Here is a 70,574-nt window from a genome sequence, read left to right as displayed (position 1 = left end):
TCTCTGTAGTTTAGGCTGGCTGTTTATCAGACACTTGCCACTTGGATCATGAAACAGGGCAGCGCGTAGCTCCCTGGAAGCTCCTGGCTTGTTGCTTTGGGAAAGGCTTCCTCTGCTGCGCCGCGGAGGGGCCGTTCTGGGCATGGCCTTGTCCTGGAGCTGCTGGACCAGGGGCAGGGCCTGTCCCCACCTGGCTGTGCCGGGGGAGAAATGGAGAAAGGGCAGCGGCAGCCGAGGGGGATCCCCCTCTGCAGGGAGCGGGGGCTGCTGTGTAGGGGCTGCTGTATAGGGGGTTCAGGTGGCTGCTGTATAGGGGGTTCAGGGGGCTGCTGTATAGGGGGTTCAGGGGGCTGCTGTATAAGGGCTGCTGTATAAGGGGTTCAGGGGGCTGCTGTATAGGGGGTTCAGGTGGCTGCTGTATAGGGGCTGCTGGACCCTCTCCCCGGTCTCCTGGGGCTTCCCGAGGGGAGGAACCCCAAGGCCCTGGAGCCGGTTACACTGGATCTCTTGTAGCTTTAAGCATTCTGTGATCCACTTCATTAAAGAAAATGGGGAATTTGGAGCATTTTCTGATCCAAGCAGGGGATTGTGCATCAAGCCCATAGCTGCTAGGGGTGGTGCTAATGACAACACTGCTCTCGGTAGCAGTTTTGGTTCCTGCCTGCCAGCACTGCTTGTTTGAGGTATCGGTGCCACAGCAAGTGCTGGACAAACAAGACGGTTGTTTCTGCTGGAGGATCTTAAAGCACTAACTGTCTCCTCAAAATACTTTTCCATTTCAAGGAAATGACTGTTCTGTTTTTGCTAAGAGTCAGGAATAGGAAATGACGTGAACACCTAACTGTTTTTCCTGCTGTTTTTAAGAGGAGGCATATTTGCTGGCTCAGGTCTCTTTTGCAAAGACATTCTGTGTTTGCCACAGTGCTACTGAAGGAACCTCTAGGTACTAGATATATGTGTATGTGTATTGCATTTAAGGGGAAAAAGGCGAATAAAAATGTTATGAATCCCCCCTGGTAAAAAAATTACTCCCTTCCCTCTCCTCCCCCCATCCCAACCCTTTCCTTGTCTTTGAAGTCTCTGAAATAGCTCCCTGTCAATGCAGGTCTCTGCGGTGCCTGTTCCCATGTCCTCGTTGTGGTCCATGGCCACGCACGGCCGTTCAGGACGAAGCGGCTGCCGCTGTCCAGCCCTGCTTGCAGGGACGGGGAGTTCCCTGGTGCAGGACACGAGCCGTGGAGAGGAGCGCCAGCCCTGCAGGTACCGTGCGGCATCCGCCTTCCCACTCGGGAAGGGACGTTCGGCATCCACCTTCCCACCCGTTTAGGGACGTTCGGCATCCACCTTCCCACCTGGTCCGGGACGTTCAGCATCCACCTTCCCACCTGGTCCGGGACGTTCGGCATCCACCTTCCCACCTGTTTAGGGACGTTCGGCATCCACCTTCCCACCCGGACAGGGACGTTCGGCATCCACCTTCCCACCCGGACCGGGACGTTCGGCATCCACCTTCCCACCTGAGCAGGGACGTTCGGCATCCGCCTTCCCACCCGGTCCGGGACGTTCGGCATCCACCTTCCCACCTGAGCAGGGACGTTTCCCCCCAGGACAGTTAATGTCTCGCTGTTACCGTCTGACTCTGATAGATGAGACAATCTCAGCCCATAGGAGAATCAAATTAAAGACACATTTTATTGCCCTTTAAAGACTTAGTGTATTATAAAGAGAAATGTACAGTAATTGTTAAATTCAACCTCACCTTTTGTGTATTTTTTTTTAAATAACACTCATGTCTGCATGGTTTCTTTATGCCTCCATGCATGAACAGAAAAGTGATCCATAACATGCAAGGGGAAAGAAGGATTAATTTCCAAAACAATTTTTATACAGATCCAAGCATATTATAGAAACCTCTTATAAATAAACAAGGGATTTGTGTGCATGAACCAAATGCAGGAATACTGGGCCCTCGTTCAAAGTAAGATTTTTAAACTGAGTATCTACAGTGAAATACCAACAACGGGAAAGAGCTGTTAAATGAAGAAAGATAAAGTGTAAACACTCATCTAGAATATAAAAAATTAAATTTGAGGAGGAGTTTCTTGTACAGAAGTCCCCTACCATAGCTGTCCGGGGGGGGGTCTAGAGGAATGCCTTCGCTATACACAGTAGAGACTAAACTAATAGAAAAGGTTCCTTTTTTCTATACCAGTTTACAGTGCAAGTTCCACTTGTAGTAATGCCATTTCATTTGTATATTGCATGCATCCCTAAAAAAAAAAGAAAGGTTCTAAGGGTAGTTTTTTTTTATTGTCTGTACTCATGATTGAAAGAAAAAAAAAATGGCTGTTGCAGAAATTATTTCCCCAGGTAAGAAAAGCACTCAGTGGTATGCTTGTAATAATGAAGTAAGGAATCTGAGAACTACTACTTCACCTAAATTTAATGGTTTATTTCATAGTTTCACTGATGGAATTTTTAATCTTCTTCCACGATTAGGCATGACTTTCATCCTTGCAGGAGGGATACAGAAGTGTTACGCAGCGATCTCCGTACGTACAACCGCAAACCACGTGAATGTTTTACATAGGACAGTTTGCTTCTGTAGTGATCACATGATGTGAACATAGACTAAAAATAACAAATGTTGTTTTAATAAGGATTTTGTACAGTAGGTGTAGATATAAAAGTTTTTCAAATTATTTTCACAGGTATCACTGAACATTTCATAGCTGTCTGTTACAGAAGCACGTAAAAGTGCTTGAGTCTTTCATTTATTATACACAGTTAAAATATATTACACTTCTGAAGGTATCTTAAATCACTGAACAGCTTTGCTAGCGTCTTAATGAGCCGAATGGGAGTAAAAGGCAGTCCACATTCAGGATGTGAATATACAGTCAGGTGTTTGACATCCTATTAAATCATTGCTCATGTTTTCAAAATAACCATGGTGATGAGACCTGAAAGACAAGAATTAAGAACTAGACATTTTAATTTCAGTAAATAAAACATTCAAAAGACAGAAGAGTCAGTTAGCCTGTGACAGGTCAGAAAATCAGATGAGAGCAAAGATGCATGCAGAATGCATTTAGAGAGGCCCACGGAAACGCTGCTGCTCCAGATCTTGGTGTAGTCAAAGTCAGTGTAGGAAACTAAACCCAAGTGCACTAAACCTACTAACAGACCTTTCAAAAGAAGCTGCAAGTGCTACAAAAAAGTGTAGAGCTCTTTGCTAGAAAAAAAGTCATTGAGATTTTACCTTAGGTAAGCACAATACTAGCATACAAGAGGGCAAATTTAACTGAATTACGCTGCCCATAGCTATTCCCAAATGCTGAATCATCACTAAGGCAGATTAATGGAAAACTACAAGACTCCTCTGCTCCGTGCAGAATAGCATCTTTGTCCAAAACTCTCCTTTGATCATTAGGCTTCCCTCGGTCTGTACTGGGAACTCTCTGCGGCCTCTGTGTTGGGACCGTTAAAATGCGAGAGGAAAGAGCTGCTCTCATAGCTAAAGGTTAAAAAATAAATATAAAGAGGGGTCCAGCAGATGAAAGCAGGAGTTGTGGGACTAAAAACCTACTCATAACATACTGGAGCTTCACTTTAATGATGTAATGATCTAGAAAAAAAAGCACTAATCTGCAAATTCTTAGGGAGTACACACACTGTAGAAGGCAAGGAGGCATGTGGAAAAAAATGGGTTGAATTCCACCTTATGTAACATGAAAACAGTAATTTTATTGACTTTTTTTTCTGAGTTTTCAGGCAATCATGCTTTTTTCCAGGCTCAGCAAATATTAATATAATAGCCTTTCACTATAGAGAGTTCAGCTAACATGCAGAGATCTCACCATGGACAAAGAAACTGCTGAGATTATTTTACTATCTCACCACTACATCCTAATTAAAATTGTTTCCTACATAAAGGATTTCAAAGATAGAGGTATGACAGAACAAAGATGCAACACTGCCTTCAGTTAGGTAAGTTTTTTATCCATTGAATAGAAACTATAGCTCAAGTATTTGTTAAGATGTACATTAGCTTAGAAAATCAGTATGGCAAGAACTGGAAGAGGCCTCAGCTTTAGGTTATCTAAATCCCTGCAGACTAGCACCAGAGGTTACAGAAAGCATAACAGAAAGCCTGTACCACCTATATAGTGACATTCAGTAATAGGCAGTTTATTTTGTAACACATTTCTCATAAAATAGTTCTTATACGTCATGTCGTGCAGTTGGTGTGGTGTAAAATTCCCTTTTCAGTTAAAGGCTAAACCTCCCTGTGTTTCCTGGCCGTGGAAGAGGGTGTCTTCATCTTCAAGGGCACTCAACCTGTGTTCCTTGGGAACAAGAACCGCATTCAGAAGAGTCCACGTACTTAAGAACGCGGCTACCAAAGGAATCAGAACTGGTGAGAACTTCTATATTGTAGCCCAGGTAGAGAGAGGTAAATTGTTGCAAATAGATGGAGTCACATAGTTGACTACTGTAATTAGTACCAGCTGAAATTGGAGTAATTCTCAAGACTAAAGTTAAAAATAAAGGGATACTGCAAGGTCCTGATCCAAAAATACATCACCGTCTTCCCAGACAAAGAGTTTGTTAGTGTCAGGCGGATTTCAACATCATTTCACTGAACGAGTCAGTCTTTAAAATGAGTGTGTGCATTAACCACTGAGAACCTGCATCTTTTTCCATTGCTACCTCACCTCTATCTATCAGTTTGAGGCTCCCTAGCTCCTCTCCTTTAACTCCTGATTTCTGCCAGGTAGTGGGACAGCAGAATGAGTTTAGTATGACTGTTCTTCAAATCTGAAACAGTTACAGAAAAATAGTCATATGAATTGAAACATGCAATTTTTTAAGGCTTGCTAGTTTAGGAGCAAAATACAAGTCAAGAAGAGTTGTGGAAGGCAACAGTCTGTTAGCTCGAGTACATTTCAACTCCTTATTAAGGAGAATTTCAAACCAGTCGTAGAGGCTGGTAAGAGAATTTAAAATAACAGAAGAGCTCTAGCTTCTGCAGTATTAGAACTCTGTATTTCAATATAAGAATAAGAAACTACAGCACATTCCTTTCAGCTTTGTTGGCAGATTATAGGCATTGGTAATTTGACCAGTCACCAAATGAAGGTGAAATTGGCATGCTAGGGCCTGTTCATTACAAATGTTAACTAAAATCTGGCCCAGAATACTTATGATAACAAGCAAACATGGGAGAAATTTTCCTGAATTACAGAAGTTGCAGGAAAACAGTTACAAAATCCAAAATACTTACCTAAAACATAAGCAGCTACTAACTTTTGATTCACACTTAAATGGAGGTAGAGAGGCACCAGGGATTCCATGTCCCCCAGAGTAGGTAGCATCAGTGCTGCAACGCACACGATACCCAGGAAGACGGTCAGTAAACTAGGTCCCGATGAGGCAGTTCTGTGTTCTGGAAAACAAAGTTATATGCATTGAAAGGAATATCTAAGCAGTATAAATGTTAAATATTTTGCAAAAGTATCTGTTGTAGGACATTTTATTTTTTCTTTGAAGTTTGGAGAAAGGGAGGAAATGAGACAAAACTTAAGCCCATCTTCCTAGGTCTTTTGCGTTTTGCGGTGAGAAAGCTGCTCCCTCTTCTAAGCCTGATGCTGGAACTTGTTTTCACAGGACTTATCAAATCCCTCCCTTTTGCAGGAAAACAACCTGACAGGCCAAGCGTGTGTGTGTGTGTGTGTGTATATATATATATATGTGTGTGTATATATATATATATGTGTGTGTATATATATATGTATGTGTGTGTATATATATATATGTGTGTGTGTATATATATATATGTGTGTGTGTATATATATATATGTGTGTGTGTGTGTATATATGTATATATATGTATATGTGTGTACACATACACACACAGAGTCATGACAACTGAATGGTTTCAGCAGCGCTGGAGGTTTCACTACACATCCCAACTCATGCCTTGATATTCCTGCAGTAATCTATTTGGAAAGAACAGCCCAAGGAGCAGCACAGGCAGCAAACTCTGCTTGCTTCTCCAAACAAACAGCAAAGCCACCCAGCCCTGGCTGCAGGAAAGGGCAGAGATCCTCTCGGGCCAGATTAGCTCCCTTCTTTCCTTACAGGACTCAGTGGTGGCACCTGCCAGGAGCGGTTTAGATGCCACAAAGCAGCAGCATTTGAAAGACACTGTGAAACTGAGAGTGCAAAGCGCTCTGGCAGTGCAGTATTACTGAGGAAATACAGACTAAGGTGAAATTCTGTTCTGCGTGTTCCTTACGGTGCTGCAGTTCAGTAGGTGGGCCCTACTCAAAAGCACACTGTAACCTTTAAAAACAGCTGATACGCTCTTAGCTGAATAGCTCTATCCAAGTTCTTGAGACACACTACAAATTAGCCAATGAGCCAATGTTTCTATCAAGTTTTTATGTCCTCTAAGAAGCTATCAGAGTAGATCCTATTTTAATTCCACCAATCCATTATTTTCTTTTTAAACACAGGAATAGCCATTTGTATTAGGAAGAATTATCAGATTCCTCAGACAGTTTAAACGTTTTGTTCTGACTGCAGAGCTCCTCCAGATTTGCTTTCTCTAACTGGGGATCTTCCTATAACCTCATCATGTACATTACAAACACAGTTTCCAGCTAGCAGCTGCATTTTTCTGTCCTTGCAGACCGACAAGGGAGATGGCACAGAACAAGGAGCACTTTAGAAATTGTTCTGGCAACATTTCCTGCTCATCAGGAAATCAGGGATTAAGGCTTTGGAACAAACTCAGAAGGGGCATATGTTGTGAAACAAAAAGGCCAGGGAAATCACACACACGGACACCCCAATCCTTTTGCAGGATCCTATATGTTGTATATATACACACACACAAAATATAGTTCTATTGATTATAATAGAAATTCTGCATCAGAGGGATGCAAGTAGGTATTCTTTAGGGCACAAGATGCAAACTTTGGGCAACAAAGGATCTCAACCATAAACAGAACAGCGACAGTTGGGGTTCTTGAGCACTACCATCCCTCAGAGATAAAGATGGCCATCTTGCAGGTAATTATAATAACTAATTTAGTCCACTTTTTTCTAGTTACTCGAGCTATTCAAATTGTTCCAGAGGACTTGAGGAGTAAAAGTAAGATTTCAGCTACCTGGTTGACACAAATTCTGTTCAAAAAAGACACTTTCAGTCAGATGTTCTTTTATTCGTTTTTCCTCCTCTTCCTTTTGTTGCTGTTCCTTGGCAGATGGAAGTAGAGTAGCAATAATCTCCTTTCTCCCCAGTGCTTTTCTCTGGCTTTGCTCAGACACTTGCAGACGGAATTTATCTATCACTCCAAAGTGAGAAGCCCGAACATCTCTGTGACGAATCACACTGTAGGGGAAAATAACATTTTTGAACAGAGGGACTAATAAAACAGTTTTCCTGTAGAAATTCATCCTGCAGCCCAAGTGCCCCCTCTTTGCCCTGCACACAGATACAGTGCAACAGCCCAGGTCCTCATTCCCTCCTCTTCCACTCAACATTCCTGAAGATCTCATCTCGCCCTCTCCCTTTCCCAGGCTGGCTGCACACGAGAGGGTTCTCTGGTTCCCAAATGTACCAAATCCAACTGGCTGGGCAAAAAGAATATTTAATTCTTCATCTCAGAACACAGCCTCAGCCTCAGCCAAGCCCCAGCTGCCAATGTTAGTGAAGCACAGGACATCTGATAGATGCCTGATCCTTTATCAGAGGTTGTGCCAGTCCGGAAGGTGTGAGGGGCAGCGGTGGACAGGGACGCAGAGGAGAGCAGGGCCCGCAAACACCTGGACAGGGTGATGCCAAAGCCTGGCTTTGAGGAAACCGCACTGAGTGTTACAGGGTTTCCTCAGAGGCAAAACTCACCCTATAGCAAAAAAGCAAGCTTTGTTTTGCATGAGTACGAGCGCGTTTGGCACCCTGCCCTGAGACGCAGGAGGCTCCAGCTGCTCCTCTGCAGCAGGACTTGGGTGGGATTCACCCACGGAGGCGGCAGCTGCAGCGCAGACATAACCCCCGAGCGCTAACGAGAGACACGGGCGTTTTCCTGGGAAATTCTATGGTATTTCAGTGAAATGCTGTCTGGTAGACCCATAAAAAGCAGGTTTAAAAACACCGGTCAGAGGCCATACAGACCCTCTGCTCAGCTGTCTCCTCTTTGCAAATATACTATGAAAATACTCACATAGCTAGCATTAAAAAATGATGCCATGTACCTTTTGAAGTCATATCAATTATTAGGGTTAATATGGATTGTAATTATGCTTTCTGAAGTGGAATGTGGAAAATGGTGTTTTTTTTTTTTTTTCCTCCTGAAAGGCTACTTTACATTTTAAAGAAAATAACAGCAAAAGTGATTAAAATAAATAAATAAAAGATATGGCTTCAAGAAAGGAAATGTAACTTTGACAACATATACATCAAAAGGCTGCACCAAACATGTTTTAGATTGCATGTTAAGGAACTATACGACACCAAGATATCTACAAAGTCAATCATTAACGCAGAGCTAATTCTTGTAATTGTTATCGGTTTCGAATAGACCGTTCGAGAGGCAGCAGCGAGTCAGCTCAGCTGGGAGCTCGCAGGACACCGGAGCTCTGCGCCGCTTCGGAAGCGGGACAGCGAGCCCACGGCACGAGGAACTTCACTGCGGGCTGCGCAACGGCCTCCGCTGAAACAAAAGGCTTTTTTCCCCCAACAATTTTAATTCATACAACCTATCAGGACATCAGCTTCCTCTTTCCCTTAACGCTTCTTTTTAACATGTTGTTTCTGCTCTTAGTGCCGTGGTACTATCAACCTAAACAGAATCTTTACATAACACTGTGCTATGAGAACATGCATCTGCTGCCAAGCAGAGAGATGTTTCTCTGCAGACCCTTATAAACAGATACATTCTCCTGTTTCTTTTTAGAGATCATTGCATAATTACAAGCTCTGTAGAATATCTGTTTATCTGGCAAATGGCCATACCTAACATAGCACTGCTCAGATCCTAGCAGTAAACACTGCCCTTAGACAACAACCGCTCCAACCGGCTGGGGTTTTGCTACAGAAACAAACCCCGTGGAACAAGCACACATCTTATTTTCATTTAGTTATTACAAGACATTTGTCAAAAGGTCCTGAAGGCAATCGGCATCTACTCTCAAAGACCAGAACAGCTCACTAATATGCCTGTATCTTCTGATCAGTTTTGTGCTGTTTTTAAGATTATCCCCCCTGCCCACTCACACTTATTAATCCAAACAGCTTTTTTTTGTTAACATCCTCTCTATTTGGGGAGACGCTACAATTTTCTAAATTATACTTAATGGAACTAGCATAAGGAAAAGACCAGTCCCCTAAGCACAGTAATATTTATGTGACAAAACACAGATCATTTAGCAGTGTTGTGCTTCTTGTTTTGTTTTTAAATATGGCCATTCATCAGCCAGAGGTACCCGGGTGTTACAGCTGGCAAATTTCTAGAGCTCTGTCTGCTCTTTAGGTACTTAATACTCTCCTTTAGCCATACCTGACTACCCACAATTCACACACACCAGCACAGAAATAACAGGGCAAACGAAGATGAAAAAGGTCAAGCTATTTTAGCTTAAATATCTACTGTTTTCCTTGCTTTGAATTATAGCAGCCTACAGGCCCCATACATTGCTGTGGTAACTTAACCTATTTTCATCTTTTCTCTTTTATTAGGTTGGGACCTGAAAGGAGAAACAAGGAAAAGAGAGAGAGAGAGAGAACACAAGAGCAGTGGTCAAGGGGAAAGGTAGGCAAAAGTACCTTTATTAACCATGTCCCAGGAAACTGTGCTCAGTAGAACTTCATACATTTTCATTTTGCCAATCTGCAAACAAATATTTCTCACAAAGAAATCCCAACCCTGGGGGTCTTGCTTTTCTTCTCAGAAATAACAAAGCACTTGGAAGAGGCTCACGTTACTCTCACTGCTCATTTACCAACTATACTACAGGATCCACTTACTAGCATTACTTATGCTTAAAGACAAAATTTTAAAAAGAAAATATATCCAATATTTTAGTTCCTCTGCCCTAAAACAAAAGAACAGCAAAGACTGGGCAACCTGAATAATACAGAGATTAGAAAAATACTATATACTTATTCAATTTAATTTATACTATATATGCTGGTATTTGCTACCACTTGAAAAATAAAGAAAATCAAGGTATTCTCAGATGTCCTACATTTAGGAAAAAAATAACCAACTTTTACTTACATATCAACACAGCATTGGGGCTTCACTGCACCAGAAGCATCAACCACCGTGTATTTATTGGGAGTTGTACAAAGAACTGCAATTGGAAAGGAGAATAGTAGTAATAAAACATGAACACCTCACTAATCGTATAAACAGATTTATGGATAGACAAGTTTAGTTTTGCCACCAATATGATTTGTTACACAAGTTATAATTAGGCTCTTCAAGATCACCAACTAACCCTTTAATAGAACTTAGCCTAAGAAACCCACCTTTGAATTTTAAGGCAAACTCATAGGGGTTATAAAGAGTCAACACCTGCTTGTGTGTTGACTGGTCATCTGCATAAAATATAAGTTCTGTAGGAAAAACAAAAACAGGAAGATTTCCTTCCACTAACTCTGGCTGTCTTTTTTGCTGCTGCATTGGCACTGAATCCTCCTTGCTGCTTCTTGTGTTCTTATGATTTTGTATCCTTAGAGACTTCAGTTTTTGAATCGTTTAAGAATTCCAAAGCATTTTGGCAATTCTGAAGGGGAAAAAAAAGGAAAAGAGAAAAGGGAAGATTATTTCCATGAATCTATAGCAAACTGGTGCATACAAATACATATAAATACACACACACGTTTATGAATTTATATTTAAGTTCCTTCAAAAATATGAAAATAAACATACAGTCACATCAGATTTCCCTCTAGGTAAAAACACTATTAAGTAAATAGAAAAGCACTCCCTCAGCCTATCACTACAGCACTTTGGGGTCCCAGTCCGTTAAAAAAAAAATTGCTTATGCTGTTATTTGCAAACAAAAAACAAAATTCCATCCTCACCTCACAAAACTAACACTAATAGAAGAAAAAGCAGAAACGAGGAAGCCCAAGGCTCCAGTCACAGTGATAATTTAAGCAGGAATCCTGCTGCACAGTGACCTCCTCAGAACATTCCAGGATGAGGTGTAATAACTTACGTAGCTGCTCGCGCAGGCGCTCAGGTAGGGCACGTCGCAGATTCAGAACAAAAGAATGGAGAATATCTTCATGCCTTGCTTAAACTAAACTCTTATTACAACTGGAGCACAGTTAAGGGCAATGGATTTAAAAATAGCTGGGATGAATAGTACTAAATAGATTTTGGATTTGTTGTTTGATTGAAAATTAAGAAGGGAATTCTTCCACCACCACCTCTAGTCAAAGTACAGCCATGAGAGTTCTCTTTTCCACCCTCAGTTTTGTTTTATTAAATGTCACTTCAGAACTAAAACCAGAACCCATGACCCGATCAAGCAATAACTATAAATCTAATTCATGAAATAAGGTTAAGACCAGATTCCTGAATATACTCATCACTGACTTTCCATACCAGAGACAGAGCAAAGTAAAACAGGTACATGCATCTTTTCCAAGAACATCATATTTTACTGTATCTCTTTTAGGTTTTTAATCAAGTTTCCTCTATCCCACAGTAGAAAATATTAAAAAATATTAAAAATATTAAAAGAATCTCACAACTAGCTTCCTGCTGACTTGCTAGCTGCAAGTTCCACTTTTGATGAAGCTTTATGAAACAAAGGCTATTTCAGGTACTGAGGTACTCACTGCACTAGCAGCACCTGTAGAAACTAACTTTCTAAGATTTCTAGCAGAGCATATCCCTAGCATTACAAACAATGAAAACAACTATTTTTATGTCACAAACATCATAACATTTACATCTCTGAGCAACAGATGTTTCATGTCTGAGCACACAAATTTAGTTGTTCATTAGAACATGTGGAGACTGTTTTTGTAGTCCCTTTTACAACTTCAAATTTGAAGAATCTGGTTCTAATTCACAATCTAAGCTTTTCAGCTTTGTCGTTTTTAAAAAAAGAGAAAATCATCCCTGTAGAATTTAAGAGTATGGTTCTTGCTGGAATCGCTTTCCCCAAGATCCAGTTTCTTTTCAGAGCAGGGATTTATTTCCAGTTCACTGAATTGCTACTAATAATATTCTGAAAACAAATCTCCAGTGCAGGCGTTCCAAGCTGATGTTCTGCTACCTAATTAAGAAGGGTCTAGGAAAAAAAAAAAAAAAAAAAAAGTCTGTAAATGGCAATTTGGATTTTAAGTGCTGGAATTTTAGCAAACCCTTTTTGTTCCAGAAGAATTCTGGAATCACTTTGCACAGCCAGTCTAGGTGTTATTTCTTTAACAACACAATGCACTATTGCTGAGTAAGAACCATTGTTCCATTCAAATATATGAAGACTGTATGAGGATCTATTGTGAAAAAAACTGCCAGCTCACAAAAATATAGAACAATTTAGACTGAAACTTCTTAAAGGCAGAACATTAATAAAAATCCTGTGGAAAGTTAATTCAAGGCAATATACAGTAAGCTTGTATTAGAACCAGAGATTCTCAAACCTATATATACTACAAACATGCCTGCATGTGTGCTGCAATCTTCTGAAGTGATCAAATGTTAGCTTTTCTAATAAATACTTTGGAGCATATTTTAATATGTTCTTCCATGTACCATACAACCAAAGGCAAACTACCACTAGGTGTTTCAGATTATTTTGAATCACCAGCACGATGCTGATGCCTTACGTTTAAGCACTGCTTAACAGCCAGCTCCTTTTCCTACGTACCTACCAGAAAAGCAGTGCATAAACCAGGATTTCCACAAACTTGCAGGCTCAAAACCACTAATCTTAAAATGTATATCCTGCTATTGCTTCCTTTTCTTATTTACCTTGGCTGGAAAAGTTACCACTCAAACTGGCAGAAGGAAAACCTGGCCAACCCAGGCCTATCGCCCACATCTGCTGACACAGCAGTGCCGTGCAGGTTATAAATTTGTGTGAAATTCCTATGAAAGCAACAAGCACCCCTTTTGAAACAATTATTTTGTCTTAGAAGTCACCTGGCTGTAATATCTCATCAGTAGAAGCACCTTTCCCAAAGAGCATGTTACAAACGACACGTATGCAGAGGAGGCTTGTTAGGGTACTATTATTAATAGCCTCCCTTTCATACAGCACTCGTCAACCTGAAACTTTAAGGAATCTTTAGGAGAAAGTTTGTATTTTCAGAACTCACTTGTGCAGACTGGGCGTAAAGCACCAGTCCTGTAAGCGTTCAGGATAAAGCCACCCAACAGACCACCTTCAAACCTCAGTATCACCATTCTGCACTGCACAAGACGCTCCTGGCACTGGGACTCAACTGCAGTCAACAGTCACCACGATCACCTGCTCAACGTGAGGTTAAGCCCAAACAAACCTTTGCAAAGGGCCTGTGCCCTCACGTGTGCGACGTGAACCGTGCGGAGGGAATCCCCCCGCTGGCAGCCCCGGCGAAGCCCGCGCGCTGCAGGGATCCCGCGAGACCTCCTCCTCCCAGGACGCCTCAACAACACCGAGCAGCGTTCCAACACGCTGCAGTCCACACCAACAATTGCCACTGGTCATTCTTCTAGCTCAGTAAGGATCTCTCCTCCCTGAAGTTACTAAATATAACACTGCTTGTATCACAACAGCGCAGATCTGCCAGAGTTTGCTTTGAAATCTCTCTCTTCATAAATTTAACTTGACAGGAAAAAAAAAAACACATGAAGTGAAACTTCCCTCTAGGCTCTGAAATAAAAACAAATCTCAGTCAATGTTATTTAACAATATCCACTGAAAAATTAAACCAAATGTGGAAGCTTTTTGTTTCGTTTTGACTTCCAACAGCCTCATCACCATGACTTCTCAATGGTGTTTTTTTTTTCTTCTTTCTAACAATTGCAAATAACTCTACAGACTATCATCCTGTAAGCAATTTATCCAAAAATAGCCTCACCAGACTCCTAATCTCCACATTTCTCTTTTTAAAAACTAACGACAGTGCAACCTGTTTTTGTTACAATATCTCATAGTCTACCTCTAAACGCACACCGTAAGTTTTCCAACACTATACACTCCAGCAAATTCATGGATGAAGTCTGTGTGCCTCTTGAGCATGTATTTACAAAATAAGCCACAAACTTCCTCAGAAGCCTTTCCTATGTCAAGCTGAGCAATCGTTTTACCTTTAGACCTCACGCAAATACAGCACAACATCTGAAGCGGGTATATTCATATTCTGCTTCTCGAAAGGTTCTGGAGGCCTCAACGCGCGCTTGCACAACCCAATGTTTAAACTGCCTGCAAATGTTTGGGGGAGCCGTGGGGGAGCCATGGGGGAGCCGTGCGACGCCCGGGGCACGGCGCCGGGCCGGGGCGCAGGGCTCGCTCGTCCCCGCCGCGCGCTGACCTTGAGCCGCCTGGTTAACCTCACCTCAGCGTGCTAATCCATCCAGGCACATGTTCTGCAAAATGTTTAAGTAGGTGGAGAGTCACGTTTGAACTGGCCGGACGACTGGGCCGAACACCCTGTTGTTTACCCCTCTACCGGATGGGGTGAAGTGTAATTAATAACCGTAATTAATAACCGTTCCCGGGATGCTCCGCGGATGAAGCATTCCTGGAGCGTTACCTATTAGAGCAAATGGCTGTAACACGCACCAGCTGATACCAGCACTAAGGTTTATTAGGCCCACATTAAGTTCTTTGTCTCCTCCTGCTTTCCAAACCCTGGGCGGGTGACGGTAACGCCGATTTCACTCCAGAGACATCGGGATTGGCACTGAGACCGGGATAGGTGGGATGACACCCGTGCAGTGCGTGTGCCCCGGGCTACCGCCGCCTCGGGACGACGGACCCCGGGCGGGTTTTCAGGGACACATCTGCTTTTAGGCCGCGCTTCGTCCCTCCCAGGCCGCACTCGGTGTCCCGAAGGGAGCGTTTCCGGGACGTGACCCGCGTTCCTCGGCGCTGTGCGGCCCTTTCCCCCGCCCCGGTGCCGCGGGGGACAACGACATAACGGCCCCGCCGCCATGGCCGGGCCCTGCCCTCCCTCCCGCCGGCCGCCCCGCGCACTCACCGCTCCGGGGCCGCTGGTGCGGGCGCGCGGCGCCCCCTTTGTCCGCCCGCCGCCGCCGCCGCCGCCGCCGCCGCGATGGCTGCCGGGAGCAGCGGCCGGGCCCCCTCCCGCGCAGCCATCGCGAGACGTCACGCGGCGCCGCCCCCGCGCCCGCCATGGCCGCCATGGCCGCCGGAGCGGGGCCGCGGGGTGCGCGGAGCGGGGCGGCCCCCGCTCCTCCTTGCGGGGACTTGGCGAAAAATAACTAAAAAAGCCCAATCTGGGGGTCCCCGAGAGCCCTCCCGGCGGGGCCGCCAGCCGCGCCCGCCCGGCGTGAGGCGGCTCCCGCGCCGCGCAGCCTCCGCGGCCCCGCGCGTGGCCCGGGCACCGCGGCTCCCCCGTGATCGCCTGGTAACTTCCATTTGCTGTGCTTTCTCTTCAGAAAATTAATTTTTTCCCTTTTTTTTTTTTTCCTACGGTGGACTTCAGCCCACTCAGTATCTGTTACCATCTTTATTCTAATTCGGGCTTCTCAGTCCTGCTTGGTGCCAAACAAAAACCACCACCACCAACAAAAAAAAGCAAAGCCGCAGCGTAATTGCCGTGCAAGATCCTTCCCAGCCGTGCGATCATGGACATTGCGATAGGTTCTTGCTGCTGGATGGATATTCAAGGTTTATATTAAGCCTTGCAGAATTGCACAACATGGTACCGGTTACCTTTGCCCAGCAGCGAAGTGAACACGCTCGGATGGGAAACGCAGCAGCCATTAGTGTTCACAACAGCACAGCGTGACATGCAGGACAGGAGGAGCTGTACTGGGTCCATTTTGAATCATGGAGGATACTAAATACAAGTAATAATAATAATGCAGCTCTTAATTTTACAACCTCAGCAGGATGCCTATGTGTTAGCACTCATATTTTCCAAATACCTCTCTGCATGTCTTTGGCATTAGTAGTTCTATTAGCAGTGTCAGTCTTCCTGCTCCAAATTATGTAATTTTATGGCTAAAAATACATGGAGAATATGAAAATTCTTTATATACAGAAATTATTGTTTTGTCAGAATTGCTGAAAACACATGCAGTGAAAACTGTTTTTTTTTTTTTTTTCCCGATCATGTTTCTTGACAGGTTTCTATCAGCTAATAGAATTTAACATATTTACAAATAAACTGGAATTCTTGTTTTTCACCGTTCATGCTAGGAGAATTCAATCTTCAGGATACATTAAAAATTACATTTTATTTTACTAGATATTAATCAAATGTAACGTGTGTCTCCGTGTGGAAACATGTCTCTGCAGAAACTCCAAGTGCAGTAGACATAAACGTGCTTCAGAGATAATAATAAACTGATCAAATTAGCAAAAAATGTAATTTAAAATTAGAAACATGTTAATTAGCCAAAATGATATTTTCCGGTTCATCTGGCTCACTTGGAAAGAAAAATCAAAATCTCTGAGCACGGGTTTTAGATCTCCCTTTGTAAGTTTCTCTTTATAAGCTTGCTCTTTCTGTCATACCTCTAATAACGTTTGCACCGCTGTCCAGCTGTTGAAAACCAGGATTTACCCTGGTGTCCCTCCTTTGCCATCTCTGTTTCTAGGTTCTTTTGTTGATGTGGAAACCTGGTCTTGACCCCAAAGAAACGTGAAAACTTGTGGACACGGGGGTAGGAGTCAGGCTCTTGTCTGTGTTGCAGGGCCTGGTGCTTCAGGGAGCGCGAAGCCCCGCGTGATTGATAATTGTGCAATAACGAGCCCTTGGGGCAGATTGTGCCTCAGTGCCTCATACCAGGTATTATTAAAGCAGTGCGTGTGCCACCACTATTTAGCCAGCAAAAATATTGCAGAGCAGTCCCGCATCTGCAAAAATATTGCAGAGCAGTCCCACATCTGCAAAAATACTGCGGAGGTGCTCGCAGGTGCCCAGCCCTAGGGGCACGCACAGAGCTCACCCGGCTGTTTCTTTCACTTTGCTCAGTTCACTTTACTTTGTCTGCATATATATATATATATATATGTCCTTATTCTGATGTAGATAGGGCAGGGAAAAGGTGAGGGAAAAACTGCACATGGGGAGCAGAAATCCAGAAATCCAGAGTAGTCCAAAGAAGCACAGATATGAGAAGAAGAGAATCTGCAATAAGCTTCTCAGGTCACTAAAGTCCTGTCGAAGGAATAAAATAATTGTTTTCCTGTAGCCAGTACTGGGTGCTTTTGATTTTATACTGATCCTGGAAACCACTGCGGGTTACCTGAAAACACTGGCTGGTCTCCTCTTACATAAAATATTGCCTGCCCACGCTGAGAAACCCGAGCCTGGCGTCTCCCGATGGGGAACGCTGCCGAATGACTTGTGTCGTGGAGGTGTTTTTGGTTGCTGTGGTGATTATCCATGTGTTTGAACACTTCATTCTGGTGGATTCACCACCCCTTTGTCACAGGTTTTCTGAAGCCACGGGAAAGGCCGCGTTCCGCGCAGCTCCTGTGGTTTCCACGCTCACGCAGCAGGGACTCCGTCATGGCAAAGGACGTGTGTGTTTAGATATATGTACGTATTTAGATACGGGGTGAGCGGCACGGGGTTCACCACTAGCTCAGTATACAGCTAAGGTTGGCACATATTGGTATGGTGGTGCAGTCAGGAAGGTCCTTTAATGAATCCTCAGTCTGAGCTGCTACACACAAAATAATTGTATTTTTACAGAGTGTCATAAGAAAGAACTAGTAGGAGACAGTAGGATAGGGCCAAACATTTTATATAGCTGAGCTTTCCTATAGCTCTTAATGCATTTAATTCTTAGTAGTGAATAGCTTAAAAAAAAATAGCTCATGCTTCCTTCAAGGAAATAGGTTTGTTTTTGAAATAATGTCATGTATCCTCAGGGATTTTTTTTAAGTTCTCCGTGGCACAACGTGGTGGATCGCGCCTGCCTTCCAGGTACCGCAGGAGCCGACGGAGCGTCGTGCCTGCGTTGCTTCCACCCGCACCCGCGTCCTGGGCTGTTCGTCTTGGCTCTGTGTAGAAAATGACCCGAGTTCTCTTTCTAATTAATACCGTTTTATACAAAAGTTCTCATAATGGATAATTTTTCATTTCAGTGGACGATCGAGAGCACCAAACCCTGCTTCAAAGGACCTTAAAGCGGTGTTCGTGTTCTGACGTGGGAGTTGCTCAGCCTAGAAGAGCTGGCCAAGCCGTTCTCGTGCCTTTAATTCCCCCATTAAGAGGTTTGTTGTTTTTCTTTCCTGCCTGGCCCGTGTGGCAGCTCCTCGGACTCCCGCCGGCCGCGGCAGCGTGCTCTATTCCCGTCCCTCGTCCCTGCGGACTCAAACGCATTCTTTGTGCCAGAGGTGAGACTGTTTGTTTTCATGACTAATAACGTGGACCTTGGGAGCCACGTATCCAGGCAGCACGGAGGAAACACCTAGGCCTCTGTTAAAGTGTAATCCACGTCCCTGCGGGAGGGCAGCGGCTCCGCGCTCCGGCTGCCTCCGCGGCCGTGCGCAAAGCCCTCCTCAGAACCGGGGGTGCCCGAGCTGGCCCGTTCCAGAGCGGAGGCCGGCGGGAGAGCTCGGCCCCGGCTCCTGCGCTCCGGTGCGGGGGAATTTCCCCGGGAATAGCGGCGTTGCGCTCCGCCCCGCCGGGTTCGCCTCCCGGCACCCGGGTGTCTCCGGCGCTTGCGGCCGCTCTTCCCCCCGGGCGTTCTTGCCGCATGCGAGGAGCTGTGTGGAAGGAGCCCTAACCCAGCCGTAGGCACCGTGGGATTTATAAAAACCCTTGAAAACCTGGGCTCGAGCAGGTGCTCGGGGGCTCACGGGGAGCGGCACCGGCTCCATCTCCGCATCGCCCGTCGGAGCCTGCCGGGAATCTCCCTCGTCCCGGGCCCCGCTCCGCGCTGCCTGCGTCCATCTCCTGTAAACACAGTTATGGGTGTTTCATTAAACCCCTAATGACAGCCCCTATTTCATTTTCCTTCCAGACGTGTTTGCTTCAGCACTGACACGTATTCATAATGTCATCTCAAAAGTTAGAGGCTATTCTGTCAGTTTTACAGCTATTATAAAATATGATGCTATCTGCATACAAATGGGTGCTAGCAGCCTTACAGACATTTCTCCTATTATTACTGAGCAAGGCAGCAATAAAAATGTAACATTTACCATTGGGAAACACCTGCAGAGATTAAATTAAAACTAGATTATATGCTTATCAGGCAGATGTTACGAGAGCAAACTCTTCGGAGATTAACATAAAAGTCATTGTTATCAAAATCTTATTAAAGGCCTCACTTAATGCACTCTGTTTTGCTCCTCAGCTGCTCAAGCCTCCGTGTGCAGCGTACGGAGCCTTCGGCGGTGCGAGCGCGGAGGCGGAGCAGCCTCCCTGCGCGCTGCGTGGACGTGCCACGCTCATGTACGGGTTTGTCCTTAAAGGTTGGTGTCCTTCTGGTCCTGCCTCCCTCTGAAGGGCTCTCCTCGCGGTGCCTTGTCCCGAGCACCAAGATGAGCTGCATTTCCCTCTGGGAGCACGGCAGGGAATTCCTCTGGAAACCACCTGTTCTCCCTGTTGAACTCGTTCCCGATTCTGGCCAGCAGGGAGAAGAGGAAGGAGTTTTAAGAAGGCCAGAAGTCAGGAGCGAGAAGGCGGCTGCGGCTGCTGGCGCTGGGCCTCGCGCGTGGAGCCTTCGGGGAGGTGCAAACACGGCACGGGACACAGGGAGCCGGGAGGGACCTGGCCTGGAGCCCGTCCAGAGGCCTGGGAATGCAGAGAGCCCGTGGGCTTTGCCGGCCCCGGAACCGGAGGAGCTCGCACTGTGCGTGCGCTGATTACAGGAGGGTGCCGGCACCACGGCCGTGCTGGTTTGGTGCCATTAGGGTTTATTTCTCTATCAAGTATTTTAATGATGCCTTTGATCCTCAGACGTTGGGAGCAACCTGCCCATGGCGTATGCTGAACTTTATATTGGAGGGCGGAACTCAGCAGTATCCACAGCCCGAATTATCCAAAGGAAGGCCCAGGGCAGAAAAAACAAGCTTTGATTGCAGAGAACCTACTGAGTTTGGCGAGCTGGGGAGGGAGGCACTGACAAGGGATGGTGATCATTAATTAAATGGCTGTAAAATAACTTGAGTCACGTAGCTCAGCAAGGGCCAAATCCAGAGGTGCGGGTGCGAGGCAGACTGGGTTTAAGGACCCTTTTCTCCCACCCCATGCCACCTGGCTGTGACGTTAGGTGAATCTGTGCAGGGTGGTGCTGCAACCAAAAGCAAACCTGGGGTTCAGAGCGGTACCCAGAGAAGCCCGTGTTGGCTCTGGTGGCCACGGAGGGGGATGCAGAGCAGCAGGGCTCAGGGGCGCAGCTGGCTGAGCCTTGCAGGGCAGAGGAAGGGGGAGCAGCCTGTGGAAGCGGCGGCTGCAGGGTCTGAGCAGGGTTTGCTGGCCCAGCTGCTCCTGAGAGGGGCCAGGGAGCGTCCGAACGGGTCTGTCCCCATGGGAGGGGTGGCAGCCACGCAGGGCACGGGGCAGAGGCCTGGGACAGCAGAGCAGAGCACAGTGCAGCGTGGCGCGGCACAGCACGGCACGGCACAGCACAGAGCGCTGCAGTGCAGCACGGCGCAGTGCAGCACGGCACAGCACAGCACGGCACGGCACAGCACAGCACGGTTCAGCACAGCACAGTGTGCTGCAGTGCAGCACGGCGCAGTGCAGCACGGCACAGCACAGCACGGCACGGCACAGCACAGCACGGTTCAGCACAGCACAGTGTGCTGCAGTGCAGCACGGCGCAGTGCAGCACGGCACAGCACAGCACGGCACGGCACAGTACAGTGCAGTTCAGCACAGCACGGTTCAGCACAGCACAGCACAACACAACACAACACAGCACGGCACGGCCCAGCACAGCATGCTGCAGCACAGCACAGTACAGTGCAGTTCAGCACAGTTCAGCACAGCACGGCACAGCACAGCACGGCACAGCACAGTTCAGCACGGCACGGCACAGCACAGTGCAGCACAGCACAGCACAGTTCAGCACAGCACAGCACAGCACAGCACAGTTCAGCACGGCACAGCACAGCACGGCACGGCACAGCACAGCACAGTTCAGCGCAGCACGGCCCAGCACAGCACGCTGCAGCGCAGCACGGCAGGGCTGGCAGGGTCCCTTCCAGGACCCGGTCCTGTCCCGGGACAAGGGGCATCCCCCATGGCCGAGCTGCCCCTTGCTGCTCCCACCAGGGCTGGCCATGGGCCCAGCTGCAGGGCGTGAATCCCTGCTCCGTAACTTTATCCCGATGGATTCCAGTATTTAGCTTGGAAAGAGCCATGTGCAGCTCGCGGGTTTTGGCCTCTCGGCCGCGTGCATCGGTGACACGGGGCTTTACAATCCTGTTTCCAAAGCCGACACACATGTTCCAAACACCCGCACGTCCAGCCGGGACGCAGACCCTGCTCGCCCAGAGCCCGTTTTCCAGTCGTGCCGCTCCGTCATTCACTGCTGCCGCCGCTAGAGATGGAGCCGCCGAGCGCGGAGCCGGGAAACGCCCCGTTGGCAGCTTTGCCCACATTAATATTTCAGTTTTTGAACGATGCTTTAGATCCGTGTTCTTGGAGGCCTCCTCCTACCCTGCCTCTTCCTGCGGAGCCGTCTTTGACCGAACTCAAATGGACTATTTGTGAGGTGAAATGCCGTTTTGTGAGGGCCCCGGGCTGAGCCCTCCCTGGAGGTGCACAGAGAGCTCTGTGCTGCCCTCAGTCCTGTCGTCACCTGGGCCGGGCCCTGCAGCCCGCGTTGGCACCGTGTTCTCCGTGCAGGGCTGCGCTCACCCGCTCCGAGAGCGGCGGAAAACGGGAAATCCCACGGCTAGTGCCGAGGGGGAGGCCTCGCTCGCAGCGCTTGGGAATGTCACTTGTTATTGGGAGGAAACTGCAAAAACTGAACGTAAAAGGAAGAGACTGCAGTTTCGGTTTTGATTTAGAACTTATTGTATTACAACACGCTGTATATACAGTATTTGTAAGCAGTGTGCCACGTATCGCAGCGCTGAAAAATTATTTCAGAGGAAACTATTGAAACAAAACACTGGGTGCTCTCAGAACCACCACTCTTTCCTCTAAAATGAGATTTTACTTAGATTTATTGAAGTGTTTAATTCCAGCCAAGGAGGCTTTCCAAGGGCAGGGTGTTTGCAGCATAAGCGAAGCACGGAGTTCATAGAGGGTCCCAGGCCTTTGGGTTCCTCCAAACCTAGTGTGCACCAGCAGCACCCTCTGAAACAGAGAGCATGCAGATAACACCCGGCTTCTTCCTCATGTGCCCTGGGTTTTGTATTATTCATGTTTTTGTACTTATATTGATAAATTCACTATAGTCTTATACTCAGAAGGACTTTCTGGCTGGGAGAAACAAGGTCTATACATGGGATACCTTGGGTTATATTAGGATAAGAGCAGATTAAATAATGGCACTGAAGTTATAGCAGTGCAAGTTAACAAACGTGATCCATCGCGTTTATTGATAACACAAGAGCAGCGCTCTGGCCTCAGCCTGGCCCTGCACCTTCCTCAGAACACTCTGCCAGTTTATTTACCCCTTCACCGCGTTGTGCGCAGGGTCTCGGGCAGTAAAGTCGATTGCAGAGGTGTTTTGAGCGCAGTTTGCGGGATCGGTTGTATGTAGATAACGTTACCAACGTGCTGTCTCCCCACAAACAGCTGGAGAATGGCTGCCGATCCTTTCTGCTTTGTCCGTAATTTTGATAACACTTCCAAATGATAAAGTTTAGTGTCGAGCTGACCTTTATGGTTTTCACAGCTACGGGAACAGTTACATAAAAAGGATGAATGAGCAACAACAAAAGAGGAAGGTTGGGATCATATAATCAGAAAACTGGAACCGCTTGCATTTATGCTTCACTGTTTCAGCTCAGGAGGCAGCTACGGAGTGGTTAAATCTCATGATTCTAAGCAAGGAAATAGAGGTTCTGGTCTTATTTCTGCACGCTACTCACTTCATGGTCCTGCATAAGTCATTTAAGTCCAGGCTGCAGCTGTCACCTTATTTAAATTACAAGGACAAAAAGTCTACAGCTTTTGAAAACAAAAGAATTTGGAATAAATGATCACAATTATTCCTTCTTTATTGGTGAAGAAAATGGGCACACAGCAGTCAGCTGTGACTTTCAGAGATAAAAGTGCCTTTGGCTCCTTCTGATTTGACTTTGATTTCTCCAGCAGTGAAATGAGAACAAAACACACCATTCTGAGCATCCTGAGTGCAAGCTGATTTATACAGCTACCAGCAGTTGCGATTAATATTTGTTCCCAAACCAAAATATTGGCCAGTATGTGAGAAATACGGAAGGGCCACTGAGTCTCAGGCTTGCTGATAGTTGAGGCTCTCCTGTTTTGCTTTTGCCGAGATACAGACGACTTTGCTTCCGCGTAAAATAACAACTCCATCACCAGAGCACCGTGATGCCCCCGGCTCCGCTGGGCGCCCGGGTCTCATTCTGTTACAAGCCCAGGCTGGATCTGGGCCCTGATCTAACCGGGCCCTGAAGGCCAGGCCAGGGGCTGCTCCCCTTTCCCTGCTCCACGCGGCATCGGACGCGGCTCCGGCACCGCCTCTGTCCTCTCCGGCAGTACCGGACAGTCCCCACACTTGGAAGTCAGAAATTCCTACGCTTTTTTTTCCCCTGAGTTCTCTGAAAATTGACGTATTTGTCCCGCCCCCACGGAGCAATTCGAAGCAAAGGGGACTCGGCCAGTGCAGCGGCAGCAGGTCAACCCCGGTGCCGCTCGCCCCGCTCCGGTGCTCCCGGTTGTGTTTGGGGCTGCTCCTTGTCATCCTGATCATCCTGCAGATGTTTGGGGACCAGCAGCACAAGCTGCCTGCGTGCGTGAGGTCGCAGGGCGCTAACGCAGTGTGCTTGGAGCTTCCTTGACCTTGGCAGCAACAAACAATAGTGTTTGCAGAGGGAGGACTGAGCTTCTCTACGTCTGTTGTATTAATTCTTAGTTCAGGATTTTTTCCACTATTGTCTGTTAAAATTTGTTTTATGGCCTGGGAGACACAGTGACTGATGGTGAAATCCTCTGATGTCTTTCAGAATTGCATTAGAAGCACTTTCCAGTCCACGTCGCAGGAAACCCATATGTTCCAATGAAAAAATTAACATTAAAGCGGAGTCTGTGGAAAGACCCGGCTGTAACAGAATAATTTCTGGCTGCCCCCTTGGCTGGGGAGCGATCCCGAGGCGAGGAGCCGTCCCGCGCTGGCTGGGAGTGGATTTGGCAGCGCTGGGACAGGGCTGCGCTGTCGTGGGGCTGCGGTGGCTGCGGGGCGCGGAGCGGAGCTCAATGACCCGCTGCAGCACGGCCATGGCTGTATCCAACAAATCATTAGAATGCGATGAAAAAATGAATCTCTGCAGGAAGGAAGAGTGAGCAAAAACCCTACAGCTCGTGAGTCATTTGTTGTCCTCGGAGCGCCCCATTTCTTCAATGGGCTTTCCTTCATTTTAGTGGACTTAGTGAAAAAGTCCAGCTGGAGAGACCAAATCCAGGTGTCTGACTAGAAATCCCCATCTCCCCAGGTGTCGACTCGGCCTCGAAAACCCGAGAGCCCTCTCAGTGCCTCCCGGGAGAGGAGCAGCTCAATACACTGCTTGTGTCCAGGCAGCGCTGTGCAGTGCTTTAAGAAAAGAAAGCTTTGAAAGACAAGATATTCTTTGCTGCTTTAATTTTACCGAATAGTGAATCTATGTGGTACCAATTTCTACATAAATGTTAAATTCTATCTTGGTGCTCATGTTTTATTGTGTGACTGCGACTGCCCTGGATGTGGTTCAGGTGAGCTCCTGTTATGTGTGTGGATGGGTAATTCATGGCTTCAGTTGAATAATCTATTTATTTCAGGTAATTTTGGCCCTTCCCAAAGAACAACAGGAATCTTGCTAGAACTCTGCCTCCCTCTGCTTGTTTTCCTTTTGAATCAAGACTGCCTTTGAAAAATCTGTTTTCCCCTTTTTGCTTCTGCGCATCCATCCTGCTGCAATTGTCGTTTCTCTCCCACCTCTGGTCCTTCATATGAGCAGGGATCCAGGAGAGCTGAGGATCGGGGCGCTGCAAAGGGGCTGGTTAGTCCCAGGGGAGATGCCGGAGCATCGGCACGGAGGTGTCGGAGCGGCGGTGCCGGATCGTCGCGTTGTGCCGAGCGGAGAGGTGTTGAGGAACAACAAGCGTGTTTTGCCGTGGGAATTGGCTGGCACAAACTCCCCATTCAGGAGGATTTTCCTTGTGAACACAATGGATTTATCTGAACAGGGAACAACTGAACTTTGAAAATGTTTCTGACTGTGCCCTGAAACTGTTCGGAAGGGAACTGGCATGATTATAGCTTAAAAGACATCTGGGGCATAACCATAATTGCAAATTCTTGTCTTTTATAAATGTCAAATACAAAATTTTTTATTGAAGTTGCTCTTTTTTTTGTTGCTGTTACGAAATTTTTTTGTTGCAGTTATGAATTGAGTGGCCTTTTTTCCTGGTTTGTTTGTTTTTCATCATTTTGCTGTTTGAAGTAAATTATTACTTTCACTAGATCATTCAAAGCTGCTGTTTGGAAGCCTTAATTGTCTTTTTTTTTTTTAATAGATAGTATCAAATTGGGGCCTGGGGAACTCTTTGAGCAAGAGCGTAGGACAACTGCATCCAACTGCATCCCCCCCGCTTTGGAAAATGCACGTGGAGATGCGGAGGCTCCAAGTAATCGCGGAGGGGAAACGCGGGACGAAGCGGAGCTGAGCCCAGGGACACGGCCCCGCTGGATGCAGCAGCCGCCCCTGCCAAACACATGGAGAGGAAGAAAACAGGTAGGTCCTGGGGGATCCCGGCTCGTGCGTCCTCCCGGCTTTGGGAAATCATCAGGACAGGGCTCTGGAAACGCACAAGTTTCATCTAGACTCCTGTGTGCATTTGCCGTTGATGATGCTGTCCCCCATGCACTCGTTTAATGCCTTTAAAATCCATTTTCAGGCTCCACAACCTCTCCAGGCAATGACTGCTGCGATGCAATTAGGGCTGCGTGAGAGAGTCCTTCCTTTTGGGTGTGTTTGTTTTAAACCTGCTGCTTAATGACTTTTTTGGATGCCCCTCGGCTTTTATGCTGTAGGAGAAAGTGAACAACTCTTCATGTTTACCTTCCCCATTCGGGCTATCACTTCCCCTCCGCAGTCATCTTTTTTTTTTTTTTTCCAACCTGAAGAGCTCTTGTCTATTTAATTGCTTCTTATATGGAAGCTGTTCTGTACCTCAAAAAGATAAATGTAGACTTTCTATTACTCCTTTCTTTTCTCTAAGACAAAAGTGTGAGGGAAACCTTACACAGGAATGCCTTCATTAAGGGATTCTTTGGTTTCTCCTTGTGCCACAATAATTAGTTTCGGCCCTTAGAAATGGTGAAAAGCTGCTGAAAGGAAGTGACAATTTTGTTCTTGTAACCCGGTCCAGCCCGAGGTCACCTCATATCCAACACTAGGTGAGAGGCTGCAGCAAGGACACAGCAGTGTCTGGGCTTGAAGTTCCCCTTCACTGGTGGCAAAGCCTCGAGCTGAATACGCAGGAACTGGGCGAAGTGACAAAACCGGGGCCTGAGAGATCAGGAAGTTCAGCAATTGGGTCTGCGTTGAGCAAGGTCAGCAGCAGAGACAGGAGCAGAGAGCAGCTCTGGAGAGGGCAGGGTGGTTCTTTGCTTTGTGTGGGGTAGGTCAGCATCTTCTGCTGTGGGCAAGCCTGCGGAGACAGAGGAGAAGGGAAGAAATCCAAATCCTGCGTTGCTTCCGTGTTGCTGCCCCACATGAACACCCCTTTATGAGGACACCTGCGGTGTCACAGCGGTGTCACGCAGGCCCGGAGCGGCCTCAACGGGTGTCGCGTCATCCCCAACGAAACTCTTCGTGGAAACCCTCTTCTTCTAAACCCCCGAGGCGTCACTTCCTCTTCGTTTATCTGAAAAGCGGCATTAGAAACGGAAGCCTCTTTGCTGCCTTCTCCTGCACTCGCTTCTCGCCGGGTTTCCTCACCATCTCCGCGATGCTGCCTGGGCCGTTCCCTCCCGGCCGCCTCGCTGCCTTCCTACCACCCACTCATTAGGTCATATCTGGAATTAGCTCGCGAGAGCTACAGGGCAGGGCTGATTTCTCTTGTCTCTTGGTGAGGGCTCGGCAATGGTTCTGGGGGATATTAACAATAATAACCGCGATGAAAGGAGCCCTTGGGCAGCTGGGGGACCCGAGGCCGGGCGGCCTGGCCCCTGCTCACGTTGGGGACAAGGAGGCAGCTCGTGGCCCAGCGGCTCAGCCCCTGCTCCTGCCTGGATAGCTCTGCCGCTTTGCAGCTCTCGTTGGGATAAAGCATTGAATTCCTTCAGGGAAAAGAAAATATGCCGTGAAAAATGCTTATGATAAAAATGCCACCCGATTTTATTGCACAATGTTTTCTGCGGCAGCGCTGGGGATTTTTGGCAAGCGAGTGATGATGAGACAAATTTATTGATGCTGTGAAAGAGTTGGGTTTCTGTCAGGTGGTGCCGATGAGCTGTTAAGACGATGCTGGAAATGTTCATATTCAGCTCTAAATAATACACCAGAGTTGTGACCCAGGAGCAGCAGCTCTGGTGTTAGGTGCTCCCAGAGCACGGTGCAGTGTCCCATGCAGTGACATTCCTCTGCATTTTGGGGGCTGTCCCTCGTGTTGGGGCAATGCCACCCCCTTGCAGTGAGCCGAACGATACTGAGCCAACTCCGAGACTCGTCAGAGCAACTTTCCTAACTGTTTTGGCCCTAGTCTACTTAAAAACCATTGCGTGTTTTAAGGTGTCAGGTCCAGTAATGATACACTGTGTTTATGACTCTTCTTCTCAGAAACCTGTGGAGGAGGGTGTACTTCGCATGAGAAAGGGAAATTCTGAGCCTCTCTCTCTATTTTACCTTGTGTAATGTAATTATAATAACAAAAAATCCCACTACTTTGCACATTCATTTGGTTCATACTGTTGCTTTCCACATGGGTAACACTCCGGATTTTTTTTTCAGTAATACCGTTGATCCAAAGATCCCAAGCTGATTTGGCCTGGTTCCCAGCTACGGCTTAGCAACACTTAAGCATAAGAGCAGTAAAAGGAAGTAGCGGGGAGTTTAGCTTCGGTTGTTGGCCAGCTGTCAGCTCAAACACACCTATAGGTTAGAGCATCCCCCGGGCGCCCCCAGCACCAGCCCGTGAGCCCCGACCCCTGCGGTGTCCCCTGTCCCACGGAGGAGACACTGCAAGAGCTGCCTCTGTGTCTCACCCATGACCCCCTTTTCCCGCTCCTGCCCCAGGATAAGCTCCAATGTCCCCAACATTTGTGACAGAGAGACCAGTCTTCACATGGGGAAAGCACAGGGAGCCGTCTCGCGTCCCGGGGCCGAGGAAGCGGTGCAAACCCCACGAATCTGACACTATTTGCAGCTCGATCACCAGGACGCGCTCACCCGGAGCACATACTTTCGGTTTTGTGGCTCAGCATATGCATAGGTATGTGCAGTATTTTCATTTCTTTTTTGTCCCCTCTTCATGTGTAAAGCAACTCGTTCCTTGTCTGCTGAATTTACTAAAAGGCTTTCAGTTTCTTTTTTATGGTCAGAAAGTTTTTCAAACTCTTTTTGTATGTGTGTGTGTGTTTTCCTTCTCTGGAGAGACTTTTGGACTTTGAGACCAGCTGTCATATGAAAGGCCTTCCCTGTCTGGAAATTTGTTGCAGCTTGTTTTACCGCTCAGAGTGCTGCTTCATGAATTCATTTTATGTTTCCTCGGAGACGTTTTGTCGGATTTTTACTTATCTGCTATTATTGCAAAACGACCCACCGTCTTTAGCAAGCGATGGTTTCCTCATCCCCTTTTCAGCGGCCTGTGGAGCCGGATGGCGGCGGAGCGGTGCCTGCTGCCGGGTGCGATCCTGCCCCTTGCCTGGGGCAGCCGTGTGGGAGCTCCGGGGAGGACGGTCCCTGCGATGCCCTCGGGCAGCGACCTGGGCGTCCTGGGGCCCTTCCTGACTCGGGAAGCCCGAGGAACGGGCGGTTTCGCTCTCCGTTTTGCAGCGTGCTGTTGCGTGCTCTTGCACCGGGCTGGTGGCTCTCCAGGACGGCTCTGGGGACAGGGGCCCTGCTGGAGCCCTGCTCCTCTCCCCTGGAGGCATCGTGTCACCCGCTGCCCCGTGTCCCCAGAGGGCCACTCGGTCCCTTGGGCGAGGGGGAGAGCCCAGCGCCGGCTGCGCGAGGCGGCCTCGGCTCCTCATGTGCCTGGGGGAGGCGGCAGGACCTAATGGAAGTCGGGGGCTTCCCTCGAGTTATTTTCCTGAGCATACAGTTTTCTTTTCTGTGGTTAAGTATGACAGTTATGGTGCGGTATTTACGCACAGCCAATAAATCAGCACAAAATGTGCTGCAGTCAGGACATGTATGTGGTGCCTCATCCTTACACCTCGGCTGAAAATGGAGCGGTCGGGTTCCCCGGAGCCTGCGAGGAGCTGCAGGTGCCCGTGTCCACGGAGGTGCCCACGCAGGGAGCCCGCGGGCCCGCAGCAACGCGGGGTTCGCACCACGCGGCAGCCCTGCCCTCCAGCCTGCAAAACCAGCCCCAGGGCCCGAGGGGGATCCGCTGCTGCTGCCGCTGCTGCTGCTGCTGCTGCTGCCGCTGCTGCTGCCGCTGCTGCTGCCGCTGCCGCTGCCGCTGCTGCCGCTGCCGCTGCTGCTGCTGCCGCTGCTGCTGCTGCCGCTGCTGCGGGGAGCTCGGCGTCGCGATCCCAAGCTGTCACGTGTCCTTATTGGAGGGACTGCAGGAAGGACGAGGATGGAGCAAGCAAGAGGGGCAGAAATTTTCAGGAGCTGCCTTTTCCTGATGAAATCAAGGGGAAAAAAAAAAAGCAACATCCAGCTAAATAAATGGGGCATTTCATGTTTCTGACAGGGACAGTATGGATTTATGGCTAGGCTAGGAGCTCCAGCTGCTGATTTCTCACCGTGACGCTGAACCTTAGGCCTGGCTGGTGCTGAGCGAGTCCTGCAGCCCCGGCGGCGGCTCCTATTCTGCGTGATCGTGACTTACCTCTCACGCCACTGGATGGATTAATTGGTATTTTTATAATGCTTTAACAGTTGCCATTTCTGCTCTGGCTTGAAGCCTTTGAAATCAAGTGGAAAAGGGCCAGGGTGGCTGTATTACAAGATTGAGCCAGGGAGCCACCAAAGGTGGTGGCAGGGGGAGGTTTGAAGGATTTAGCTGTTGATCCCGATTTTAAGGAGATCTTTCTGACGAAGGTATCAAGAATACTCTGATGCAGAGGGCTAATCAGCGCCAAAGCTGACCCCCTTCAGGGCTCGCGTCGCACAGGTGAGTTACTTGTTCAGGTCAGAAAGCAGCTAGGTGAGAAAAAAGGAAGACACGAAGCAATGCAAAGTGTTAAAAAGTAAGGACGACTTGGGGCTAAAATCCTGTTAGAGGCAACAGCTTAGATCTTAAGCTGTGTGAGGACAGGGAACAGAAAAATAACGACTTATCGGTGCAACAGGGAGAAGAAGACTGATTCGTTTGGTCAGAAATTGACTGAAACCATTCTTCCGGAATAATGTTCCTTTTTATGCTGGGATAGAATACCTACACAGGAGCTATTTCAAAATATTTAATTATAGGAGAGCTTAATCTGCAGTAGCTGTTCTGATTAATTTCCCCACAGAGACAATTCCTTTAAGTATCGCAGCCAAAGAAATTTAGATGAGAGTAATTTCAATGGAAAATCAAGAGAAGTTTAAACTTTATAGATGTAGCAAATGCCCGTCCCCATAGCTGCCAGGTAGTCAGCAATGCAAACACAGGGTATAGAGAGCTGCATGGAATGGGCAGCAGTAAAGCACGTCTCACTGCAACTGCCTTTATGCACATTAGCGACCACGGCACCCATTATTTTCAGGAATAAAAAAGTCACATTAAACTAAATAAATGTCTCGCTTTGTGCCATAAAATTGCTAGACCTCAGCTCTTGCAGAGTTCAGCAGGAGCAAGCACCAAAAGCCAAAACCCTCTAGAGAGAGAGGGGGAGAGTGTGTGAACCCTGCCTGCTGCTGCCCTTGGAAAGGTCAGCCTCCGAGGCTGGAAACAAGAGAGGTCTGTCTTGACCTTTAAATATTGTGCTTGGATGTGGGAGAAGCGGCTTTTAGGTTTTTGGCAGTCTGCAATAAAAATATTTGGTGAGAGAATGAACTTTAAATTATTGTTTCGCGTTTCATATAGTCTGCCTTGAGGACGCGGCGGGACGCGGGCCCTGCCGGCTGCCAGCGCGAATGGGCTGAGGTCAGCTCGAATCAAAAGTTACGCTCTGATCTCATCTGGTTGATGTGACAGAAATGCATAGGTGGCCTCAGCAAGTTCTCGCTGCCGGGACCCAGCGCTACGGGCTGGCATCTCCTACCAATAGTTTAGTTTCCGTTCGGCCCTTAGCATGTCTATTCCTAGTCTTTCCAGGCTAATGTACGGCAGGACAAAAATACGGGAATGCTGGCACTGTTGGTAGCTGCATTTCATCTTATCTGAAGCAATTCAAATTCTGCTTCTCTCAGTCTGGCTGTTAATGCGTATGACATTTATGTAAAAATATTTATTCCTTCTGGCATTTTGTCCCTGATTGTTAACTTTCACAAAACCTTAATCACACAATTGCACTCACACGTATTTAACTTGGGTAGCGGACCAGAGTGATTCCAGGTTTGACAGGATTTATTTTCAATATGAACCACTTTCAACTATATTTTTTCCACTTACGGTCCACTAGCTATAAAACGTTATGTTATATAAAAACTACTTGCAGAAATTATTTTAAAAATATAAATCTCCTTCCAAAGCAATAGTAGAGTGACTAGAACCCTGCACCCTGGTCCTTCTCTGCGATGAGGCCGAGAGGACGAGTAAATCTGCCAATTAAATGGATTATTTGGATTGAGATGAGTAATAATATCTTTATGAACGCTCTGATTTTGTAACGCAAACAGCTTTGCCACGGGGATTGTACAAGTCACCTGTGGCACCGTGCAACCACAGTTTTGTCCAAATACTTGAGGAAAATGTGAAAACTGAAACTAGCTCTTACTGTTCAAAGTAGGAGGCGAAAAAATAACCTGTGTCAGGGCCTCTGAACCTCAAAGTGTTTGGAAGGAGTGTTAGTTACTTAGGTATTGCTTTTAACGATTATTTTTTGGTGATTATATTAAAAAAAAAAACAAAAGTAGCTGCTTTTGGATTCTATTTCCCTTGGGAACCAGACCCGGGAGGCCCACGGGCGCCTGCCCACAGGCCCAGCCCGGCCTCCGCCAGGGCCCCGACCACAGCCGGGCCCAGCAGTGCCCGGCCCGCGGGCCACGCGGCCTCTCCGTCCACCCCGGCCGCCTGTTGCTTTGGCCGGGGGCGGCAGCCGGGCTCCGCTCCGGCCCGGTCGGTTCCGTGCGGCCGCCTTGGCTCGGCCGGGGGCTCCGCGCGGGTCGCTCGGCCGCCGCCTCACGGGGCCGCCCCTGCGGCGCGGCGCGGGGAGCCCCGCGGCGGGGGGGGCGGTGACAGGTGCGGAGCGTCTCGCGCGCGCGCGCGCAGGGGGCCCGCGGCGCCTCCCGCGTCCCTTGTCACCCCCCCGCGCTCCTCCCTCATGAATATGCAAATGTGGGTATAATTGGCAGCCAATGGCGTGCGCGCTGGTCACATGGTGCCGCGGGAGGCTGAGGGAGAGAAGTTGAGTCTGGGCGAGCACGGGCAGTAACGCGCCGCCGCGGCGGGAGCGGCAGCGGGGCCGGGGCGCAGCCGCAGCCGGGGCGAACGGGCGGCCGGGGGGGGTGAGCCGCTCCCCCCCTCCTCCCCGCGGGGTGCCCGGCGGGCCGGGGCTCTGCCTGGACCATGCCGATCCTCCTCTTCCTCATAGACACGTCCGCCTCCATGAACCAGCGGGCGTATCTGGGCACCAGCTACCTGGACATCGCCAAGGGCGCCGTGGAGATCTTCATGAAGGTGAGTGCGGGGCCCGGGGGGCGCCGCCCCGCCCGCCGCCCCGTCCCCGCCGCTTTCCTCCCCCCTACCGCCCGCTCACGCCGCCTCTTTGCGCTCTCTCCGCAGCTGCGGGCCCGGGACCCGGCCAGCCGCGGCGACAGGTACATGCTGGTTACCTTCGACGAGCCGCCCTGCTGCATCAAGGTAATGAACGTGCCCCCCCGCCCGCCGCCGCCTCCCCGCCGCCCCCTGCCCGTGCCCGGCGCGGGGCCGCGTGGCGCGCGGCGGCGGCGCGGCGGCGGCAGCCTCTGAAGATGGCGGACATTTTGCTTTTGTATGGAGGAGAGAGGCTGAGGGCGCTGCTGAGATGGAGGAGCTGGGGGGAGGAGACGCGGCGGCGGCGAGCGTGATTCACCGCCCCGCCGGGCGGCCGCGCTCCGCCTCCCGGGCCGTTGTTGCCCGCCCGTCGCCCCGCGAGGCGGCGGCCGCCCCGCGCCCCTCCGGCCGCCGCCGCCCCGGGAGGCCGGGCGCGGAGCGGGGGGTGCCGGCCCGGCGCGGGGCCGCCCGAGCAGGCGGCGACCCCGGCTGTTGGCGGCACCGCGGCCGTTCCACCTCCGCGGGGTGAGGACTGAGGGGGAAAAACTAACGTGCTTCACTTCATTTCCACTTCTTTTATTTTTTTCTTCTTCCCCTCTCGCACCTGTTTTGTGTGAGGTACCTGCAGGCCAGGCCGATGTCCTCCTGCACGGCCACAGTGAGCTGGGCTCGCAGGGCTGCTCCCCTCGTCATGTTCCCTCTGCCTCTCCTGCCCATTGCCTCTCTGGTCCCTCAGGATTGAGGCGAGTGGTTATTGTGCTGCCTGCGCAGGGAGCCCGTGGTAAGAGAGGAAAACGGGGGCTCCTTGTGCCCCTTAAGCAGTGGCCTTCGACCTGCTGAGGTACCGGTGTTTCAGTACAACACGCTGCACAAATCACCTTTGCAGCCTAGAGCCTCCCCACATCACCCTGTTGAGCTACACACGCCTGTTCCCACCTCACTCGCAGACCTGTTCTAGAACCACGCTGGCCAGGACCGGTGTATTTATCATCTGATAACTCTCAGGCCTTACACTGATATGAGGAAGGCCATACAGTTACATGTGGAAATCTGTTCCTGGTTGTCCCTGAAAAGAATAGATCGCCCCCTTGGATCCCGCGCTGAAGCTGTTGAAGCTGTAAAGATGATTGTGCCATGGCATGTAATGCACGTCCTCAGTGATGAGGAAACTTAATTCATCGAATCTTGGTTCCTTTCATCAGCCCAAACAGTTAGAAAATGGAGTTTGCTTCCAGAAATGACAGAAGTGATTTTTGGGAGTCAGTATTCGTTTGTTACTGTACTGTTCCCTTTCATTTTCTCAAAAGAGGGTACAGGGTCATCCTTCTACTGTGGATTGAAGGCATTCCTTTTTTGTCTTGCAGTTACAGAAACCTAGTATGTAAAACAAGAGCAGCTAAAACGAAGTGTGGTTCACACTGGAGAAATTTCTTAAAGATAATGCTAGCATTTCTTTTTCCCCACTATCACCATTTGTGGCTGGATACAAAAATCAAGTCCTTATGCCAGTGTTAACTAGAAACTTCCTGAGTTTTTTACTTCCTAGTTTAGCTTCAGGTATTTTACAAATAAACCTTTCTTAAGTTAGAGCGATAAACCTTTTTTACTGCAGTGGTAGTGAGCATAATGATGATTTGGTTAAAAAAAAAAAATACACTTTTGCCTGGAGTTCTGTGTGTTAATGCTACAGGTTATTGACACAAGCTGTACTAGAACTTGCTAAAGAAAATCTATGTCCTTTGAATAATGTACCTGTCAGCATTTGACTGAGTTCCCAATTTTAGCAAATAGTAATTCAGATCAGTGGGACTCTTTGATATCCATTGCAATATTGAATCATTTGGCATACAGCATGTAGCCAAGGGGAGGGGGAGAAAAAAAAACACTTACTGTGGTACTTATAACATGGTGTTACCTTTTAAGAAACAATTACTTTTTTTTTTTCTTTAGTGTGGCTTTTTTATCAGTTCTTAAAATGTTTTTTCAAAACTTAGCAACTTGCGTAGGAGCAGCCTATAGATCCTGTAGATACGCATTGAATACTTACAATCACAGCTTCAGTTGAACTATTGTATGGGGAGTTTCTAGCACCACAGACATGATGTAGTTACTGGTGCCCTGGCTTTCACTTGAGCAAGCAGAGCCTTACAGCGACATTGTGATTCCTCTCCCCACTTGAAGACGTGTTCTCAAGACCTTTTACTGGTGTTTATGGTGACCTCCTCTGGTGTTTCTAACTGTGATAGTTAGGCCAGTAAAAGTTTGTAGTGCAGAACAGTTCTGGCAAAACATACTTGGAAATAAAAACTAACTTTTCGTGTGTATGTGTGTGAAAATTTAGTTGGGTATTTTATTATCTTTTTGGATTTATAGGAGAAAACAATTTTGCCAAGGGAATGTATTTTGCAGATTTGCTTTCCAAATACGTGCAGTAGCAGCTGCTCTTGGTTAGTGGCTGCTTTATGTCTTCCTATTATTTATTTAAATACACTGCACAAAAACATGGACCAGCCTGCTTCAGTGTTGCTGACATGCCACCAAACTCACAAAATTCACGGTGACACAAACTCACTGGACAGCCTCTAGTTACAATTTTAATCTGTTGTAGTTTCCCTAAACCTTACAGTATTTTAAATCTGTTTTACAAATGCTACTGGAAGCATGTTTTGTTTCTATTATATAATACCTGCATATGATTTAAAAAAAATGATGCAGCCATTTACAATTATTACTTAGGCTTCTAAAATATTCTCTCCAGAAGGAAAACAAGTAACTGATATGTTTAAAAGATGAGATGTACAAACGTATTCTACCATTGTCAATTCCATGTCAATGGAATTATACCTGTATGTTCTTTTGAACATTGGATCAGACTCTATAGAGTTGGAGGGGAAAAGAATGTTACTTCATGAAGTAAGAACGGTCAGCTAGACTCTTACAGCATAAACAAGACAGGGTATTTTTTGCACTCTCTAGATCAAAATTTTAACATGTCAGCACACTGAAGCAAACTAGTCCATTCTGAATTGGGGTGTTTAGTAGGTTAGTGATACCTACAGTACAACTTCTTTTGGCCTCTAGCATGTGGTGGGTGGTTTTTGCAGTTAAAACCCTAGTGCATAATTTTAGGTGTTGAAGGAATTTACTCTCCCGTTCTCTTGCATGAGTAAAATGGTTTAAACCTCACTGGATAGGCCAGATGTCTGTGGCTCAGCAGGCTGCGTTCTTGGTCTTTTAGTTAAGATAGAGTGCGTTATCAGTCCCTTTGAATTTAACACCTGATACGCCCTTGTTTTGAAGACTGGGTATTAATTCATTTTTAAGAGTAGAAGCTTGCTCCATCTCTTTGCTTTGACCTGTCATTTCAGTGCCTTCAAAGTAGTCTGCCAGCCCCACCCTTATCTTTTTTATTTTCCCACAAAAGTGGTTGATACTGAATGTGTAGGGAGGAGAATAAAAATAGGCCAATAATAATTCTGCAAAATACCTCCTGAGCCCTCTCAGTTTGTGACTTATACTGAGGCTTGGAATGTCTGTAATGGTCTTCTGTAGCTCTTTTTCTTACATGTTTGCCCAGTTACTTTTTTGAAATCGTACAAACTTGTAGCATCCTTTTTTATTATTATTATTATTCTCTGTGTCTAGGTCCATGCCATGGTTTAAAGGGATAGGATCTTAATCTACATTATCTTGTTTTAATGTGCAAGTGGTACTGAAGTAGTGGCACTAGAAGAGAAGCATGGGGAAAGGGAAAAGATGTACTTCATTCTTTTTTTCCTAGCAACAACTTTTGCTCTTTTCCAGTGATGTAGAAAAGTGGGAAGGAGGGAAGCTTTAGCAAGCTGTACCCAGGATTGTCTGTAAACAGAGCTTATTTGGGATGCTGATGTCAAAATGTCAGAGTTTTTGAAAAGGAGAGCGAGGTTTATCTTTCTGTTCTTCTGTTTGTGTTTTTTTGTCACACCTGCAGTTTGTGGAACCGCTTCAGGCTGCTTGTGGATTTGTAAAGCAGGGCTGGCCTTATGTGAAGTTATTCACTAACTGGACTGCCCGTTCCCTTGTGACTGGTTGTGACAATGATACAGCCTTTCTTCACTGTTAATGTTGTTCATGACAGGGTCATAGAAATAGATCTTCTTTTTCTTTTTGATTTCTGTGATTTCTGTGAGACTCTTGTAGTATATACTTCAAAAATGACTTGCTCACAAGTCAGAGTATTGGGAGAGACTTGCACTACATTTATACCACAGCATCTGTGGTATTTCACAAGATCACTATACTCATTTTTAGCATTTTTATTGTGTATTATATTGAGCAAAAGAACCACTTGTGGCTGTACTGGAAGTGGGTTCCCTGAGTTTAGGTGTGGAAAGATGTGTGTCGCTGAGACTTGTTTAAAGTTCTTCGTACAATACATGACTGCTCTTTGCAGCACTGTTGGAGAGGCGCCTTCAGCTGGTAGTTGTAGAGCAGTGTCTTGTGTCATTTTGAGGGGAATGCTAAGGCCCTTTTTGGAGAAAGGCAAATTGTGGTGAGTCTTGTAGAGGTGTTTTTTTTTTAAAATAGATATTGGCATGAGGAGAGCAAGTATTTAGCAGTTCTTGGGTTATCACTGCTTGTGGCTAGAGGTGGTGAGCTGATGCTTTTTGAATCAAGGTCTGCACTCCATGGGAAGACAGAAGTAGAGTGGTAGCCTTAACCTGGAAGTGTGTGCCATGCAGGTAGAAAAAAGAAAAGAATGAGAGGATTGGATGAGGTAAAAACTGAGGACAGAGGGGAGGAAAAAAAGGCAAAGGGGAAGTAGCACAAAAGCTTTTTGTCTGTGAAGGGGACGACTGCATAGACCGTGCTGCAAAACTGATCTGTGGGATCTACTCGGATGTTTCTGGAAGAAATTAAATGAAGAGTTCCTGACCCTGAGCTGCAGGGGGAAAGAAACCCCACTGCGAAACCCCTCGGTTTGAGGAGGGGATCTTGAGGAAAGCTGTCAAAAATTAAAATGATAGGAAATGCAGTGGTGTGTTTGAAAATTTTGGCAAGGAAGGAAGCCATAAAGATATCTACTGTGGTAGTCTATTGTGAATTCACAGACTATTCTTCAGTGCCCCAAGATTCCTGTAAAGAGTTTATCAACTTAAAATCATTAGTTGTGTGTAAAAGGTCTGTCTTCTGGCCAATACTGATACTGGTCTCAGCGGGGTTGTGGAAAAGGAAGCACGAAGAGCTGGGAACGTGGCTGGAGGGTGCAGGCTGGCCGTGGTGGTGCCCGCAGGCGGAACGGTTGTCGCAAGGCCGATTAGCAGCTGCGGGAGCAGGAGGGAGCCTGATAGTGCAGGCAAAGGCCACGGGGCTGAGGTACATGGGAGAGGCCTATCTTCCTCTTCACATATGCTGTAAATGGCTACAGACTTCGTGAGCCTAATAGCCAAGGATTGTTGGAAGGAGGGAAAAGCCCATGCAAAATACAGTATGAAATGCAGATAGGAGAGACAGTGTCTGCACTTGATAACTAATTTAAGAGACCACTGGAGAGAGATGGCCATCCTTGTTCTCCCCAATTTCCCTACATAAAAGGTACCTCCATGCATGTTCCCAGCCGTTCATAGCAATATTTCATTTTTTCATGTGTAAGCATTAGCATTTCCCATTACCTGAAGTACCAAGCAGACCTCTTCTCCAATCTTGCAATGCAGCTTCTACTGTGCTTGTGTGTGTGTTTTTTATCACTTTTATATTGCTTGAGATTCCACTACTAAGCAGTTTTTACCCTCTTTTTATTTAACTGCTTTATCACTTACGACTTATGAAGGGTGTGTGTACTGTGTATACACATGGAAGGCCCCTCTTTAATTTAGTGAAAACCTGGGAATTATCAAATGGGATAAAGGCAATACAGACAATAAAATATTGTAGTACTATTTAGCTTTCAAAAATACTGGATGGATTCCTGTCAAGAGCATGTTTTAAAAATCACGTTTCTTTTCTTGAGGGATTTGGGGTATTGGGTAGACTGAAGGTCAAGGCTTAAACCTCAGAGTGCTGTTGTGCCTTCTGACACCCTATCCCACGTGTGTGCTGCTTGCTGTCTGCATTCTCTCATTTGTGACGTCTACTCAAAGCCCTTCTGCAGGACCTGAGGTAGGGAGGATATTCTAAGAGATTTTGTGCTAAATAATGTACTTTTTCACCTCTTTTCTTTCCCCTCGCTATAATATTCAAGGTGATTCATTCTTCTAAAAAGTTCTTTCTGATGCTTCAATTCTGGAGTCGAGGTCCTGTGTAGAATTCAGATTCATGCCAAAAGGGGATTTTTTTTTCTCAAAGCATAGATTTATGTGGAAAAGCAGTTTAAAAGTACATTCTTTCTTGGATAGATAAACCAGTCTCCTTATCTCTCACTTTTGTCACTGGTTTTGGAAGTTTTTTGTCATTACTTTTAGATACTTAATTAAACTTGTGCTTTCACTGGCTACCTTTATTCACTGAAGGGGAGAATCTGTGTTGCTAGTTGGTTCTTAAAAAGAATGTTTTAACCAGTTCTGCTTCTGCAGGAGGTTGCAGACTTAAACCTTACTGTTTTGTCTTAAATGGGTTGCTGATTCTTGCCGTGGGAGAGATGCCGAAGATTTTGGGTGGAAAGTGAACATCTGTTGCTCATAGCCACCATAGCAATTTATTTTTCATCTTTTTATTTGGTTCTTTATTTGATCTTGGACACATTCAAAGATGTAAGCCCTTAAGACTGCAGGATAAACTGGACAACAGTGGATATGTTTGCACTAAGAGGCTTAACTCATCCTCGGTGCAAAGGTTGCTTTTATTTTAAAAATAGAAGCTTAAAATGTGTAAGCAGGCAGTTAAGTGATTTTTCCCTACTTGCATTTTTGCACTAAAATACTCTTTCTGCAAGAGAGAAGGTGCTTGGTGAAACTGGTGGTTCCTGTAGTCTTTACTGGCTGCCTCCTTCCCTTTTGTGTTGTTTGTATCCTGTTTTCACAAGTGTTTTTTCTTTTTCCCCTCAGAGATTTTGGTGCTAGCTATGCAAGAATAACTTGTGGCTAGGCCTTGTACCTGGCTTTACAGTCTACCTTAATATTCCAGTCTAGCAGTACAAAATGCTTGTGTGGGCTCTTGAGTACGGGCATTTGTTATTTTTTATAGTTACAGAGAGCCCGATATTGGGTTAAATCTCGATTTTCACCAATCATGAACAGTGGAAGAAGGTAATTAAGGCTGCAGCCATTCTTCCTCTTGCTTTTAATACTCATTCTTGCGTGTTTTTCAAAAACGCATGCCAAGAAGAGCTCTGATTTACAGCAGTGGTACAAGAATGATGTTTTGAGCCTCTTAAGAACAAGAAAACACAGAATTTTATGCTGTCTGCTATGGTATTTTTGTACTTCAGACAGCTCAAATTAAATAAGAAAAAAAGTTATTTCTCTTCTGTGTAACTTTGAAAAGCAGCTTGTTAGTTGTCCCCTGGATGATCAGTGTTCGGGATGGGGAGTAGTGCTGCTCTATAGACCTCGCAGAAGGTCCTGGATATCTCCATGCTTTAATGATTCTGCTCTTCATTTCCCCCAATTTTGAGTGACTGAATCCTTGATTTTTAGTAACTTGGGCTCTACAACCTAGGGGGAAGGGCAGTTATTGCTCTGCTTAATTTTAAGTGTGGAGTTTTCCTTAGTTAATTCACTGTCAGTTTTGAGGTTTGGAATTTTTTATTCCTTCATGAATGATGTACTACTAAATATGTAATTTTTGTGCTATTAAAAAAAAAGAAAAAGGCAAAGCCTACCAAGACACCATAAGCAACGCTTCCTTCTAGGTTAAAGGTTTTAATGAAATGCCAAGGAAAAAGGCCATTCTTGCAATGGGAGTCGGTTATTGTGCAATTCAGAATTTGTGGTTTCCTCTAGCCTTGTGCATTAACCTATACATTCACTCTGCATAGAATTTGAAGGACACTTTTTTTTCCTTTGGTGTAGTATCTCTGAAACTCAAAACTACTTATCACTAGATAAGTAATCTAAAGCCTCGCTTTCTTTTAACTAACATATACCTTATTTTCATGCTTTTGAATTGGCAACTGCTCAGTATCAGTAGTTCAAAGGGTCTTTTATAGCTAAAGGTCAGATCCCCCCTTTTTTAAAAACACAGTTACTGTGTTTCTTGCTTGGACTCTGATGTGAGGTAGCGTTAGAAATGTTAAATGTTATTCTAGGATACAAAGTCAATGCTTCAGAACTTCCTAATTCTGCTTTTTAGAGATCGTGACAATTGTTTTTGCTTTATTTTCAGACATGCTTTTAAACTCCGAAAGTCTGAAAAAAAATACAAGCCTTGATAACATGGCTGTTACCTAAAGACGAATTTAACTGAAAACAAAGATCTACAGTGTAGTTAAGCAAATGTTGCTATACTTTGGTTGTAAATGAGAATAATACATTAGCATTGGTGCTTGTGGCATGTTTTAAAAACTACAAGTTATATCACTGACAAAAAAAAAAAAAAAAAAAAACCCAAAGCCCCAAACCGCTCTGTTTTGTGGGAATATCTACAAGCCCTGGTAACTTGCAGGTACATATTTTCAGGACAGCCCCTTGCCCAGTGTTTTGGTTGAGATTTCCTAAATTATGCTTCTTCAGGAAATCTATGAATTTAATTGTGATCTAAAGCATCCTGTGTGTCACAGTAGTGACTTAGATAGGATTTCTGACATATATTGAGTAAACCTCTTGATTAGATAACACCTGTAAGTTGCCCCCCCAGATTGCAATTTTTTAGATTTCCATTTTTTTTTCTTTCCGAAGATCAAAAATACACTTTCAAAGCATGTAAAATATAGTATTATAATTAATTATGTGGTATACATTGGGAGAAGAGGAATGTAAACATTTTCAAAATGAATGTGGGTTGGTGCTGCATCCTTTCAGTTCTTCACTTCAAACCTAGAGAATCCTGAAGATCTCTAGTCACGGAGGTGGATCACAAGGAGTCCCTTGTGCTGACAGCCTCTGTGCTGATAGCAGTACCCCTATAACCTCTTAGTTAATGTATTGGTTCCTTTGACTAGAAATAACTAACCTCTTAGTTAATGTATTGGTTCCTTTGACTAGAAATAACTGTCAGAAAAAAAAAAAGATGTTTACTCTTCCACAGTGCTTTAGCCTTAAATTTTTAACGTGCTTGCCCCATCTCTAATGTGAGGAAGAGCAAGGGCCTGTCTCAGTCTCTTCATTGTACGTGCGTACTCTGCAGGATTATTGAGGAAAGTTTTAATGGGTAGTAAATCCACAAATGTAAGTATTCTTTAAATGAGAAATACAGACAGTGTCCTGAAAAGATGTTTTTCCTAGGGCAGTCGTCAGTAAACCCCAGTGTGTATACCTGCCTGAGAGAGGAGGGCTCGTTTCGGTTGGGTCTGCAGTGGAGTCGTGTCTAATCTTTACACTGAAACTCTGCTCCCTGCTCTGCTTTGCAAAACCTGCCTTCCCTAGGAAGACCGAAATGCATGTTCCACTAACCAAGACCTATTTGTCTCGCTCTCGCAGTTTGTTACAGAGGAGAACTAAAGCAACAGGTTTTTGTGCTTCAAACTTACCTAAGGCGAGGACAAGAAAAACAGGAATAAAATTAATAATGATTTACTGTGTGCTGGAGAGCATAAGGCAGGGAGGAATTGCACACAGCTGGCTTGAGCCCATCACATCTTTCTCATCTTGCCACAAGCCTTGCATCAGACCATTAAACCTCCAGCAGCCCTTCCTAGTGCTCCAGATCCAGAACTGTGCAGCTTGGATGTAAGCTGGCTCACAGTGTCCCTGATAATAGGTTGAATTCAGGCCACTTGGACAATATTACCTTCTGGCAGGATTTTAATCTCACATCTAAGAGATGGGTGTTCTGATGCTGCTCTGTGCCAAGAAAGAAAAGGATTTGCTCTTGTGAGTTTCTTTTGATATTGTGCATCAACATGACTGCTGTATTGCATAAAAGTAATGAGAACACACAGGTACTGGTGCTGGAGAAGAGGTTTTCTGCAGCCAAGGTACAGACAGAGCCTGAGAGCTCTGTTGCCTCAGGAGTGGCATTCGTAACTGTTTGGAGGGCAGTCAGTCTTTGCAAGCGTCCTTGAGAGCTATTTCTCCACCTCCTTCACAGTTCAAACAAATGTATGTGAAAATCAGGAACTTCGGTGATTATGTTGACTTGTTTTAGGATTTTTAAATTGTAAAAAACTGAAAAATTGTACAGGGTGTTTTATAGCATAATAAATATCTCTGTTTTACGGTGAGCTATTTCCAAGTAGTAGATCTCCCTGATCAAAAAAAAAAAAAGTTCAGCAGTGGACATTGGCTGTTCTGTATCCACCAGCAATCTTTCCCTTTTCTTCCCAGGGAAGGGAGGAAAATGGGACTAGGACCATTCCTCCACTCCTCTTTTGCTTTGCTTTGTCATGGTGAAAATGGGCTACCTAATTATGACTCTGTCTTGGAAATGAAGATAAATAGTAATGTGGGTAAATACTATATATATAATACTAAATATTTCTATAAACATTAAGTTACTGAAGCTGGGGCAGGGGTCCTCTAGATAATGTAGGAGTGTGTTCCCTGCTTCACAACTTCTGGAGTAATGTGGAGCAGTTCCATGTTTTGCTTGTATTTTGATAATATAAGATGATTTAAACAAAAAATCCACTAAAATGTTTTGTAAGATAAGCTCTCCCACCTCTTACAACCGAAATCTTTGTTTTTTCCTGAGTCTTAAAGCGCTTTTTAATCTCCTTATTCTGAGTGAGACTGTCATTTGCTGCTTAATTCTACTTCTTTCTGTTAGCCCTGAGACTTGGTGGCATAAATAGAGTTTTTGCTCCACCAGATTCTTCAGCCTGGCTTCAGTCTGAAACTGCATGATCCGGGCCCCCGTCCTACTGAAGGAAACTATTGGAACTTACCTGCATTTTGAAGCAGCTGAGATGACTCTAGAGCTGTGTGGTGAAATAGAGCAGATTCAGCTGAAAGCGAAGCCAGCAAAAAATTATGTTACTTTTCAGCTAGATCTAGTTCTCCCTGCATGATTTGTTTGCGAAGGCAAAAGCCAGCAGCCAGGGAGGGATGCTGCTGCTTTCGGGGACTTGCAAATCTCAGGCTTTCATAGGATGGTATCAAAACTTGCAGTTATCAACACAGGAGACTAAATGACACTGCATTTTTGCCCATTCTTGGCATAAACAAGAAGGGTGGGACTTCAGCTTATTCTGCTGGCTTCTTTCCATCTGACTTCAAAAATCTGCTGGTATGCATAGAGGAGCTAAAATTACTTGTTCTCCTAAACTATCAAAGGATAAAATAGTAGCACTGTGGCAAGATAGAAGCCCCTCAGATTACTACTAACAAATTCTGCAGGTAAAAGTGACAAGAAAGTAATATTGAAGATGAAAAATTTGACTCTCAGTATTAGAGTTGGTTCATAAACCTCTAAATTAATACTTACTTTTGATTTCATAGTTACCTGGCAGATGTAAGTAGTGCTCTATAGAAGCACTGCTTTTTTCCTAAGCAGTGTTAGTAGCTGTATTTTGTGTTTGGGAAGGATTATTATTTAATCACTTTTTTGAACCTGTCCATATGCTGTGTTACGTATTTGACTCTCTTTATTTTACCTTAAGAATGATTTTTCTGCTTATATGATTGTTACCGAGGCTTGAGTTTCTGTCCTTGAAGTACATATTTAATTATTCTCAGCTACTCAATTACTAGAATTTGCCTAGGAAGATCTACAAGAATAGACCACTTTATTATTAACTTCAGTATTTTTGACAGAAAAAGGTTGTTTCGAAGATAATTTTTTGAAGATTGTTAACTATATGTTAACTAATATATTAACATTATATGATAACTAATATGATAACAGTAATAATAACTAATACAGAATACATTAACTAATCAGACCTTTATTTGAACTGAGGTATAGTATTAGGCAAATTCTGCATCTTCTGCCCTTGTTCACTTAATGAGAAATGTTCTGGTACTGTTTTGTTTATTTAAGAAATGTGTACAGGTCTCCTGGGGTTAGTTTTTCTAGGTCCTGTGAGAGTCTAGGATGTAATGGAAAAGTAGTTTTCTTAGAAGTCAAACTAATGGGCGATCAGCTTCTTTTTTTGTATCTTTGGCATACTTTGTTATTCAGCAGAGGAAAAAAGTGCAGCATATTTTGCAGGCAGGCAACTACACTACTGCTAGATCAAACACAGTGGGCATTGGAAGCAAAGCAAACAATTTCAGAACTGAAAAATAGCAAAATCTCAAAATATCAGTGAGAAATTTGACTATTTAATTTGGAAGAAGTACTCCTAGATGCATCAGTTTCAATCAGAGCTATCAGATTGCTAACAGAGCAATCTGTTGCGAGTGCTTTGCTCCCCAGTGTGCTTCTGCAATAAGGAAACTCGTAGCAGCAGCCTTCACAGAAAAGCACCATTCGAAGTAGGTCCTCGTTATTCCCAGAAAACCTAATTCACTTGATAAGTGTTTTTGCCAGACAAAATGTAGCAGTTTCATTTGTACGTAAGCGTTCATAGAGATCAAAAGTTCTTTGTAATTGTTAACTCCAAGAATACCTTCTGGGTTTTGGGTGGACAAAACCCATAGCAAAGCAAGGGGTTAAGTAATGGGAGCTCTTAAGGCATTAGGTGTGTTCTGAAGTGTCATGCACTTTTATTTTGGAAAAAAAAAAGATAATGAACACATTGGTCTTCACTCCAAAGCAATGAGTACAAAATAAATCCTGTAAATCCTTTGTATCCCACCACTGGAGCTGGGTGGCTGCTGGTTGAGCTGGGCAGTGGAATGAAGGGGATCCCACCGTGGTTTCCAGGAGGATGTATCGAGCAAAGCTGTCACCGTTCACTTGCCCTGGGATGGGAGCTCGTGCCGGGGCAGTTGCCATGGCTGAGCTGCCGAGATGCCGTAGTTTGCCAAGCTGGGATTGTGAGGAAGAGGGGGGCCTGAGCCTGCTTTATTGAGATCCAACTGATCGAACCCGGCATGACGTGGTTCCTTTGTACTTGGTTTGGTTGGACCATAAGATAGGCCCGTTTAATGATGAGCTGTTGCTCTAGGTCTCTTGCCTCTTCTGGCCCCATTGCCAAATTTTCCCTTTTTTCCCGTCCTCTGGTTATTAAATCCCGAAGAACTGGTTCAAGGAGCTGAATTTGACCAAAAACTGTTGATTCTCCTTGTAGTGCTTCATTGCTCTAAAGAGAGAAGAAATATCCTACTAGCTTAGGCCTGAGAACTCAGCAGGGACATTGCTCATCTTGTGGTGAGGGCTGGAAAACATAATTTCTGTTCCATTCTTGCTCAAAACTTGCTGTATATTCCATTAATATCTACCTAGACCACAGACCGTACCTACAGTTGCAAGTGGCATGTGACTTTTTAAAAAGTACAGGAAAATCCTGTCCCCCTGGATTCTTGCACAACGTGGTAGGTGATTACTCCGAGAGCAGCGCAGCCAGGGACATGATTTGCTGTTCAGAGGCTGTCCCAGTGAAAGTCAGGCTGTCTGAAATCATTCTGTCCCAGTGTAACTAGGACTCTGTGAAGTGTGGAAAGGTCTTCAGCGCTGTCAGCTGATCGCAAGCCTGGGTGAATAACTGCTTGCTGTCTGTAAGAACAGGTCAGACAGACGTGATAGCAAGGCTGATAATCGCGTGACTATCCGGGGCTGCTCTTTTTGGTTGGGGCAGCTTAAACCATGTCCTGGTTCCCTGCAAGCTGGTGTTTTCCATAACAACCTCCCATTCAAGAGGCATGCCACCTTCTTAGGAGGAGGAAATACAAATCATGGATGCTGAAACACTCCAAACAATTGTTTAAGCACTGGATGATGTGTTTTGTCAGTATCCCGTTATATACATACTGTATGTTTTCCATTAATTGTGCTGTAAGACATGGATTACATGTATGTAGCAAGGAAACAAAGCTGTGTGTCTGCTAATTAGAATATAACCCCACTTCTTATGCAAATGTAGGTTTATGACAACTCAAAGTTCATTAATGACAACACACAGATTATTACTAAAATAGCTAATAAGCTCCTCTTGTTTTCTGTTTCAGGCTGGCTGGAAGGAAAATCACGCAACATTTATGAATGAACTGAAAAACCTGCAAGCGTCAGGGCTGACAACCCTTGGTCAGGCCCTCAGATCGTCATTTGACTTGCTAAATCTCAACAGATTAGTGTCTGGAATAGACAATTATGGACAGGTAACAGATTTGTCTGTAGTTTTTATCTTTTGTAATTTGGTATGCTTTTTTTTTGGTGGAGGGATTTTGATAGCACAAGTTTATCTTTTTGCTTTTTATTTCTTTTATATTGTGTTGGAAAGCTGTGTATAAAACTTGAAAGACGGTTCATTTTTTCTCTATTTTCACATGCAGCAGAGAAGCACATCAGGACATCTGTCCTGGATATTCACTAGAACATACTAGTATTCTTTTTCGTTGTTAAACTACAGAGAAAGCAGTGATACAAACACTCCGGACTGTACATGTACAGTTGTTGTATGGGAGTATGTACAATGAATGTACAGTGATGTCAGTGAATCTGCTTAGCATTTTTATTGGTTATGTTTAGTTAACAACCTGTCTAGTCCTCCCTTGCTCCAGAGGGGGCTGTTAAAATTTTGTTTGTGTCTCACAGTTGTGAAATTCCAAGTTCTCTGTGCTAGTATTAATTTATGTACTGTTTTTGTGGGGTACAGGCGGTTGATCGTGTTGCTGGAGAACATAGTAGTAATTTAAAAAATGTTTTCAGGCAACCAGCTGGGGGTGTGTGTGAGTGCCCAGTGTAGCACTGGGTAGTTCTGTATACCCCTTTACCTCTCTGTAAAGGAGATTACAGGATGATTTTGAAAGACTGGTCATCTTGCTATTTATTTTGTCATGATAAAAATACATGTTTACGATTGAGTATTACTCTCACTATTCCTGTGCTTTCATCTCTAGGGAAGGAATCCGTTCTTTTTGGAGCCATCTATTTTAATTACCATCACAGATGGAAACAAACTGACAAATACGGCTGGAGTTCAAGAAGAGGTAAATTTGTATTAGAATTGCTCAAATGATGATCTTGCAAGCTGGTGCTATGCTGAGATGAATATCAATTGCATTTTTTCCTTCAATTTCTTGCCACTTATTTCATAGACAAAAGACTGTCTATGTTGTCATTGTAAATCTATCAAATCTGTAGTTAGCATGAATTTTCAGACTAATTTCAGATAAACTAGTGAATAGGAGAGAAAATCAGGCCCTTCAGTTCATAAAGTAATTAAAATTTCGACTATGTTTTCAGATGGCTTGTCAAATACTTAACAATATTTCTCAAATGTTGCTTTCTTAGCTTCATCTTCCTCTGAACTCTCCTTTGCCTGGAAGTGAACTCACCAAAGAGCCGTTCCGCTGGGATCAAAGGCTGTTTGCTCTGGTGCTGCGCCTGCCGGGAGCCGCGTCCGCGGAGCCGGAGCAGCTCGGGAGCGTGCCCACCGATGAGTCTGCCATCACGCAGATGTGCGAAGTCACGGGAGGTAACTCGCTGTTGCTTGCTCTCCTTTACATCTGGCATCTGACTTAAAATATTCCTTTCCTTTGATTCAGCTTTCTCTCTTGTTATTCTGTATGTGAGAATCTTTATATCGCCGTGTACAGATTAGTCAGGTTCCATGTGGGCCTACATGGTACTGTGTGAATTTGGTTTCCAGTAGCACAGAAGAAATCTAAAATAAATGATGGGATTGGAGCATTAGATTGTCCTTGTGGAGCCTGGCTTTGCTCAGCCATGAAATTTGCTATTTAAATGTTGAGTGAGTGGGATAGGTAATTCTGCTGCACAGCTAATAAGCTAGATACAATTTTAAAGGAGTTGATTCTAGAGTTTGTTCCTCTATATCTTCATCAGAATACTTCCTTAATTGTTGCTTGAAAAACAGTGTTCCTGGAGGGGATGTTAAGGGTTGTATTAGAGTTGGTTAGGTCTGGAGAAACAAAAGCAGATGAATTATGAAGTTTTGATGAAATCAGAGGTTCTTAAGGCTATTTAAGCCCAGGCTGGACCAACCTCATACTGCCTTCAAAGCTTATTTTGCTAATGAGAATTCATGAGGTTAGAAACATCAGCTTGGTTTACATTTGAAAAGTACTTTGCTTTTTACATTAGCTTTTATTAAGTTTGCTATTATTTTAGGTAAGGTTGAAAGCCTTAACAAGGTGATTTGTGTAACAAAATGTCTTCCTTAATTAAGATTGCCCAAAGTTTGCTTTCTTATTTCTCCTGTATTGGTTTTCTCTTGTCTAGGTCGTTCCTACTGTGTTCGGACACAAAGAATGTTGAATCAGTGTTTAGAGTCTTTAGTTCAGAAAGTTCAAAGTGGAGTTGTTATTAACTTTGAAAAGTCAGGACCAGATCCCGCTCCTATCGGAGAAGGTATAGTAACTATGGTGTTCTTGCTTGTTTGTTTTTTTCCCTTTGGTACTCAAAAAGATATATTTTGTATGCATGCAAATATCCTTAAATGTCTTAAATTTACTTCCTACCTTTCCCTGCAATGTACAGGATGCACCAGGGGTTTAATATATTCCCCCCAAAAGTGATTAGCCATATAACTCTGCATCAGTGATTGAGCTGTAGTATCTCTCTGAATAGCCAAATCATCATGGATATTCTTTTCATAACAGTTGCATGCATGTGTTTGTTAGTCTTGTTTTTGCTGAATTTTTATTAGTGTTAGTTTAGCACTGAATAAGTTGAGTGATGCCATATGTCTGTATGGCTGATCTTTTACCTGCCTGCTCGCTTTCCAGGCACTTCCTCAGCTCTGAAGGAAGCAACAAGGGGCAGTGAATGTTTGCAGGAAATGGGGGAGTTTGTATTCTGATGCTGTCAAAATTTATTTCTTAATTAAATTCAGGGCTAGCATATTTAAATCCTTAAATATCTCTGATTCTTTTTTAGTTTCTAGGCATTTTTGTTCTGCTACTTAATCACAAAACAATTAGTTTAAATAAAATGTTCCTAGTTGCAAATTAAAAAAAAAAAAGTGCAAAGAACAGTCATTACTTTGCTCACTGCAAGCAGAGTGCATAATAAGGAAAAAGCATTATGCATTCTTAATGTGGAACAGTTTTTGAGATTTGCAGAATTTCATGATTGAAAGGAAGGAAAGAGTGAACCAAGCAGTTCATATTTAGAAAATGAGGATGTTATGTAAGAGGAATAATAGCTTTTAGGCTCCTCTGAGCATCCTAGCAAAGTTAGTTTTATCCCTGTTTTCATTTTTAATCACCTTTCTTGCCTTATGTACATTTTTTCCTCATTATTTTGCTTCCATTTTTTTGGAAGTATGTTTAAGGCTTGCCTCTAATGCAGTCCCCTTAGCAAAGTCCCGTCTCCCCGTTGGCACAAACGTTCACCTACATGGCAGAACAGCTGGGGGAATCGTTTCTTACCTCTTACCACATTTACGTGATGACACACTGTGGACATGTGTGCTGTGGACAAGAATATTGAGAAATTCCAACTTCATGTGGACCAAGGAGGTTCTAAACTAGAGATGAATGTGGTGGGACTCACCAAAGCTATAAAGATCACTTTGTATATAATGCAGTGAACTATACCAAAAGGTTGCTTGCACAGTATTGGCTAGCTGTCTCTAAAGCAGGGCAAATTAGTAGTGTAAAATGTTCATAAAAGAAAAGAAAGATTCTGTGGGTGATGCCATTTGCCTTGAAAAATAGTGTTCGGAAGCCAGTTCTGCAATTCTGCATTGCTGCACGGCTGCTCTCCCCTCAGTGTGAAGGGGCCTGAGTATGTGCTGGTGCATGCAGAGAACTGGCAGAAAACAGTCACGTTTGGAGTAGACAGCAGGGTGTTTGAGCAGTGGCATTTGTAATGAGTAGTGTGACAAAAGCTGCTCCTGCAAGATGCATCTGGCTTTTCTACAAAACTTGTCTCCACTCTCAGTTTCCATGAGTGGCAGCATTGCTTAGGGAGTTTTGCATCCGCTATAGAAAGACTGTAAATGCAAATGATCAGTTTCACGAGTGCAGCAAAGCTAAAAACAAAACACTTGTTATGGTATATCAGATCCATGTCAAAGTGCTGAACTTAAGTAAATAGCTTTTCCACAGGGTGTGAGTATGGCGTGATGTGATTGTCATTTAACTGCTGTGCCACAGAAGCAGGAGGGTAGGTGTGGGCAGATATTACCATTGTTACTCTGATGATGCTGTTTTCCACATTAATATTAAGCTTTTTTAGCCACTGGCATAAAGATCTGCATGTAGATCTTTGAAAAATAGTGTAATGGAACACTGTATTGGTGGCTAATACAGAAATTTTGCTGGGAAGCAAATGCATGCCATGTTCTTTGTTTTCTTTTTTTGTTGTTGTTATTTTGCTTTGCTTAAATTTTAGATGGACTCGTTGATTCATCCAGGCCCATCAATTCATTTGTTTCTCAACCGTGGCATAGTTGTCATAAGCTCATTTATGTACGGCCTAATCCTAAAACTGGTGTTCCTGTGGGACATTGGCCAATTCCAGAATCTTTTTGGCCTGATCAGAATTCACCAACACTGGTAAGTAAAATAAGAACTGAAAAAAGAATTCTACGTCTAACTAAACTGACTGAAAATTAGTAATAATACAATCTTTGACTCTGTTTAAGATCTAACTTTGCTCGGAAGGAGTAGTTCAAACTGTTGTAAAGCAGGATGTTGTAATCTAATGTAGATATTGTATGCTGTGATACTTTCTGGATCTGAAAAGCTTGTTGCCGTATATCTGGTTAGCTAATTTGGTAAAGAGTTTTTACAGCTCAATTTTGTAAGCTTTTAAAGTACTACTTGCACCACAAACTCTAGTGAGCCTTTTAAATGTTAATCAGAAGCTTAATAAAAAGTACTCAAATGGAGCAAGGAAGATACATCTTTATTCGGGAGGGTAGAAAACCTAATGTGTTTCTCTGTTTAGCAGAACTTCATATCCAGACTTTTCTGTCACTAGCAGGAAGAATTAGAACTGTTAGGGAAGATTTGCATCATTTACAAAATGAGGAAATACCAACATTCATTTCTCCCTTCTAAACTGGTCATGCTTCAGGCATATCCTCCAGCATTTTTAAGTATTTCTCTCTTGTTGGGTGTATTTCTGCGCTTTACAAATGCTCAAGAAACTTACCCCTGCCACCACTTTCCTCCCACCGTAATTCAAGATGAAGAACTCAAAATTGTCAGGGAATATCTAGAATACTCATCTTGAAGTGTGCACGATTTCGTGTGTGTGGTTCTGTGAGCATCGAGCTGTGAAGCAGAGCTGCAATTTTATTTAAATCATTTGTCGTTTTATGGATTGATTGAGAAGGAGGCTTTTAAATATAAATAGTTAAATTTTAATCCTATTACTCTCATGGTGGGAAGAATGTGTGTGCTAGTGTTGTGGTTTTTTTTGTTTATTTGTTTGAAGTCAAAGAAATACTCAGGTAATTGGTCTATATCATGTCGTGGGAGCTTATATCATATTTTTGTTTTTAAAGGAAATTATGAAAACAGAGTTTAGGCTTACTAAATGTTAAAATGCATGCTTATGAAGTCGGTCTGCCTCTTTTATTAAAAAGACTTACTCATGGCTTGTTCCAGACAGTTGATCTGTTGCGTTTCTCCTCTTCCTTCTAGCCTCCACGCACAGCTCACCCTGTTGTGAGGTTTTCCTGTGTCGATTGTGAACCAATGGTCATAGACAAACTTCCTTTTGACAAGTATGAGCTGGAGCCTTCGCCGTTAACACAGTACATCTTGGAACGAAAGTCTCCCCATACCTGCTGGCAGGTACTTGGCCTTCAATTGGTTCTGGAAATGTAATGGGTATCATAGAGGAGCAGGATCATAGACGTGGTGCGACTCTAGACAAGGTCTGACATCAGACCTGTGACAGATGACAAGAAACATGTCATGGCCTCAGTTACCTGCTTTCTAGTAGAATTATCAGAAGTTCAAAGGCATTTTTTCTCTATAGGCTTTTTAAGTTCATGTAATTCTGTTTCTACATCAGTCACGTTTTGGTAAGAAATATGTACCTTGGGTTCCATTTTTGGCTAAATTGAAATTCTCTTGCAGAAGAGAATTTGCTTACAGGGGAGAACGTGGCACTGGTTTCCATCATAGCTGTAAACACTGTTTGGTTAACAATTTCCAGTAGGCAGTTGATACTGCTAATGGGAACTGCAGGGAAGCTGCTTTGTTCACTAGCCTGGCAGCTGGCTTGGCCTTGGAGATGTTCAAGTTCTATTGCTGAAGTCCTTTGCCACGTGCCGTTTCAGTGGTTTTAGACAAGGGACTTTTTTCTGCATCCTCTATAGAAAAAAGTTTCTAGTTCCTTTCTCTGTGGTGTTCCTGTAAAGGATAGCTCCATATATACACCAGGAGTTTGCCTAGTGTAATCTGGAAAGGGTTTGTGGAGTGTGTCTTTTTATTTTTAGTTCCATCCCACCTCCAGTAAATATTAAATCTTAACAGGAAGCATAACAACCATTATTAGAAGAAAAATTGAAGACAGCAAGTTAATTGCAAAAATGGCTTGAACGCATTGATAAATTTCATTTGCCTAAGTCCTACAAACAGTTTTAGTTCTTAAAATTTCTCTGCTGTTTTCTCAAAAAATGGCTTTTTTGAAAAAAAAAAATCCCACCCTCACAAACTAGAGAAATAGGCTAATGAACATATACACCATTTAATAAAACTGATTCCTTATGAATCAAGTCCGGGGGGAAAGGGGCAGAGAAAAAAGGGAAAATTTATAGGGTTTTTTTTTTTTCAAGGTCTAACACTCTTATGCATGATTTAAAAAAAAAAAGAAAAAAAAAAGGAAAATCAATAATGTGATATGTAGTATAATTAATAGTATTTTCTTGAATGTGTTTTATTTTTATGTTTAAAAAGTTTTATATATCAATTTTGTAAATTCTGATTGTACTATTTTATGTACAAATCAGAGGGTTCATTTTAAATCTGTTGTTTTTTATAATGCCCTTAACAGATGCACCTTTAATCTGTTTTCAATAGTTAGAAGAGTATTCAGAGCATTAATTAAAAGTAGGCTCGCTAAAGATTATATTGTGAAAAGCTTTTCCACACTGGGATGTTGCATTTCTCTATTTCATGGCTGAGGAATACAAGTGTGTGCTCACTCAGGGTGCGCAAGCTTCAGCTTGGCCATCCTTGATAATCTGTTGTTCTAATGGAGTTGGATTCAGGCTGTTTTTAATTTTAAATGCTCTCTGCTTAATGTGCTCTGTGTTCTTATGATACAGTGATACCTCTTGTTCTTTCTCAGGTATTTGTGAGTAGCAGTGGAAAATACAGCGAACTTGGCCATCCGTTTGGGTATTTAAAAGCAAGCACTACTTTAACCTGTGTAAACCTCTTTGTGATGCCTTACAACTATCCTGTTTTACTTCCATTGCTAGGTAGGTACAACATTTACCTTGGTCTGCTGATATAACTACTTCAAAATGAAATAAAAACAGTAACGGTTAGTGTTCTGCCTTAGTTTGAGACATGATAAAATAATGGAGATCAGAGAGTAGAGAATGTTGCAAACTCTTTAATATAATTTGGGAGGAGAGGATTTTCATACCCCCTCTCCCTTTTTTTCTCTCCAGCAGAGGAGGAGAGCTACCTGCTTCCAGTGCATGTTTGATGCTGTTCACCTCCTAGACACGTAGCCTCTTCCTTAACCTGGAGTAAGCTTCAACCTCCATTCTTTTCCCTCATTTAGGGTGTGGTGTATCCAGGTTTTGTAGCTGCTCTTGCAGCAGCTTGTTTTTGACTGGAAGATCAGATGCAGGGTTTCTTATGGGTGTTGGGAAAAGGGAAATTCCCTGATGCAGTTCAGAATAGTGAGGAGAAACTGAGTAATGAAACAGCCCATGTTTCTTCCCTGCCCAAAGGACCAAAGTTCTTCATTCCCACAATGAACTTTTTTTTTTTTTTTTTTTTGAACAGGAAAGACAATATAAAAAGATGTTGTATGAATAGATGCCATGGTAATTGTGGCTGTAAAGGTTCTGGTTCCTGTGTCAAAAGGATAGCTGCAGCGAGAATAGGTTCCTGGGTGCTGTTCAACCTTTTACCTGTAGATGCTGTAGGCCTTTTGTTTTTTTTTTGTGGGTGTGCCTTAGTGATACAGAATAACAGCAAAAATATAAGAGAAATAACATTGAATCTCCTTATATTTTTTAAAAAACTATTGCATTCAGTTCTAGGTGAAACAGTTCGGGAATGCTTTTTCACAATCTCACAATCACAATTTGGTCATAACCAAAAGGAACATACATTCTTGTTGGTAATGTGAATTTGTCTCAAGTAATCATCCACACAGCCTAATAATAGTCCCAAAGTGTGCAAGTAGGATATTTCTAGGCTAAATTACAATTTCTGTGAGCCTGCTGCTGAGTTACTGATGGAGATCTACTAGTTAAGTAGTCATCGTTGATACCAGATAATTCCCATGCTCATTTTGGTGTGGTTCTGATGCTGACATTAGTGATTCTGCCATGGCTTTCTGGGCAGTCCGTGTCCTCTCCCCCTGCCTTTCTTAACAGAGGTTTCTGCTTTATGGACAGAGGCACCTCGTCAGTATTTGTAGTGCTGTTCTGCAGGTCACTCGCATCCACCTGGTATCCCACATCAGAAATTTCTGAAGCTGGTTTAGAGGAGAGTGTGAAGCTTCCATGTTGTCTGAGTTTTAAACCGAAGGTGTTTTTTCTAGCATACGAATACAAATTCTAGTATACAAATTCCATATTGGTAGCAAAGACATAGGTAAAGGGTTGCATTCAGCTGCAGTGGATCTGCTGTTGGAATCCAGAGCTTTTTAAGGGGCCCCTTAATGTGGCTGTTGGTAAAACAAGGAAGCTGCAGAGCTCAGTGGTGCCCTGCGCAGCCCTGCTCGCCAGCTCTCGCAGAGCTCGGGCACAGCCCGTGGGACGCGTGGGTGCAGCTGAGCTGCCCTCAGCTGCTCATGAAGCCTCGAGAGCCGTCCTGGCCCGTTCTGGTAGTGGCATCACTCGAGACTCGAGCAGACAGACGTGCGGGGTGTTCTCTGCAGTGCCGTGAGGTGCAGGAAGCTTCCAAGGACAAAGCTCCTGCAGATGAACAACGGTGTGCTTTGATGCTGAGCATGTGGCTGGGATTATAGAAGCTTCTTCCTGAAGGACTGTTGCCTTTGATATTAGCAAAGCCGGTGTACTTTAAGGTATCTTGCTATTTAAAAACAATTTTACAGCCAGATTCATAAAACAGAAGTCTGTTGAGGGGTTAGAGATAAACGTAGCAAAGATGAGTATGATGCCACGTGCTACTGCCTTTCCTAAGATTAATTTTTTCAGCCGATCTTCCTGGTTCTGTTAGTGAAAGGCCAAGCACTGATGGACAGAGGGAGAGCTTATTCTCTGCCAGTATCAGCAGAAGCAGCAGTGAAACAGCAGTGATGCAAAAACCATGAGGTGATTATACCCTTTTGCCATGAGACTAAATATGCAGAAGGATGAGCGTGTAGAAGATGCCTACCCATGAAAGACTGCAACACGGACAGCTGCTTTGATGCTTTTATAGGCTTCTGCAGAGAGCTGTAAATACGTTTTTAATGTTATTTTGAAAACTAAGGGCAAAGCAGAAACGCACACATAATCTGCTGTTGCACTGGGGAAGTGAAGACCAAATGCTTTGTACCAAAGCAAGAAGAGAATAATGCCTTACCCTTTTGGTAGTTAGATGCTGTTTTACCTTGTAGCTCCTTGTTTTTGGCTAGGTGGCTGCAGGGAAGGTTATTACTTCCGTGAACATACAATGATGAGACTCTACTGCTTAAAATGAAGGATCTTATCTATTAGAGGCATTGGAAAGCTCAGAGAAATCCAGGAATTGGCAGGGAATAGTATTGTACTTGGCTAGGTGGAGTTTAATGTGGGTGGTAATTTAAAAAATGGTTAAATTTTAACTCCAGGTTACATGACGCAGACTTGTTTTGAACTAGACTTGTCGCTTTTGTTACTTTGGTAATCAGGCTTCGAGAAAACTACGGTTTGCCTTTTATTATTATTTTAATACACCTATTCACTAAGACTGAAAGTACATCAAACCCCCTAGGGTGGTACAGAATTTTAAAGATATTAGGATCATGTTTGTCACCATTTGGTGGTTATCGATAAAGGCTGTTTGTGGTGCACGCAGATTAACTGCCCTGTCTGTAGCTGTACCTGTGTTGTCTTGAATTGTTACAGCTTGTTGCTCTCCCTAATGGCTTCTGATCCCATCTTCCAAATTACCAGTGCTTTTGAGCCCTTTGAGTTTAGCAGCTGTGAAAAGAATTTTATTTAAATGGTTTTTGGGCTGTGCAGAGAGCAGCATCTGGAAATCAATAGGTTGGATCAAAGGTACTCTGTGAAAGAATTCTTTCAGTACTTTTGGATTTTATTTACAAAGGTAAAAAGATTTAATCTACAAAAGAAATAGTTAAGCAAGTTATCAGTTGTTTGATTAATTAAATAAATGCTCATATGCAACCCAGAGCACAGTGGAAAAAGTACATTTCAATCTGCTGTGTTGCAATCTGCTGGAAAGTGTGTGTCTGTCTGGAACGCTTGCGACAGAGGCAGGTAAGGTGTTGCTGGCAATGTGTTCATTAAAAGCCGTGGCTGTGTTTCCCACCATGACCTTCTCCCTCCTGGAAGGCTGGGGTTCCTGCACCGAGCTCGCGCTGCGCTCGTCGTAAGGAGGATGGGTCTGTGCTGAAGTTCTACTTGCATTTCAGAACTTCTTTTTTTGGATAGCAAAGATCAGGGAGGCGCCTCTGCGTCTGCCTCCCCAGACCACAGTCATGCTGTGGATTAGGGATTACGGCTGGTTGGAGGCAATGTGTACTCTGAACATGTAGGCCCGAGTGCGGCTGCACTGTCGAAAAATCAGATAGTAATAAATCACCAGGACAGCATCTGAGGCTTAAGCTACACTCGTAACCCGTTTACAGACTTCAAAATATTAGTGCATATTCTAACAAAATATTGCAGGGATTTAATGCTTTTCATTGAATTTTGGGAGAGGGTTGTGTAGTTTAACTTCATTTTGCTGCAATATGCTAATAGGCTTATAAGATAAGAATGGATATTATTTTGCATTTGCCATATGTCAGAATATTATCACAGGTTTTCTTGCACAATAGCACTAAGCGTGTGGTGTATTGAGATATAAAATGGAGTTCTAAGTTGTTCTTGCAAGCTCCACCCCACTTCCTTCAGGCCAGGAAAGAGAATAATTAGAGCAGCTGTAGTGCAGTTTTTGTATGTGATATGGAATTCATTTGGATTGGAAAATACCTGTAATTAAGTGTGGTTTGATGATGAGAACTTGGAAAATCCTATCTTAACATCTGTTCTATTTATGCAGAATGCTATGCAAGTCAAATTTTTCTTCTCCAAATATATCTTCCTGAAAGCTCAATCTGGAGAAAATAGTTTCATTGCTGCATCTGTCTTTCTCGCACTCTTCTTTGCACCTCCCTGTCTCCTGCAGCTCTTCCTGGTTAATTTTTGGAGATCCCTTTTTTCAGTCCTGTATTTACCTCCACTAGCCTCCCTTTGCCAGCATATTACAGGCCTAATAAGAAGCAACTTGATCTCAATCGATAGATTATAGTCTTGAAAGATAAATAGCAGGATGTTGTGTTCCCTTCTGACGTTTGGGGATCACTTACAATGCTCATGTGCACAGCAAGCAGGTACCTGCTCCGAGCCAGTGCCTCCTGCCCAGGCACGCAGCCCTGTAGCACGAGCCAGGCGTTTCCAGAGCAGCATCCGCAGGAGCAACGCGCTGCTCCCCTCCTCGTAGCCGCATCCAGCACTCGGTGCAGCTAATTCCGCGTCTCGTCCTCTCCGGGGGAGGCTGCGGCTCTGCAGGGCGCAGGCCGGGGCTGCAGCCTGCCCGTCCTGCCGCTGCTGCCAGCCGCGCCAGCAAAGCTCCCCGCGAGGATTCCCTGCTCTCACTATTACTTTTTTTTCCCCTTTTCTTCCCCTCTGATACCTAACAATGTTTTCATTGGAAGCCAGGATTGAATTCATCATTCAGGTGGAACAAAAAGTGGTATTGAAACTGGAAATTGAACCAAATGAGTATGGTTTGGTTTAATCAGATGCAGAGAGTCCCTGATGATGCGAAAGAGCTGAGGGAGGTGAAACTCTCTAGCAGGTGGATGTCACACCTTCCGTGGTACTAGTGCTTGTGTGCAGTATTTAAGATTCTGACATACACTGTAAGTTTATTATACTGAGGAGCTGTAAGTTTATTATACCGTGAAAGTTTGCCTGTAATGAGGAATCATTCCAGAGTATCTATTGCAGCTAGGACTGAGGATTCCAAATTCTTCAGACCTAAGGTTAAGGAGTCCTTTTGTGGGGAAGCCCCATTGGGAGATGGGGGAGTGGGAATAAAAGGGGAGAAACTTGACGTGTTGAATTTCGAATAGTGCTAATGGTCTGGGACTAAATAAATAAAACCTTGTTTTGTTGTTTTCCTTGTTGCAGATGATTTGTTTAAGGTTCACAAACTTAAACCAAATCTGAAGTGGCGACAGGCTTTTGACAACTACTTAAAAACCATGCCTCCTTACTACCTACTGGTATGTTCCTTTCTCATCTTGTTCCTGGGTACAATGATGGCTAGTGCAACCAGAGTCCTGCACGCTATACCTCTTTCCAGTAAACTTTGCTTACGTAATTCTGATGCAATTTCAGATGGCAAACATTTTGCTTTGCAGAGGTATATAGATTAGGAATCACACATTTAAGAAATAAATACCTTTAATAATGTTTAGTAATTTTATCAAGATAATTAATGTGTGTTCAGTTCATTAAATATTTAGTAAACTTTGATTTAATATACTCTAGATTGTTCAGAGAAACCAAATTTGGCATTATTTTTATAGCTTGGTAAGGAAAGTGTGGGTTTCCTTAGCATTAACTTGGGTGAACCGCCAGAACTTGGGAAGCTGCTGCCAAGGGAATTGGCCTCGGCGGGCGGGGGGCGGCGCGGTCACCGTCACCGGAGCTTGGACAATGCACCTCAATACGGACTTGCATCATCCCGGCTGTCCTGGTCCTGAGCCTCGGAGTGGAAACGGCCAGAGGCGCCGCAGTGCGCGGGGCCTTGGTAACGTGCCATACGGGCCATTGCGAGCTAGGTAGACTGCCAAACCCGTGACACGTGTTATCTGAATAGACTTGGATTTTAGTTGCCAAAAGTGGAAAAGCTAGAGCACTAATCCATGTGCCTTAGCTTCCTATAATTGATCTTATAAATTTTTTTTTAAAGACTTACTCTCTTACTATTGTGTATTTTGTTTTCCTTATAGCCATTAAAGAAAGCCCTAAGGATGATGGGAGCTCCAAATCTGATATCAGATAATTTAGATTGTGGACTTAGTTACAGTGTTATCTCTTACCTTAAAAAACTCAGCCAACAGGTAGTATTGATAAAACCTTTGCAATTAGAAGTGCGTTGATTATTTAGTTTTTGGTAATCTCATTATAAAGCAGTTGATCCCTGTGGGAGTTCATATGGGTGTGCAATATATGTTATAATCGAAGACTGGTGAGCATTTCCACTGCAAATATGGATGAATCTGGATTGGTTCTAGAACCAGTGATTGTGCCTTCTGTAAGTGGTGGAGGGGAGTGAGGAGGAGACATTTTGAACATCTACCAGACCTTTAAAGTCCAAAGATTATCGGTAATTGGATTTGTGGCTGCTCTTGCCAATATTTATCACCGCTTAAGTCGGGTTGTTCTCAGCTTCATGTTTATTTTTGAGGGTGACTTTGCAATGTGCACATTCCAAAAAAATGTACCACCTTTTCCAGGAGGTGTAAGATCCTTGTTTGAGTTTACATCTGAGCTTCTTGCTTCCTTCAGGTCAAATCCACCAGGCTTGTTAAGCGTGACCTGATGGGAAGGTCTTGCACATCTTTTCTTTCTGTCAAGAAAGCCTTTTCAGGTGTAACTGAAAGCCATGCCTCCTTAGCATGAGTGCTTCTGGAACAGCAGTTCAACTCCTAGAAATCTAGTCAGTGGGGAAGGGCAGCCTTTCCAAATTACAAATTAAAAATCCTCCCCCTTAAAGAACGCACAAATACAAATGCTCAAAAAGCCTCTGACATGAGTGAGCATCTGTTAGATGTAAAACTTCCTTTGCTGTTTCAGTAGCTTAATGATACAGAGATTTTTATTACTTACCTGCAATATAGAGTTAGAATGGCTCGAGATGGCCATGGGGTTCACAGACCTTCTCAGCACATGAAGTAGTTCAAGTGTGTTGCATGCCTTGTAAGGCACAGGGGCGTGCAACTCCCCAAGTCTGGTGGCCTCCTGCTGCCCTCCAGCTCAGAGCTTCCCAGAACAAGCCCTGCAGAGGATGAGATCTGGGGGAAGCGGGTTGCAGTTAGTGTGGTTTGGGTGTTATGTGGGGTTTTTTGTATGTTTTTTTTCTTAATTTTGGTGGTTGGTTTTTGAAAGTATTGCAAGTGGGTGAAAATCTTACACTGAATAGACTTAACAGTGTGAACAGTAGAGAACGGCCTTATGCTTGGGTGTATATTCTTCTTAATCAGTAAAACTATCTGTAGCTATAGTAAAAAGTTTATGCTAATTGGAGAAGCAATATGGTTTAGAATCTCACTGAAGCAAACCACGGAGGTTCTGCTACTTATCTTTTTGCAAGCGTCATGCGTCTTAGTTCTTGGGTTGATCCAAACATGAAATCTGAAGTGATGTCATTGTATCTGAATAATACTGTTGCTTTAGATGTTACTTTTAAAATAAGCTAAGGCATCCCACCTTCTGTTATTCTTTTTCTCTTTAAAGACGAGTCTTCAGGGGCACAAAAAGAAATTCACAGACTTTGCAGCAAAACCAGCAATATTCACAGACCTGGCCATATAAAATGAGATATACTGGCTAAATATTTTTCCATAAGATAGCACAGCAGGGTGTTTTTTTTTTTTTTTTTAAATCTTTGTTAGAATCCAACATATCCCTGAATAGGTAGTTCTCCCATTTCTTGAGTACCTGGGAGCCAAATTTATAGTTTTAGTTTGTAAATGTACTGAGTGTTTAATACGTGAGATATGCAATGCTTGCTGATCCTTTAACTCACGATGTGATTCCATTTTAGACAAAAATAGAGTCGGAGCGGATTATAGGTTCAGTGGGTAAGAAAGTTCCACAAGAAATTGGAATAAAAGTGAAAAATCACTCCAGTGGCCTCTCCTTGGTGCACAGTAGGGATTTTAAGCAACTGCTGCAAGGGATCACTGGGGAATCTCCACTGAGACTGGCAGAAATGAATGTTAAAGAATTTGCTGGCTTCCACATAGGACTCTTAAACAAGGTAAACACCAGAGTAATCTTGCATGATTAAGCAGTTATCTGATCTGTTTTAATGGGTAATTTTTATAGACTTAATCTAGAAGAAGGAAGGAAGGATTTCCTCTGAATTGTGGCAAGTGAAGAATAGACTTAAAGAGAAGGTTAAATGCATTTTTTTTTGCACATGCTTCTTGGACATGCCTTGAAAATAGCATAATAGTAAAATACATAGTACATAGTCATGAACAGATTATTATGTTTTAAGTGTCTCTACAAGAGTCAGCTAATGTTGCTAGTCTGGGGATTAACATGCTTAGTTTTAATGGAGCTGAAAGTGCTAGTGATGAGTAGAGTCTTGCTGAAAAGACTGAGCAGACACCGAGGCAGCTGTATCCACTTAAGAAGATCTGAAGTAACTTCAAGATATATATATATATTCTTTAACATTGCTACAATATACAGAGGATTTTCCATGCCTGAGAATTGGTAGGCTAACCTGCAAGTTGTTTGTTTTGTTTTGAAATTAGGATTTAAAACCACAGGCATTCAGAAATGCGTATGATATTCCTCGTCACAGTCTTCTAGACCAGCTAACTAGAATGAGAACCAATCTTCTGAAAAATCAGAGGCTCATTTTGGGGCAGGATGAGGGTAAGTAGCCCCTATTCTTCATTAACAGTTTAGAAATGGAAGAGCTATTTCATTATTCGTGGTGTCTTCTGCCCCAGGCTTGGGAGAGGACTGGACTGTGTATCATTTGTTAGGGGTCAGTATCATGGAATTATAGAATGCTTAAGGCTGGAAGGGACCTCTAGAGGTCCCTTTACTGCCAAGAGGAAAGGAGGAGAATTTTGCCTTCTGTCATGGAGTGTTGTGCTTGCTCTGAATTTTCCAGATCATCTTCATGAGAGGGCAGTCCCGTTTGATAAGATGCAGTAGGCAGATGTATTTGTAGTGACAGTAGCTTAAGCAGAAATTAGCTTATTTCCAGTTTGCCCTTGTTAGGTCTGAGACAGTTGTTAGAATAGCAATTAAATTTACTTATTTTCCATCCTGCTTGTGCAAATTAAGCTTAGCTCTTGCCAGCATTATTTCTAAAGTTGTAGTCTTCAGCTCTTTCTCCGCAGTGGAAAGAAATATTCATTTCTAGTTCTTAAAATGCCAGCACCTGTAATTGGAGAGTGTATGTGAAGTTAGTATGCTTTGGTTTAAAGCAGACTAAATAAGATCTTCTGTTCTGCTTCAGATTGCCTTCATAGTGTCCCTGTTGCTCAAATGGGAAATTACCAGGAATACCTGAAAATGATGCCATCGCCCCTCCGGGAGATCGATCCAGATCAACCGAAAAGGCTTCACACGTTTGGCAATCCTTTTAAACAGGATAAGAAGGTAGGAGGAGTCATGCTGTCTGCTGTATAGTTATACTTAACACGATTTGACACACTTAATTCATGAGTAGAATTTCTTATCTAGCCGAAGGATATTCCTAACCAGTAGAGTGCTTTAATACGCAGGAAGATATTTTTCATGTGCTTTAAGAGAAAGGTCTAAAGATTGTGTTCAGTTAGAGTGGTGCTGGTCAGCCTCTGGTTACCGTGTGTTGGACATATTTGTATTCTGAGAGCTGTAAAGGGCTTCCGAAAGCACCTGAATTGTAACATGGAGGGACTTACTCTAGTAATGAACTGATAAAATGGTTTCAAATCCTGTATTTTACTCACGGAAAACAAATGCTTTTCAGGGTATGATGATAGATGAAGCAGACGAGTTTGTGACCGGGCCTCAGAACAAGGTGAAACGTCCCGGGGAGCCCAACACCCCCGCGTCGCTGAAGAGGAGGCGCAGCATGTCCCCGCTGCTGCGGCGCCCGCAAGCGCCGCCCGCCACGGCCAACCACGTCGGGGGAAAGGGGCCGCCCGCTGCGCCCGGCTCCCCGGCGCTCCTCGGCCTCAAGGGCAGCTCTGCAAACAAAGGTAAAGGGGTCTGCGGGACACGCCTGGTGTCATCACAAAGGGAAACACATGCCAAAAAAGGATCCGCTTACTCCCTAAGCTAACCCAAGAGGATGTCAGCATTTGTACGCGCTAACTAGTATTGGTTATAACTGAATTTCCCTTTTGCTGGCCTAGATGAACAGGCTGCTGTCACAGCTGGAGTTTTGAGTGAAAAGCAATTTTGATGAAAAAACAACAACAACAACAAAACCTTGAGACCTTGCATCAGGATGCTTAGATCTCATTAGTATATTCTGCATTTTGAGGGAGGGAAAGTTAAGGTTAGGTTTAACCTTAAAGTTAGGTTAGGTTTTCATTTCCTGCGGAACCCAATTTTCTTACTAACTTGTTCCAGCAAATGGAATTGGAAGTGTTTTATTTATTTATTGAGTTGTATGGAAGGAAGGAAAGCATTAGTTTAGCTAGAAATGTTAGCACTAAAATAGCGATACAGAAGATGATGACTTCATGGCAGCAATTTGAGTTGGTACCAGTTCAAAGGAGAGTGTTCCTAGATCACTTCAGAGGCTGAAGTATTGTAGAGAGTTACTCTTTCACCACATACTGCTTCAAATGAGAAAGGGACTTCCTGCGTGTGGTAGGGGGTTGATGTGCACTAGTAATGTGCATCTTTATGCTTTGTAGATACCAACAGCAGTACTGTCCAAGATGGCAATGGAGAGAAGAAAGCAGAAAATTGTCAGTCGGTGGAAAAGCAAATTGATGGTTTACCTGGGCAAATGGCACCCTCAGTTCCAGCTGTCATGGGAGAGGATGAGATGCTGCCGAATGACGTAGATTCTCTACCAGATGAGTTCAGTTGCTTAAGTGAAGATGGGTTGGATCATAAACCTGGAACCAACGCACTTGTTCGAGGGCCTCTAAATTACAATGCGTCTGGAGATGACCAAAAACGGGTTATGGAGTCCACTTCTGGATCTGTGCCAAACTCATTGAAGATAACACCCACAATGCTGGAGGGAAACAATGCTGATATCAAGATTAAAGTGATGAAGGAGGTTCGCAAACCTGGAAGAAGTAAGTACTTAAATCTCGTCAGTATATTAAACACAGTCTAGAGATAGAGAAGACTTTACTATATGAAGCTATCTTTAAAAGGTATTCGTCTTAGATTTGAAATTATTTCTGATTCTATGTGAGCAATAGAGAGACAATAAAGGAGGAAAGTTCTTGCATGCAGGACAGGTGAGCTGAAGTTCAGAAACTAGAGCTTGAGAGGACAAGTGACAAGTGACCTTGTTTGCCCTTGAACATAGGTTGACTGGTTTAAAGTTACCCTGTAAAGCAGCTTTCAAAAATTTTATCTTTGTAGCTCTAGAAAGGTGTTACTGATCTAATAAAAGTATATATTTCTGTGCTGAAGGGGTGCTTCAAAGAGCTCAGCAATGCCTTTCTTAAGAGTTCCCTTTATGTTGCACTGCTCTTTGTGTGTGTGTGGTGCTCCTCATTGCTCTGTGTCCTTCAGAGCTTCCCCTGGCTGCACAGAGGCACACGTAGCTGCAAGGATGCGCCGTGGAATGCCCTGGAAGGGGAATCTCACAGTTAATAGGGCTGTGGCATTTTATTATTGTGAAAGGCAGTATAACTGGTGGTTGGAATACTGCCATAAGCACTCACGGGCAAAGGACAAAAAAAACACATCCTTCCCTTTTTCCTGTAACAGTCAATAACCCCAGTATCTTAAATATTCCAGGGAAAAAGAAATTGCCCCCTCAGCTTTTGCTGTATGTTTTGCCTATACATGCATATAGCAACAAACACAAAATGCTAGCCAGACTTCAACCAGTGTACATTTTAGGTGCCTATGGTTATGTATAGACATCTAAGATCAGGCCTATTTCATAGGCATAATCTTTCCATTTTTCCTGAACAGTAGATATCCCTAAAATGGTCTCGTGTCTGAGTGAATTATTTCTACAAATTAAACTAAGGCATTTTTTCTGATGCATTGTCAGATGCCATAAAATAGTAATTAGTGTAATGGAGTTTTCTTAACTCTTCAATCTTTCTGATCTCATGTTCTTTTCCTCAAAATTAATGTTTTACTGAGACATAATCACTGTGGCAGACTGAGCTTATTGGGAGAGGAAACAATTCTTATGCAGCATATGTATTTTATTTTAAAGATACTTTAAAATTCCTACTTGGTTATGTGTTAGCTTCTTGTTTTGCTAGTCTAGTCTTGGATCAAATTTGTGTGCAGTAAATGATGATATCGAATAAAATAGTAGTATGTTCAGTATAAATCATCTGTCTTCACAGTTCAGGCAGTCATCAAAGAAAAAGGCTGCACACAACGTGTGTAAATGTAAATATACTCACAGCTCAGACCGAATATCCTCGTTCTTTAGCTGCTGCATTACTGTAAATGGGCTCTTAGGCACATCACCGTAAATAGCTTCCTATTGGGATCAAATAGGGAAAATATACCGTGATTTTTTTGTTCGTATATTTCTGATCTGCTCTGTCCAAATCATTATTTTGTGATGCATATATTTACTTTATACTATTAAAACAGCGATACTAACAATGCTCAGACTGGGCATTAATAACTTGTCTGTTAAGACAACTAGTGTTAACCTCTGCTTCCAGCCGTGGTGGCTGTAGGTTACAGCAGGGCTTTGTGGCTCTTGGCATGTGTGAACTGTTAGCGACGGTGCTTGTTCATGGGGATGAACTCCTCCAGTGAGCCAGCCCAGCCTGTGCTTCCCGAGCACGGATGCTCCTCGCTGTAACTCCTAAACAGAACCTACTCCAATAGCAGGTTTTCAGGATCGCTTCTAGTTGTTGCTATCAACTGATTTCTGTACATAAAGCTGCTGTTGGCTTTTTTCCTGGTTTTATACCAGATGTCTGTGTGTGGAACACAGGGCTTCGTTTCTTCTTTTGGCTGTTGAGCTCTATTGAAAATATTAAAAGTAGGTTTTGCAAACATGTTTGTCTGATTTATTTATTTATTTATTTTAGATTATGAAAAAATCTTCTCTCTTCTTGAAGAGGTGCAAGGACCTATGGAAATTCAGAAGTATTTCATTGAATTTGCTATCAAGGAAGCAGCAAGGTTTGTATAGATTTAAAATGGCTGGGAATCCTAAATGTTAGTTTTGAACATGATAGCAAATGCTAAGCGTTAAGCGTTCCCAGTTCCCACTTTGTTTTGTATGCTTTTCTCTTTTAATGGATTTAAATTATTATAGTTGCTTTAGCAGTCAAACTGGCGTTATATTTTATGAAGTAAATAGTCTGGCAGTAAATCCTGGCAGTATAAGTGTGAATTAGAGAGATGGGTCATTTCTGAAGAAGGACCTAAAATTTGGCTGGGTTGGGGGAACAGCAGCTCTGTTAAATTAGAGGTGCAGTTATAATGCCAGGAATAAAGAAAGCTCTTCCATATTGGAATCAGAGCCTTTAGAAATATCATTTGTTGTGGCTGAATAATCTTAAATTGTTTGTGTGTTTTCAAAAGAAAAAAATTAAATTACTCCCCTCTCTTTCTTAGGTTTAAAAAACGGGTCTTAATACAACACTTAGAGAGAATACTAGAGGAACTAGAGTTCAACAGTCTACCCAACAGAGTTAATCATGTCAACAGTAGATAATAGTGTACCGCCCAGACCTGTATGGACCAGGATTGAGTTTGCTGTGCCGCAGAAGAGTGCAAGAGGATGCAGCTGCTGCCCTCACCATCTTGGCAGTCAAGTGATTTTACTGTCCGAATCCGAGAAGAAGCAGTGGAGCTTAAACTTTAAGAACCTCTATCGGCAGAAGCTGGGCTATAACCTTAAGGATTTGCCATGAAAGGTGTGGCTTTTTTCCTGTGGAGGGTGCTATTTGCTCAACAGGCTGAAGAAAATAACCATTGCTGCCCCTCCTGCAGGTGATGAGAATTTACTCATTTGAACACTGTCATTAGACATTTTACGTGCTGTAGGCAGCAGGTTGCACTAAAATGGGGCACTGTCAAATGCACACACTGTCTGCATCATGGAGCGATCCCGTGTGTTCCCAAAAAACCCTCCCAGAAACACCTGCACTGGTAATATTGCATGTTGCCACCACAGAGACAAGGGTCTTGTTCCCAAGAACTGCTAGCCATGCCTTTAAACTTGAGATTCAGTGTAGATTGAGAGTAAAGAAACTGCTATTGTGTTAATGAAAGCTAAAGACAGCCCTGTGACTGTTACCACCTGATGGTCACTAAACAATCTACCTCAGACTCTCTTCTGTTTTGTCTACAGACATTATGAAAGTGCACCTGAGGCTTCCCAGGTCCCCGACTTCAGTTCTCTTTCATCCTGTGAGGAGGACGGAGATTCTTCAGGTGGCCTTGGCACACGCTGTGCTTTGGAAGCACTAAAAGGAAACGCTTTTAAAAACGTGTATTTTAATGTTCATACAAAAGAGATTATTTTGAACAGTATTGTTACCAGATCACTAATTTGATATTTTAACTGTATAAATTTTTTGGAACATATGTATATATAAAATAAACCATTTTATTAATTTTTAATAAGCGCTAATCTGAGGAGTCTGTAGCGGGCAGCACCGAGTTCCTCTGATTGTCTGTTCCCAACAGACTCGGCATATTTTTGTAAAAGCAGCAGGTAGCACAGCTCCCCTGCACGCGAGTGTGCCCTGCCTGCCCCAGGCAGGGTCTGCAGGTGTTGGTAGGTGCTGCCCTGCCTGCCCCGAGCAGGGTCTGCAGGTGTTGGTAGGTGCTGCCCTCCCTTGCAGCAGCTCGGGCTGCCCTGGGTTCCTGGTGCCCAGGTGAGCCCTCTGCCCGGGCTGGAGGCACCAAGCTCCCGCTCAGCAAACCCTCCGTTGCCCGAGCCGGTGTCCTCTCCTCCTGCTGGTTTTCCAAAGGTAACGTTATCTTTCACAAAGCGTATGAACCTCAGAAGACTGAAGGACCTGTGTGTAATTCAATTTTTGTTTTAATACAGTGACAATAATTTTCCTGTAGTGGCTCTTCTGATAATTATTTGTTTTCAGATGGTCAGTTATGTACAAACAGCCTTTATAACCAAAGACAGGTTGAAGTTCTGATGTTAAACGGCTCCTTTCATAGTACTGCAAATGCACTGAGGATTCAGTCGACCAGCCAGCACACAAGATTGTCACTACCGGCCACCTGTGAGGCATCTTTGCAGTCCCCTCTGAAGCAGCGGCCTCGTTTCTCAGATGGATGCAGTTTGACCATTGGAATTACACCAGTAAAATGCAAGAAAGAAATAAAGTCCATCAGGACGTCTCCACTACGGTGTTATACGCATGAAGCGGTGGGAATAAAACTTGCTATGAACCTGCCCTAGCTCTTCTGCTAGCACTGATGCTACGTACTGCTGATCCTATGCACGTTTTGAATATGGAAAAAATGCAGTGAAACCTTGGAATGATGTGAAGTAGGATTCATCCCTTTGGACTCCTTATGCGGAAGCTACTTTCATCGTGATCTCCCAAGCCTAGTGCTGGACTCTGAGGGGAATGTGTTTACAGTAGGTCAGATGCATTGCAACAGCTGGTTTTAAAATGGATGTATGTGTCGCATTGTTTTTGAAAAATTAGGTGGTTGGAGGAGATAGCTTCCTTCTGTATAAAGATTGTTTAACTTTCTGTTCTGATTTGAGAGCCACTGATGTGGTTGTAATGAGTCTCAGCAGAGTTACCAAGGAGTGGTTTGAACTGGTGCCGTTGTTAGTTTCTAGACCTGCTC

At 44.3% G+C, this 70,574-nt stretch overlaps 2 protein-coding genes across 4 annotated transcripts; one reads left to right on the top strand and one right to left on the bottom strand.

Moving 5' to 3' along the window:
* Window positions 1-2,334: 2,334 nt before the first annotated feature.
* On the bottom strand, window positions 2,335-15,290 carry MOSPD1 (motile sperm domain containing 1). Of its 2 annotated transcripts, none has more exons than XM_088538552.1 (6): window positions 15,221-15,290; window positions 10,544-10,800; window positions 10,290-10,365; window positions 7,179-7,402; window positions 5,288-5,449; window positions 2,335-2,963 (listed from the first exon to the last, which is right to left on the bottom strand). In XM_088538552.1, the coding sequence occupies exons 2-6, from the start codon at window positions 10,695-10,697 to the stop codon at window positions 2,932-2,934; spliced, it is 648 nt and encodes a 215-aa protein (XP_088394678.1). In that variant the 5' UTR covers window positions 10,698-10,800; window positions 15,221-15,290; the 3' UTR covers window positions 2,335-2,931. The 2 variants fall into 2 exon arrangements, with proteins under 2 accessions (XP_088394678.1, XP_088394679.1); XM_088538553.1 differs by lacking the exon at window positions 2,335-2,963 and adding an exon at window positions 4,660-4,821.
* A 17,744-nt stretch (window positions 15,291-33,034) lies between these two features.
* INTS6L (integrator complex subunit 6 like) lies at window positions 33,035-69,374 on the top strand. 2 transcript variants are annotated; one of them, XM_088538513.1, is made up of 18 exons: window positions 33,129-33,292; window positions 33,398-33,475; window positions 47,494-47,643; window positions 48,385-48,474; window positions 48,779-48,962; window positions 49,730-49,858; window positions 51,848-52,011; window positions 53,107-53,259; window positions 54,764-54,896; window positions 60,009-60,103; window positions 60,836-60,946; window positions 62,653-62,868; window positions 63,374-63,497; window positions 64,093-64,235; window positions 64,588-64,819; window positions 65,486-65,878; window positions 67,829-67,922; window positions 68,361-69,374. In XM_088538513.1, the coding sequence occupies exons 1-18, from the start codon at window positions 33,182-33,184 to the stop codon at window positions 68,458-68,460; spliced, it is 2,700 nt and encodes an 899-aa protein (XP_088394639.1). In that variant the 5' UTR covers window positions 33,129-33,181; the 3' UTR covers window positions 68,461-69,374. The 2 variants fall into 2 exon arrangements, with proteins under 2 accessions (XP_088394640.1, XP_088394639.1); XM_088538514.1 differs by lacking the exon at window positions 60,836-60,946 and having other exon boundaries at window positions 33,035-33,292.
* The last annotated feature ends 1,200 nt before the right edge of the window (window positions 69,375-70,574 follow it).

This window comes from Tinamus guttatus, unplaced genomic scaffold (genome assembly GCF_059628265.1).
Source record: "Tinamus guttatus ecotype Peru unplaced genomic scaffold, ASM5962826v1 Tinamus_guttatus_pri_ptg001087l, whole genome shotgun sequence".
Taxonomy (NCBI): Eukaryota; Metazoa; Chordata; class Aves; order Tinamiformes; family Tinamidae; genus Tinamus; species Tinamus guttatus.
The sequence above is the reverse complement of the archived record's forward strand: the minus strand, read 5'-3'. Positions and strand labels throughout refer to the sequence as shown.

Bases quoted from the DNA above. Each gene is read 5' to 3' on its own strand.
- MOSPD1 (XM_088538553.1), bottom strand. From the start codon at position 10,697: ATGCAGCAGCAAAAAAGACAGCCAGAGTTAGTGGAAGGAAATCTTCCT. The intron at 7,403-10,289 runs GTAAGTAAAAGT...TTTCCCCTACAG, and splicing joins CCCCAATGCTGTGTTGATAT to TGTGATTCGTCACAGAGATG. The intron at 4,822-5,287 runs GTAAGTATTTTG...TAACTGTTTCAG, and splicing joins AGTAGCTGCTTATGTTTTAG to ATTTGAAGAACAGTCATACT.
- INTS6L (XM_088538513.1), top strand. From the start codon at position 33,182: ATGCCGATCCTCCTCTTCCTCATAGACACGTCCGCCTCCATGAACCAG. The intron at 54,897-60,008 runs GTAGGTACAACA...TCCTTGTTGCAG, and splicing joins TGTTTTACTTCCATTGCTAG to ATGATTTGTTTAAGGTTCAC. The intron at 67,923-68,360 runs GTTTGTATAGAT...TCTCTTTCTTAG, and splicing joins GCTATCAAGGAAGCAGCAAG to GTTTAAAAAACGGGTCTTAA.